At 45.3% G+C, this 60,948-nt stretch overlaps 1 protein-coding gene across 1 annotated transcript; it reads right to left on the bottom strand.

Moving 5' to 3' along the window:
- Positions 1-358: 358 nt before the first annotated feature.
- On the bottom strand, positions 359-33,679 carry LOC148479091 (uncharacterized). The gene is made up of 9 exons (XM_088454989.1): positions 33,188-33,679; positions 32,332-32,451; positions 18,055-18,190; positions 14,236-14,324; positions 6,820-6,883; positions 5,652-5,740; positions 4,123-4,235; positions 1,625-1,781; positions 359-1,187 (listed from the first exon to the last, which is right to left on the bottom strand). The coding sequence occupies exons 1-9, from the start codon at positions 33,234-33,236 to the stop codon at positions 1,021-1,023; spliced, it is 984 nt and encodes a 327-aa protein (XP_088311115.1). The 5' UTR covers positions 33,237-33,679; the 3' UTR covers positions 359-1,020.
- Between the last annotated feature and the right edge of the window lie 27,269 nt (positions 33,680-60,948).

Below are 60,948 nucleotides of genomic sequence, written 5' to 3'. Positions count from 1 at the left end.
AAATATTCTTTTCAATGTCTACTTACATTTATGGGTTAATTTAAGTCAATTTATAAAAATGTCATATACTTAGAATAACGGAGGTGGATTAAACATTTGATTTTCTCTTTCTTTTTGGATAAGGCAACAAGGACATTTTACTTTTGTTGACACTCCTACAATCACACAAACTGCAGATCAGAACACAATGCATGCAAAATGTTTGCATCTCTGCAACAACAAAAAACACACTTATCCCCCAACGGAGGCAGATATAGACCATTGATGAGACTTGTTTTTGCCAAAATACACCCATGTAAAAGAAGCATGCTGGTTTTGACATTCACTCTTCCAATTGTCTACTCTGTGTATAAATGGAGACAAATAAACAAATGATGCTTTACCACCGATAGCCATCAGATTTATTCAATACTATTGGCCAAAATGTATGCACTGTACAGTTATAAGAACGATGAAAATCATGAATTTGTGTATTTTCGTCCAGCATTCTTTTTCAGAACATTTAAATGTTATATTAACAGAATAGGACCCTCACACATGCAGATTTAATGTAATCATATGCGGATAAAGTACTCTGTAGTTGATATTACACATCTTATGATATTTATATATACACAATTGGAACTCTTCTAGATCCCACAAGTCTCAATTTCTAAATGTTTCAAATATAATTGCAAAACAAAAATTCAACTGAAATGCAGCTTTATAAAGACAAACTACATAACATAAAAGGTGTAAATAAGAAAAAAAAAAACACAGCAATTCAGAACTAGTTCACATTTACATAAGTAGATATATTTACAGAGTCTACTATATATAACTTCTCACAGATAACTCACTGGCTGTACACTATGTATAAAGAATTCAGATCTAGTAGAAACATTAAATAAAGATTATTCACATACTGTACAGTGACATTTTGTTTAGAAAATGTAAAAATTAGAAAGAAAAAAAAAAAAAAGGGAGAGGGGAATCAATGTCAATTTCAAATTTGAGTATATAAAGGGAAGCTGACGCATTTTACCACCCAGCATACACTGGCTCTGCATCATAAGTGATCCCATACACAGGGCTGGAAGATTGTTGTTTGTGCAGCAGGGGAGATTTCGGACTGAAACCTATTATACATCGTTGCTCAGATCTCCGTTTTTGTTTTCGGACCACCCAGATTACACCAAAAAAGATCACTGTACAGGAAAAGAAAAACAAACGTGGCCAGTTTATGGGGTACTTGAACTTTTAAATAACAAACAATCCCCATCAAAGGAGGCCCAAAAAATAATTTTGTGTAACAGAGGTCTTGCTAAATATCTCAGTAGAGCCTTACGTAGGCCCATTGCTTTCCCTTGAGATTTGGCGCAAAGATAGAGGTGAGACCATAAAAGAAAAAACCCAGATGAAAATGAGAACAAGACATATTTTTTTAGAGATTATACACATATTCCTCCATCACCTGTTATTCCCCATTGCTTGCTAAATGAGTAACCCAACAAATAGCTAGATAAGAGTACTCCTACATACAGTATTTGTACTTATCTAATTTATGTCTATATTAGTCTTACAAAGAATATGCAGTTCTCCCAAGTTGCATCAATCACAAACCGTAAAATTGTAATCAACTTACCAACTGCACAAATGACTAGCAGCAGGATGGTGAGAGGCGCCAGCTTACAAGAGTCTCCGTCCTTACGCAAGAACGTTTCCATGCAATACCTCGGTTCTGTGCTGCCACTTGGGCAGAAGGCATCTTCTGGGCAGCTTATTGGACCAATGTCTGGGGTCTACACACATTGGAAGATATTTAATTCCAGCCTTGTGAAGAATTACATTTAATGAGGAATTTGACAAGGATTGTTTTATTGCACCAAGATGATGGGTTTATAGATAGGACAAAATGCCATGGCCTATGACAGAATGTAACTGAATACTTGGTTTGAAATGATAATTACACATTTAAAGCAAAAATGTACTCTAATCCACCATTTTGTTACAAGTTACGTACACAATGAGGGTCCATCACCTGGGACTCGGTCCTCTGCACCATAGGAAGGTTATGATGAAATCCGATGCCTAATAGAATCTGTAAGTACAAGTGGGCAGCTTAATGCCGCCTATGTCCAAAGCCGCAGTACCAATGGTAGTTACAGACACCAATGCATCAGCAACCTCATGGAAGTAGCCATGACTTAGATCTGGGATCACAGTTATCCTTTATATGGCCAACAAGCTGAAAAAGCCCCCGTTGCAAGGGACGAAACGCGTCAGAGTGACCCCCCCCATTTTAAGGTGTCATTTGCATACGGATGCTCCACATTGGATGTACCATTTCCATACTTCAACAGCCGTTTCCTGTTCTGCTAAGCGGTATTCCTGGCAATACAAGAGGTGACTTCAAATTGGCTTTAACCCGGCAGGTCTAGCGGGCTGCACAGCCGCCAAGGGAGACAGTAGCGATTGCTGAGGCAATGTCAACCCTCCTCTGGCACTCGCCAACAGTTTCTGGGAAAGCCGTCCTCCTCCAAACAACGCATCACTGCAAAGCCTAAAAGGCTATGGACAGCTATCATTGACTTACATCGGCAGATTCATCTGATCAGACCAATTGCATTTGACACATTACTTTTATATATTTTTTTTCTGGACATTAATTTAATAATTCAACTGGACCTTTTTTTTTTATCTATTAGGTGCCTATCAATTATTCAAATTCAGATTGCTCACGATACTCATATGCACTATTTGTGTGGAAAGAGAGGAGGTCAAATATGTAAATGGGAGAGGATTGGATGAAGGCTTTGTAATTGAGTGTGAAGAATTTGACTTGGGTTCTGAAGGGGAGAGAGGGCCAGTGTAGGGCTTGTAGAAGAGGGAAGGCAGACATAGTGAGTTTGCAAATGAAAATGAGCTAGATAGCAGCATTGATCACAGATTGGAGTGGAGAGAGGCGAGAGTCAGGGAGGCCAGATAAGAGGAGGTTACAGTAGTCCAGTCTAGAGTTGACCAGTGAGTGGATGATGTCTTATTTGCCTCCACTGTGAGAAAGGGTCCGATCCTGGAGATATTTCTGAGATGGAAAGGACAGGACTGCAAGAGGTACTGGGTGTGGCTTAAAGGAGAGGGAGGAGTCAAGGATAACTCCAAGACAGAGCACTTACAGTCTTGAAGAGATGGTGCGGTGGTGCCATCAATAGATAATGATTGAGAGAGGCGAGGGTATTCGGGTGGGTGGGAAGATGATCACCTCAGTCTTCGACATGTTAAGTTTAAGAAAACGCTGGGACATCAAGGAGGAATTAGAGAGACAGCTGGTTCAGCTTTTGACCAACTTGCCGCATTTGTGCAGGCCCAATTTCATCATTCACCTCGCCAATGCAAAGAAGGGTTTTACAGGAGATTGACACCCAAAAATTTAGGTGACAGCGGTGTGAATAGGGGGTAACATATCAAAACTATAGGCACTTCATGCAGTTTGGTTACAGATCATCCAAACCTGTAACAGAACCAATACTACAGATCAACTGGTGGATGTGGGCAACTTGCGGTCTATTCATAAAGAAACTGACCCTGCACCATTACATCTGCCACGTGGTCCGCTCATACGTTCCCTGTTGCCTGTGGGAGACCGGGAAACCCTTGAGGGCCTGAGACATCAATGTGGTTTACTGCCAGGTATGAGGACACGTTCACCAAGTTATTCATTCACAGTGCTTATTTTATAATCATTGACCAAATTAAAATAAAGCACAGATTTGTTACAAAATTATTTAAGCCTTGATAAGGCTTCCTACCCCACTGGGTTTTTCCAGTTATTTCAAAAAATTATGGGGGCCCTATATTAATTCATTCAGAACAGAGAGTCTTAGACCAGCATCTTTCGATCTCAAGCAGCCAGACACCAACAATCTGTACACAAGTGCCAGGCCCTATCCATTTCTGTCACACACACACACACCTCAAAACCCGGAAGCATTCAGCGACGGAACAAACACTTCCTGTCCCTAGAGAATGTCCGGAAGCCTAAAACACTCCGTAGATCACCGAAAGCATTTGATTTTACTCCAGCGACTTCTCATTAATAAAACAGAGAAACAGTTTGAGGTCTATTCACTTCCAGCTACTTACAGGACAATAGTGGTCAGCAGGACACACAAGGCAGTGTTCTCCTCCCCAGTTCTCTTGGTATTCACCATCTCGACAATACAAACAGTTAGGATCTTTAGGACCCTTATACATGCCTAAATAAGCAAGACAGATACACTTTATTAATGACAGACCCAGTTAATTACGTTCCGCAATGGAAACACCAATATTAGATTTGGAACGCTCACAACTGCATGGTATAATGGGGTGCATGGTATGCCCTGAGCAAACTTAAGGTTACATGGGTATGCCAGGGTTTTTATTTGCACAATGATGGGAGCCCTACACTATTTGCACATTACACCAGTTACTAAGAAGCATTAAATGCTTTTTCTGACACACAACTAACTTGGGACAAATAAGAGCATTACTTCTCAGTCTCTCCTAGCAAGATGTAAGTTCCAATTAGGAGACCAAACACAATCTTCATCTTTTCATATATAAATAGGAAAAGTTAATCTGGCTTTACCCATTCAGCACACAGGAGCTGATTCAGGGCCTCATTTATCAATGAGTTTTATGATTCAGAATGAGTGATAAAACTCATTGCGTATGAGAATGGTGCTCCAGCCAATCAGCTCCCAACTGTCATCTGTTTGAAAAAATGACAGTTGGAAGGGAGCTGATTGGCTGGAGCACCACTATTATACGCAACGAGTTTTATCACTCATTGCGAATAATAAAACTCATTGATAAACGAGGCCCTCACAGTTGTAAGCAAGTGCATGCGCGGTAATATATCTTCGCCCGTATGCCAAGCTCTCCATCTGCTACTGGAAGCAGCCGCCATCAGTATCAGCACGCATTTCCACCAGTCCTATACCTGGTGCAAGAGATCCATCCGAAATCAGACAGATCTATGCAAACGCTCAAAACAACATAGTCCGCAACGCCTGCACGGCCTCAAGATGCACAGCCTACATGCCAGCGCCGTGTTACATCCATTTAGCTGCAAGTGAAGATGCAACTAGGTTTCTTACAAATCTCAATCACCCGTAGTTGCTTGCTGCGAGTGCTCGGCCAATGAGCCTGCCTAGCGCGAAAAGCTGATAGAAATGTCGGCAAAACGGAGTTACGCGCAATTCTGCATCAGCCCCATAGTTTAAACCCCTCTCTTCATATGTGCCCATGTTAAAAAGGGAGATTAAATCATATTGTTAAGTCTGAACCAAATATAATAAAATGTATAAAGATATACATTTACATAAAGGCACCGAGTGCATTCTGCGAAGGCGACTCCCGCACGCAGCCTTTACCAAGCACCAAGATGGTTCTGGCAGCCTTTTCAGAGAAGACCCTCAGCTGGTATAGGGGGTACTGAGAATTCCTGCCCTCGCCCCAATCCAACCTTAGCTAGACGCAATCCCTTATTGTAACAGAACTCGCAATAATCACCGCAGTGATGTCACAGCTGCATCTATATAAACTACTTATTATCACCACAATAAAACAGATAACCACATGTAATATTAATGCAGGAATAGTACAAATAACCGAATGGCTTATTTTACCTGGGCGACACGGGGTGCACTCAGTAGAGCCGACTTTCAGAGATTCCTCTCCCTGAGGGCACACAATACATCCGGTGCATCGGGTAGTACTGAGGAAATTCAGATATACATTATACAGCATTTGTATAGTCAGATCACATGTTGCTCAAAGTATTCTAATACATTCCTGATTCTCTAGCTGGACAGATGGCCCTGTACAAGCAGCAGCCTGTCCATGTAAAAGGTGAAGGTTGGGCTCAGGGACTGCACTGTACAAAAGCACTATTTGTGGTCATGTCAAAAATCTTATCTACACACAGATCTGATAACACTCCCCCCAAAGAAGACAGATGGAGAAGTTGCCCATAGCAACCAATCAGATTGTACACTTAATTTTATAGTATGTACTAGATAAATGATAGCTAGAAGCTGATTGGTTGCTATGTGTAACCTCCACTTGTTCTCTTTAGAAGGGCTCCATAGGCCTCCCCCTCAGTGCACGTTATCTCATATCACGGTGGTGCAAACCATGGTACACCAACATACAATGACATGCATGCTAGGAGTAATGCTGGGTACACACTGGCCGATATATTGGCCGATCAATTGATCGGCCGATATATCGTGCCCTTGTCGGCCAGTGTGTACAGACAATATGTCTGTGAACAACGTAATTCACAGACATATCGCATTGGCTGTGCTGCACAGCCAATGAACAGATATGTCTGCAGACATATCTGTCCATTGGCAAGTGTGTACGGGCGATCAGCTGTTCGCCCGTACACAGGGGTACAGAGGGGGGGGGGGGGCTTACTGCGAGCGGGTACTACTTACCCGGGTCCGGTCCAGCACTCCAATCCATAGCAGCCCAGCACACGCTGCTGTGTGCTGGGCTGCACTGGGAGACTGTCCGAGGCTCAGGCTCAGCAGCCCGAGCAGTCTCCTATGCCAAAGGGGGGAGCGATCATTGGCTGTGCGCCGGGCTGTGGGGCACACAGCGCCCTCCTTCCCAGCGCCGCAAATTTTTTTTCCGAAGGGGGGGCGTTGGCCACGCCCTCCGTGATTAGGCCACGCCTACCGCTGCTGGGACCCGCTGCAGCATGCAGATGATGGTCGTTCAGTGTGTATGAACGACCATCATCTGCAGATATATCTGTCAGGTGTGTACCCACCTTTAGAAGAAACTTACTTGCAAAATGACCCCTGAGGACACGGCTCGCATTGAGTGGCATTCTGGTCCGCTGCAAAGAACCCTGCAATGGGAAGTCATACGAGTTACAATTATAGCGGTAATTACAACAATCTCTTTCACGAGAGGTTACACAAGATAAAGAAGCGGCTGTAGCTGAAAAGGAATTTAACCGTTGATTCCATTTATTAAAACCAGACATGCAAAATGTTACTTATACCCCTTTTACACCAGAGCAAAAACCTGGGTTTTTGCTGGGTCTACCCGGGTCGCAGCTCAGTGTAAAAGGGTCCCTGAAAAATAACCTGGGTCAAGTGACCCTGCAATCCAACCCAGGTAGCTACCAGGGTTGGACCCAGGAAATGGTGCAACCCGGGTTATCTGATCTGGATCATGCCTAAAATGAGCGGATTGGTGGTTGTGGAGCATTCACCTCCCACTTTTTATGACCTCACAGGTTTAGCAGGGCAGACCTCAGTTCAGTGTGAACAGGGCTGACCTGGGAGTAACCCAGATCGAAGGTGCAGTGTAAATGGGTCTGACCTGGGTCTGACCATGGTTGGAACCATGTCCAAAAACCCAGGTCGGACCTGGGTTTTTGGTGTAAAAGGGGTATAACTGGGTTCTGGCCATCCACCAACCTTTGCATCACAGGAGGCTGTTCTCATGCCTTCCGTGGTCAGAATGCTGCCTGTATGATCACAGACCAGCTCAGCAGGGACCGGGAACTTAGCCTGCTTTGTGGTCAGGTCTCCCGTCACTATGAGATCTTAGTATGCGGAAAGGTAATCTGTCCGCCGGCAAACTAACTACATCCCAGCTGCAATACCGATTGGTGCCAGTCCTATGGCCGATGCAGTTCCTTCTATGTGAGCAAAGTTGACAGTCTGTGTGCGCAATCGGTTTCACGTGTCGTCCATGACACTCCCATAAGGCACCTCCCTGTCACCGCCCAGAAACACCCACCTGCATTTTCAATATACTTCTCCGTGTGCGCCTTTGAAACTGTAACACAAATCAGGACGCCTGCGCAGTAGCTAAAAAAAAAAAAAATGGCTCTACTACGTCCGACATCAGCAGTGCGTCCACCTGTGAATCAGCCCCTTTATCGCTCTCCAAGTCTTGATACATCTCCCCCACAGTCTTGTTGATGCATGCAACACTCTGCTTCTACAACCAGCACTTACAAGTATTTACATTCAAATTCCAGCCCGTGCGCCCTGAAGCATTACAGGACTGGCGACATTGGATGGGAACCTGTCCTAATCGCCGAGAGAAGGAATTATTGCTACAACAAAAAACATGAGAAATGGATTTATTTCTGCCTTCAGAAATGCAAAAAAAGGAAAAATACAAAAAAAACTAAAGCTACTCTTCTAATACATCCATAAAAAAATAAAAATAACATTGTACAATATGTAGCTTGGCTTGTAACCACTGTTATGAAAGCATCACATGATCTCTCTATAAAGTACGCACTTTGTCAGCCAGAAAACATTCCCTGATCATCATCTTGTCTGTTTTCTGACAAAAGGGGCAACAAAAGTTTCTAACTTCGCTTAATAAATAGTACCCAAACATCTCGATTTTACTGCCCATCGTTCTCATTCAATATCGAATGCCTTTTTTTATATTTTCACTTTTTAAATTTTTCTAAAGATGGCATCGCCCAGGGTATCCAAGCTCCGGAATGTATCGCATTCTGGAGCTTGGTGCATATGCAGAGTCTCCAGAGAGGAGACGGGGGGGGGAATTGCTGCCTGTCGGTCTTACAGAAGCCCACAGCGCCGATGATGATCCCTGCAGCAAACTGCTTCCTAGTCACAGGCTGAAGCAATTCACAGGCGGGACCAGCGGGTACTTCTCTCACTGTAATGTTGCTAAGGTGAGCTAAGGGGTAACTGCACCCATGGTAGCTACGCCGCTGAATATAATAATAGCCATTAGATAAACTCTTTTAGGTGCCACTATAAATAAAAGAAATAAACGTGGTGTAAAAAGAAAAGAACTAAAAAATGACAAGAATAGAATGAATTGTACATGTATTTTTTCACATATTGACAATAAAACTATAGTCCACATGAGCCTTCATTCAACGTGATATAGGGGTAGACTTTCATTTTACTATCAGTGTCCTAGTGGGATGCATAAGGCTAGAGATCCCAAGGACACTGCTGCCCCTGTGTGTCTAATTATCCCCTGGATGTCCCACCCCACAGCGCCATTATGGGAGTTGGCAGGGTAGTTCAAGAGAGGGGGCACGTGTACTGTCTCTGTATGTCCCCACTCTCAATTAGGCAGATTTCCCAGTAGTCTTCTATGCATGCACCGAACTCCGGGAAAATGGCGCAGGTGCCATTTTCCCAGTGACTTCTGTAGTGCACATGTGCAGACATGCACGCTACACCATGCACCCATTGTAGATACGCCCATGGGTGCTAGTACACCAGGTTTAGACTGGCCTAGAACATTGTGCAGGAATATAGCCTTGAGGTTACTATGGGAGCTCGTGGCCAACTGAATCAGCTCTATAGTGTGATAGGTCTTTGGAGTATGAGGACCTATTCTTCCAAAACTCTAGTTGCTCACAAACTAAATATATACTGGCCACACAGTACCCTCTTTGTATTACTCTTCTTTGATATAAAACGTCAGTGTCTATACAAAACAAAACGCTCCAGGATTGATAGACACATTCATACAGTCTGAGCATTATATTTGTCCACTTTGAATTAGGGGTGAGCGGGTTCGGTTTTACTCAGATTTACTCGGATCTTTTTATTGGCTATCGCCTATCATGTGTTTTGGATAGCCAATATAATCAATCCGAATTTGCGGTAAAGTGGCGATAAGAACCGAGTAAATCCGAGTAAAACCGAGCCTGCACATCCCTACTTTGAATAGCACCAAAATTGTATTATGGTCACACATGTCACCAGGTCATAAACAGGACATTGTTTATATAATCCCTTAGCGCACTGGTTCCCAAACTTCAATCACAGCACCCTAGAGTATCGGCATTTTTTTTTTTTTCACGGCACCCCAAGGCCAAAAAAGTTTTTTATTGAGAAATGCAGAAAAAAAATATTAAATTCAGTAAATTGTGCTTATATGTCATCCTTAGGTTTAGGTATGTGGTGGGAAACAGTTTTAGCTGGTGTTTGCCCACATATTTTATGATTAGCAGCCACAAGCAGACTTGCCTATCACATTGGACTTATATTACCAACCCGTGGCACCCCTGCAAGTGCCCCCCGGCACCTAGTTTGGGAAACACTGTCTTAATATCTTTGCCCAAACTTCAAGTTCCAATATCAAAAGTTACTGTGCACCAGGGGTCGGTGGCAATTTGTAGAAACGGAGTCAAAGTATTGTACATGGACCCGGCCCATGAGCAGGACCCCCATACTTTTAGGGTGATTATTGGTATAGAACACAGACTGATTTATCAAAGGATGAGAAGCCCATTAGCTAACATAGGGATTTTTTTCACCTGGTCTATGTTTCACCTTGTAGATCTTAATGGGGTTACCACTCTTGAAAATTCCAATTGGCAGAGCTTATTTATCATCAAGTTGGTCACCCATATTCAGATGGCGATACTAGACTAGAAGCACTATAAAAAATGCCTCATCCTTCAAATGGTATGCATTCGGCATCCCAGTGGGTGGGATGCCAACGCTTACATTACCGGAGCCAGAATACAGGCGCCGGTCATAATCCCGCCGGGATGCCGTAGGTAAGTAACGCAGGGAGGTGGGGGTTAGGGTTAGGCGGAGAGGTAGGTTTAGGGTACGGGGAGGGGGTGGTTAGGTTCAGGCATTGGGGGGGGGGGAAGGGGAGGAGGTTAGGGTTAGGCACCAAAGAGGGAGGGTTATGGTAGGGAGAGGGGGACAACAAGCGTCTGTATGTTAATCCTGTCGGGATTCTGACCGCCAGGATCCCGACTGTCTGTATTTCATACCGGTTCCCTTCAAATCGTGTTTTCATTTAACTCAGAGGAGTCCTCACACACTATTGAGGCAGTGACGCCAAACAGCCTTTCTCTGATGCACCATGTGGAAGAAGGGGCACAGGGCCTGATTCAGAGCCGGACGCGATTTGCGGACGGTCGCTCCAAAAAAGGGGACGGCTATTTAAATTGAGTGCTTGCTCTTTGCGGTTTGTTGACGCCTCTATGTCTGAGCGAGCGAACGAAAAATGCACTCGCTATTTTGTAAAGACGCCCCTTTGCCGTTCGCATCACATGTCATCTCCGGTATTTATTAGATTAATCGGGAACATCGACAGGCATCAGAACTGCTCGCAGTGGTTGTGGTAGGATTTACTTCCCGCTATCACTGCGAGCAGTTCAGGCTAAAAGACAACCAAGTGACGTGGTCGATGACGCTCCTTTACTAATTATGCACTCCCATTAAACGCCCTTTTAACCGTTAGGCACGTCTGCGTTCTGATCTCCACTCCCCCGTGTTCAAGCACCTTCTCCTGTTACCACCCACAAACGGTACATTCTGTCAATCAAATTAGCAGCCCCTCGCTGTTTTGCGAGTGCTCGATTTCCGACCGCAATGACTGGTTTGCGCATGCGCATTACGACCCATACGCATGCGCAGTTGTCCGAACATCGCTCGGAGCGAACGAGCGGCCGCTTACGAGCAGCTCTGAATCAGGCCCTCAGTACGGATATTCTGCGGTTGCATTCGCAACAATGCCTTCAGTCTTTTGACTCTAAAACTTCATCGAGATTAAGGCCTTATAGTTCTTTTGAATTATGGCTCTGGATCGACAACAAATAAGGGACCATAGCCCGAGGTGGACTATTGAGCATTCTTCCTATCTAAAACAAACCTTTGTATGTACAGGAGAGAGAGAGAAGACACTGTATCTACTTCAGACTTGTGTATACTCCCCTATTTCATGTTCAACTCCAGACACACTCCTAGTGGCCGCCATACAATACCCCAGTGACTGCCACACAATACAGTAAGCCTCCGAATGATGTTATACAATTATTGAAAGCATCCTAGTAACCTTTATACAATAGAGAGCATCCCAATGACTGTTATACATTACAAATGTCATGACTTCATAGTTATCCCTCCTCAAAAATCATTAAATCTTTCACCATCATAACAAGTCCATTCCACAGAATAAAACCCCCTTACAATCATCAGCTTTGACACATTTATTAAAATGATTATCCCATTTGCCCTCATTATCAAGCCCAAAACGTATCTATCCCTTGAATCATTAAAATATTCGTTAAAGTTTATATAAGCTTTAGCTGCTTCCAAAGGCAAAGTACAATAGATAGAAGTGTATAATGGAAATGCCTGGAAGGTACAGACTAAAATTATATACCTATGACTTACACCCTTATGCTATAAACTCACTTATCTGATCTCCTGACTCATTTTTGTTTGTGCCACACAGCATGTATCCTGGAAAGAGGAGGGGTCATGCACTGTGACAATAGGCTACACGGCCTCTTCATTGTGACCACCCCCCGAGTGCCGCCAGTGTCTACTCGCTGTTCCCCCCTCACCTCTGGGCAGGTATCACACAAACAATTCCTAAATTATGTGGCTGCACATGCAGCTGGTACATGGTCGACGGGGGAAGCAGACGGACGTAATCCCGACCGCCAGCCTTCCCGACTGTCTAATCTTGGCAAGTGTCTAATGACAGGCATCTAAATCCCGATGCCTGTCATTAAACCCGCGCAGGTAGCAGACACCCTATTGAAGGCAAGCCAGGCACGGACAGCAGGGGGGACTTAGGGTTAGGCTCCCCCCACGGGAGGGTTAGTTTAGGCACTTGGGGGGGGAGATTAGGGTTAGGCACCCCTAAATGAGGGTTAGGGGGTAAAAAGGTTAGCGATACTTACCTTTGGTAGCTTCGGGATTTTCACCCCTACTCCCCCGTTCACAAGCACCTTCCCGTTACCATCCACAAACGGCACTGTCAATCAAAATAGCGTACAGTCTGTGTGCTATGAGCACACAATTCCCGGCTGCAGTGACTGGTTCACGCATGCGTACTTTGACACATGCGCAAACGTGCGATAATCACCCATAGCGTGTGTCCGCAGTTTAGCGAACGGGTCTGAATCAGGCCCTAAGTATTACACTTGACTCTGGCGTGGCACATATTAATTTCCTGTTTTACCGTGTCTCGCGGACCACGTGTGAAAAAGGGGTGTGGCCTCTCCTCAAAAGGGGGGGTACCTTGAGTCACAAGGATCTGGCCTCGCTGCACGCCCCCATCTTTCAGTATCCCTGGCCGAGCAGAGCGCCGGGAGGCGGAGTCCCGGTGCAGCTAATGGGCTGGTGTTTGACGCTGGACCGGCTCATCTGGCCATCAGCCGTTCTGACATTTGCCAGAAGAGCCAGATGGGCAATCCGGCCATGCTTGTGCTACCACTTTAGTCTTGACTAAACCATTTCATGATCCCTTATGGTCCCGTTACACATGCAGAAACACTAGCTGCTGCAAGTTTTTTGCAACAGGCCCATTCATTATAAGGGGCCAGATAGGGCAGCTGAAAATACAGCAAGCTCAGCGAAACTGAAAGTTTTCAGGGTTTGCTTGTGGGAACCAATGCCATCTTCAGATGATGTTGGTTCCCAGATCCCCACTGGAGATTTTATATAGACAGTTAGAAACTAAAGGCTATTTGGCAGTATTGGCAAAACAGGAGTCAAAAGGGGATGTAGTCAGGAAGCAGACAGTCGAAATGCCGACCGCCGGCATCCCGACAGTGAAAGCCCGGCATGGGACTAATGATAGGCGTCTAAATACCAACGCCTATAATTAGCCCCACACCGAAATCCCGACGCCCAGCATACCGAACGGAGGTAAGCCAGGCGTCGGGAGCTTATAGCCGCGTGGGGGGGGGGGGGGGGAGAAGGGGATTGGTTTAGGGACTCCCGGGGGAACTTAGGGCTAGCCACCCCCCCCAGGAGTGTTAGGCTAGGGGAAGGGTGGGTTAGAGTCAGGCACCACAGGGGGGAAGGTTAGGGTTAGGCACCCCTCCGGGAGGGTTAGGTTTAGGCACCCCTGGGGGGAGGTTAGGCACTAGGGGGAGGAGGTCTAGGCACCCCTAAGGAAGTGTTAGGGTACTTTCTTACCTTAGTCGGGATCTTCATCTGCCGGCCTTCTGGTGTCGGGACTTAGGTCCGACGGTAATACATACCGATCCAGTCAAGAGAACCCACATTTAATGTTTTCAATCTTACCTTTAACGCATTCCCCGGGTTTTAATGCACACAAGTAGATCAGTTTAAATATTTTAATTTTGTCCAACAGAACAAGGATCAATCAGAGGTTGAATAATATAAAGTACATGCTTTATTTTAGGTGTTCGTGTACAAGCAGAAACACAAAAAGCAAAATTACACACATGTACATGTTTACCTTTCTCACAGGGCGGGCAAAACATGGAAGCCGTCTCATTAGAAGAATAGCCAGCTTGGCAGGACTGGCACGTCACACTTCCGGTTGAGCTATAAGACAAATGAAAGAAACACATGGCTCCCAATTAATTCTTAATTTGCAGTATCACATCCACATAATAAACACATATTAGACCTGGGGGTCCAAACGTGTGAGCCTGACTCAGCTAGTGAGAGGGGTCAGGGAGATACTCAGAATTCTTTTCATATCTTATACAAGTATGTATTTTAATTTAAAAAAAAAAAAAAAAAAAAAAGTCCAAAAAGTAGTTTCAAAACTGAGCTATGGGCTCCAAAAAGAGGAATCTCAAACTTAATTGGATCAGTTTTAATTACAAATTGAAGGGGGTGCAAATGCATTTATTATTTATTCTTGACATGAAGGGGAAATACTGGTGGCGGCTGCTGCTGCAAGTGGCCAACACATACCGGGCAGCTTTGTCTTTACACCAAAATTTTAAAATTACGTTAGGACACGTCCCTTTCCCAACTATACATCTCTCACTGCTTGTGGTGCATCGTAGATCTGCAAATTATTTATTTTTTCTTTGCTCCTTTTTGGATTTGCTTCTAACTCAGAGTCATACCCTTAAGCTGACCATCACACAGAGGAGGTCGGCCAATTTAGGTTTTGAGAATGACACAAGTATTGGTTTTCACAAAGTTTGCTGCTTCAATGTTTTTAGACCTGTTTGTCAATTGTTACTATGGTATACTGAAGTAAAATTACAAGCATTTCATAAGTGTCAAAGGCTTTAATTACATTAAGTTTATGCAGAGTCAATATTTGCAGTGTTGACCCTTCTTTTTCAAGACCTCTGCAATTCGCCCTGGCATGCTGTCAATCAACTTGTGGGCCACATACTGACTGATGGCCGCCCATTCTTGCCTAATCAATGCTTGGAGTTTGTCAGAATTTGTGGGTTTTGTTTGCCCACCTGCCTCTTTAGGATTGACCACAAGTTCTCAATGGGATTAAGGTCTGGGGATTTTACTGGCCATGGACCCAAAATTTTGATGTTTTGTCCCCGGGCCACTTCGTTATCACTTTTGCCTTATGGCAAGGTACTCCATCATGCTGGAGAGGCATTATTCGTCACCAAGCTGTTCTTGGATGGTTGGGAGAAGTTGCTCTTGGAGGAGGTTTTGGTACCATTCTTTATTCATGGCTGTGTTCTTAGGCAAAATTGTGAGTGAGCCCACTCCCTTGGCTGAGAAGCAATCCCACACATGAATGGTCTCAGGATGCTTTACTGTTGGCATGACACAGGACGAAGAAGACTTTTGGAGGATGGCCTGGTGTCATGAAGGGCAGCAAAGAAGCCACTTCTCTCCAGGAAAAACATCAGGGACAGACTGATTTTCTTCAAAAAGTTACAGGGCGGAAGGGACCAGAGCATGCATCTGGACTCATCCAAGGATAAGCGCGTGGACGGAACTGACGTGTCGCTGAACGAGCGGACGGAAGTGACGCGTCGCCCCGGACTTTGGGCGGAAGTACTTACACTTGAGGGCGGAAGAGGCCTGTTTAACATTGATTTTTATATATTTTAGTATAAATTGTGGCCCACTGTTTATTGTGGTATATTATTCATCCATATAGTATTTTCGGGGGAGAATACAATCCGCTTTATGTTTCTATTGGGCGCATAGCTCAACCCTGACCCGGAAGTGACTGATCTCTAATGAGACTTGGAGGGGTATAAATAGGTAGACACTATATTCTAAACACCATCTCCATGAAAGAGTCACCAGACGATTACCTCTTGTCCTGGGAAACGCTTATTTCCTTACACCTTGACTCAGATAAGCTACTATTTACTCTCCTCTTAAAAATTTTATATCTTTATTTTTTGTGTATGCCGTGTTGTCATTTAAGAATCCTCTATCATATATATATTGTTTTGATCGTCGTAATAAACTGAACACTTAATTTTTTTATTACAATTAGCACTGCTTTTGTTTTGATTTTAGTAGTCTGATAGTAATATTTCTTACTAAATGATTTACTGTATGGTATGCACTTTACACAATAGCACATTTTTTTGCACTTATCACTTTGATATTAACCTGTTATTTAAGTTTTTATTTAATTCAATAAATGGAATGCACCTTACACAATAGCACTTTATATACACTAAGCGGAATTGTCGCCCAGAGTCAATCCCCTTTTTTTCTTGTTGTGAGGTAGTGTATCACCAATACTACATACCATTGACACGGAGATGACACCCATTAAAAGCACTAGTTCTGGGCTTATCCGCATGTAACTAATTCATTTTACTTATTTTGAAAACACTTATTTATTGTGAATTTACTGGCACCGAATCCACATAATTTCAAAAATATAGAACAGGGTTCACATATCGACGTTTCGGCTACGTTCAGCAGCCTTCATCAGGATGATACCCACACACCACAGGAGACAGCAGTATGTTATGTGAGGATCTATAAAGCTGGTTGTGAATGGCTGTAGTCTTTGTAATTGATCGGGAGCCTTTTACTGGCTTATTAACGTGCATTTCCGGTTTGTAGCGTCACCTCCGGTTGTTGGAACGCATAAAAACGTCACTTCCGGTTTGGTGGAACGCAATCCAGAAGTTCAGCGGCATTTACAGCGATTAATATATTTGCATTATGTTAGTGGACTTCTTTCATGGGTTATGCAGTGGAAGGCTGATCCCAAGTTTATAGTAATAGGTAACTAATGCTGGAGTGGTCTTTAGGTGACCCTCGGGGCTGATATAGTGTCATAGTTTTGATCTATTGTTTAATGAGGGGTGGAGCTTATTGACACAGTGTGGGTATATAGTGGAGTTATATGGCAACACATAACATACTGCTGTCTCCTATGGGGTGTGGGTATCATCCTGATGAAGGCTGCTGAAAGTAGCCGAAACGTCGATATGTGAACCCGGTTCTGTATTTTTTTCGTGAGTGAATAAAGCAATTTATACAGCTTTACGAAGCCCTGGTGAGTGCACTCTATTGAATTAATTTTTTATTATATTGATGTGACCGACAGTGGAAGCATTGACTCAGCACCCCAGGCGGGTGAACGAATTGAATTGCGTGTGCCAAACTACACTCTGGATTATATATATATATATATATATATATACACACATATATATACACACGCACGCACATCACATATATACAGGGTTTCAAGTGGGCCGGTACTGCGTTCCATCACTACTGTTTGGAGACAGAACCGGTTCCACCCCCTCTGACCCACCTTAGCCCTGCGACACAGGGAGGCTCCATTTGCCGGGCACCCGCATGTGTGTATTCCAATGAGAACACAATTCTGTGAATTAGCAGCTCCACAATTTTGTGAGTGACAGCAATATCACTCTGTGAGAGTGCTGAATCTGCAGATTCAGCACTCTCACAGAGTGATATTGCTGTCACTCACATCTGTATTGCGCAAGGAACACGTCCATTAAGGTGTCAGCCTTAATGATCGGAATTTCATTGCTTTTTTAAGTTTGTGGCACAAATTCAATAGGTTTTGTGAAATTTCAGATCATGTCTAAGAAGCCTTAATGGACATGTGAAACTAAGGTTTTTTTGTCAACTGTGGCAGGGATTGATTTCAGGAGGCAAATACGCTCTGTAAAGTCCTGTGGAATGTGTGCGCTATATAAATAACTTGGTAACTGGTAATTAATAAATACAATTTAAGTTGTAATTGTTTTGAAAGAAAAAAAAAATACACAAGACAGGATTATAATGCTATACATAACAACTAAAAAGAAAAAACCACAAAGATCCTTACTTAGTATAAAACCCAGGTGAGCACGGCAGGCATGCCGCCTGAGTGCTTTGCGGCTGGTAAAAACCAGAAGCACAAGGCAAGCAATCTGACGTGTTTGTACAGGAGCCACTTGAACAACAGAAACATGACTCTGTGCCTGCAGGGAAAGAGAAGTATTATATTAGTACAGGGAGCATAAACCACTCACACACATGGAAGAGGCGCAAAATAACGTCTCAGAACCAGATAACTAGTATGTATTATTATTGGTGTGGTATGATGTGTCGATCTGAGAATGTCTAGATGGTCATAATGCTGATATTGACATCAATCATGTGGATAGTGATGAAATGTCCATGTTAGAATGTCTGGTGGCCCAGCGGTGAATTACCTGCTCCCGGTGTCTGCAGGAGCATCTTTCAGGTCCCGGCAGTTATGTGACCGTCACTTCTGGGTCAGACCTCCAATGCTGCAGCGTTCCAGTGAGTATTTCTCCCCATCCCCCCAACAGTCTAACCATAACCCTCCCACCCACAGCCTCTACCCCCCAGCCTAACTTTAACCCTCCCACATGCAGCCTAACCCTAATCCCCCCTCCCCCGCAGCCTAACCCTAATCTCCCCCATCCACTTCTCCATAGCCTAAAAAAGCAGCCTAACCCTAATCTCCCCCTCCCCCGCAGCCTAACCCTCCCATCAGCAGCCTAACCCTAATCTCCCCCATCCACTTCCCCATAGCCTAAAAAAGCAGCCTAACCCTAATTTCCCCCTCCCCCGCAGCCTAACCCCTACTCTCCCCCATCCACTTCCCCATAGCCTAAAAAAGCAGCCTAACCCTAATTTCCCCCTCCCCCGCAGCCTAACCCTAACCATCCCACTCGCAGCCTAACCCTAATCTCCCCCATCCACTTCCCCATAGCCTAAAAAAGCAGCCTAACCCTCCCACAATCTAATCCTAATGCCCCCCCATAGCCTAACCATAATCTCCCTCCACCCCCACCCAAATCAGCAGCATAAACCTAAACATCCCAACACGCAGCCAAACCCTAATCTCCCACACCATAAAAAAGAATTTCAACATTGTGATTGTTGACCTTTTGACTACATCCCATCATCATCATTTATTCATATAGCACCTGCAAATTCCATTGCGCTTTACTATTTGAAACAGAACAGTAATAAACAAGACTGGGTTAACAGACAAAGGGGTCTATTTACTAAGCTTTGTTAGGAGATAAAGTGAACGTTGATAATGTACCAGCCAGTCAGCTCCTAACTACCATGTCACAGGCTGTGTTTGAAAAGTGGCAGTTAGGAGCTGATTGGCTGGTAACTTATCACCGTTCACTTTATCTCCTAACACAGTTTAGTAAATAAACCCCAAAGAGTGCCCTGCTCACAAGATTACAATGTACACATATCCACAAACATACACACCCCACTTCTACATATTTCTTTAAAGACCCAGCTGAAAACCCCCATGTTTGACATTATACTAGCTCTTAATTTCAAAAAAGTCTATGTGGAAATTTAATACGGGAATGCGGTCGTTTACTTTCTATTTGACGTTGTTTTTGAACCGAAAGATCAAAACAGACGGTAGTTAGAGCTGCAAAAACCGGCTGACATCGACGTCAGGTTTCAATTTAAGATGAAACCTGACGGACGAAAGTTTTTTTTTTTTTTACAGCAACACGACAGCGATGTCCATCGTTTACAGTTGGTTTTGGTTCAGAACCAAAACTGACCTTTAGTCAATTTACCCACTGATATAATTACACACTATACATCTACTAAATGCTCAAGGTCCCTTCTCTTTATGAAGAATGGCAATATTATATCTGAATTGTTTTTATTATTATTTTTTTTTAAATGAGCAGTTACCATTATTGGCCTCAGGATTATTTTGCATTTGGTCTGTATATGAATCATCGGCCTATTTTAAAGTCAGATGATAACACAATTACAAAGCTGCCTTTTCACCAACTCCTACCATAAATAAAAATACTTGTGATAATAATAAAACTCACACGCGGGAGTGACACACAGACATGCCTGGGCTCATCATAGCTGTGTCACCGCCCTGCACAACATCTACATGCATCTGGTACCAGCTGCCACTCCAAACCTATTCTGCAGATCTAGCCCTGGGTTGATCAATATTATAACTGCACAAAACAAAACTAAATCCACCTTTATTAACTTTCCTACAATACCACTAAGCAGATTTGGATAGTTCGATAGTGTGCAACGGTCTTAGTATGCCTTGGAGTACTACAATACCCAGCATGCCATTTTTATGAATTTGATTATAATATATGCATTTTAAATATTCCGCTTTGATGTATTTTAAACTTTTAAAACTAAGATAATAAGTAACAGCAGACTATTAGGAGTTGCATCCAACATTCCGAAAAATAAGAACTTCATAAAGATGGTTAATACTGAAAAATCGGGATATTTCCATGGACAAACCATTCCCTGTGCAAAGTAGAAGCAGCTGTAAGCTAAGGAGAATTGCCTATGGGCAGCTGCAGTTATGAGAGAAGGGAACCATCTGCTCCCCCCTAGGTGCTCCTGAATGTGTCTTATGTTGCATCAAATAGAGTGAGGTGTCACCGAAAAACCCAATGACATGCTGAAAATGTATCAATAACCTCTCTAATGTGTAGCTTAAACATTTCCAGATCTCACCCGTGCTACAGTTATATGGGATGAAGTTGTGATATTGGAAGTAATATAAATAAATAATCGTCTTTATAGGACAAATAGCCATAGGAGATTTAGGGATGATAGATTATATTATATAGAGGCATTGTTCCTCCCAACCCACAGGTTAGCCTGAACACCAGCTTTCACCCCCACATAGGGCAGGGGTGTGGTATAGAAGATCAACACGCAATAGATCGACAGCAGACGGTAGACAGACAATAGGTCGACGGTGCAAGTGGTCAACAGGGACTAAAGATCGACACAGTGGCGTCATGAGGGGGGTGCGGGCGGCACCGGGGTGTCACCCTTGGAGGGAGTGACACCAAAATGCCGGCTCCTCTGCAGTGACAGGAGCTGGGTGCTGCAGTGTGACATTCTCCTGCAGCTCCCGGCTCCTGTCATAGAAGAGAAGCCACCAGTCCAGTCTCTGGGGGCAGCCCAGCATCTCCGGCGATGCTGGGCTGCCCCCCGAAGTGATGTCATTGAGATCCCTACAAGGCCACGACCCCTTTTTCAGGCACGCCTCATTTACTTTAGACCACGACCCCTTCACGGACGTGGGCGTGCAGGGACACTGAGACAGACAGAGTGCGCACTGGGTGTCACCAGGCCCCATAGCAAAATCTTGCTTCTCCCCCCCCCCCCCCCACTGGCAGAGAGAGGTAAAGAGGAAAAAAACACACAAAAAAACCACACACACACACACACGACCCCACGTGAATAAAAAAAAAAAAATCATATGCATCACTGCAGACATACTAAAATATATATATATATATATATATATATATATATATATATATACACACACACACACACACATATATATACACATACACACAGCCATACACACAGTATATATAAGCTGTGACCGGACGCCTATCGTCTAGGCCGGCCCTGGTCACGGGTTAGCGCTTTTGGACTCCCACTCACCGTCAGTGACTGCCTGTCACTGACTCCGCCCACTGCGCCATGGGCATTTACTGAAGCTGCCACCAAACTCTACCATTGGCGTTTGGAACCGCTTATTAAGTACACTCATGCTCCTACCTCGGCACCTGGAACCGCTTCTGCTGTGTATGCGTTTGATTAACTGCGGACACACCTCCTGTTTGGTGTCGGCTGTTCCCACCTGATACCTCGCAATGGACCAGGTCTGCACGGTAGCTTGGCAGAGGGCTTGAACTTGGAGACACGGAGCTCTTACCCAGAACAGCAGGAGAACGGAATAGCGTTTTGGCGCAATTCTGTTGGTCACAGGATTGAGGCAATTGAAGTAAAGGCAAAAGGTGTTTATTGCTCAGTCTTAAAGAAGACTCAACCTTCCGAATGAAGGGGAATAATCAGCAAACAGAATTCTTATCAAGTCATCAGTTCTTCTCAAAGAAGTTACAGGGTTGTGTACATATAGGGCTCACAGTCCCTCTTTTTATCTCATTCTTACACACAATATATCACAGGGGGGTAAATCCGCCCTGTGTTCGACTCAACCAATCATGCTGTCTCACATAATTTAATTTAACCACATATTACATTTCAAAGGAGTCACCCAAATCTAAACACAAAACTGATTTATCATATAGTAACTGGAGTATAGTAACTGTCTCCTAAAATGTTGATAGAACATTTCACAGGAAATAGTAAATGACATTCATCCTTCCCAATGGAAGTATCAATCAGTTTGGCATTTCCAATCTTAACACATTCAGTGACCTCCAAAAGGGGTTTCTTAAAAACAAATTGTCTTTTCAAAGGAAGTTCTGTAACTGAAGGGTTTGGCTATATGACACCATTCACACCTTCAAACAGAAACCTTCCAGCCAGAGTTCACTGACCACAACAGGTCTTCCTATTCATCAGACCTCCTGCTAGGAAATCACAATCAGCATCTAGTTTCTGCAGACACATAGGGCCAAATGTAATAGGGTGAGAGTTTAGAAAAGTGAGAGTTTCTGACACTTTTTAAACTTTGTAAATGTAATAGAGTCCAAAAACAGACTTAGAAAACTCTCACGCTTTAAAATCTCATTCAGATGTTTTCCCATTTTGAAGAGAAAACTCAACCAATGTGAGAGTTTACAGCTAAACTCTCACTTTTTCTAAACTCTCACCCTATTACATTTGGCCCACAGGCAGGTCATGTCATATACAGGCATATATTCAAAAAGTGCATTTTCTCTGCAAAATATACATTTAAACCAAATAGTGCATAGCCTATTAAATATACATTGCTTCATGCACTAATGCATTGCAGAGCAGCCGCAGTGCATTACAGCAATACATATATATTTTAATACAGTTTATTATAAACCATATTCAGTGTGCTTTTACACTGTGTCCTCACTGGGACCGTAACCGTTTCAGCGCTGGTCGCAGTGGCTTCCCAGCGTGCAGCCACACTCTACCTACACTCCCCCAGTGCAGTGGGTCCTGGCCGCCACATATAAAACATTAAAAACACTTATTAACACTCAGCACGTAGCGCAGAGAACACATTTACAATGGGCGGCTAGCTTCTAAAAATGGCGCCACAGCACGGGGGTTAACCCCTTCGGTGCCGTGGCATACATTTTAATCACGTGTGGTCGGCCTCTGGCCACATAAGCCATGAATGGTCCGGCATTCATATAAAAGTTCACCTTAGCCCGGTGCCTCCACAGGTACAGAACAACAGCAATTCCAGAGGTGCGGCATTCAGGGCATATTAAACAAACTACTCAGACACGTGAGAATAATTTCAACTTTTCAATCTATTAAAGATTGTCATCAGGAAATACAGGAAGAAACACCACATCATTAATAGATTGAAACGTTGAAATTATTCTCACTTGTCTGAGTAGTTTGTTTAATATGCCCTGAGTGCCGCATCCTCTGGAATTGCGTGTATTATATATCAGACAATATATAGAGTTGACAAGCAGCGCCTTCCGTGCTTAAAATAAAATCTTAGTTGTAAGTAAAATAAATAAAAAAGTATACATATATGTGGTCAAATATAAAATCATTTCAAATTTGTGCAACACTTTCAGTAAAAATTAGGTATAGTGCACAAAAGTGGCTATACCTACATATAATTTAGAAAATCATTCAATTAATGAACATACAGTCAGGTCCATAAATATTGGGACATTGACAGAATTTTCAGATTTTGGCCTCTATTCACCACCACAATGGTTTTGAAATGAAACAAACAAGATGTGCTTTAACTGCAGACTTTCAAATTTAATTTGAGGGTAATCACATCCAAATCGGGTGAACGGTGTATGAATTACAATGGTTTCTATATGTACCTCCCACTTTTTAAGGGGCCAAAAGTAATGGGACTATCAACTCAAAAGCTATTTCATGGACAGGTGTGGGCTATTCCCTCGTTATTTCATTATCAATTAAGCAGGTAAAAGGTCCGGAGTTGACTCTAGGTGTGACATTTGCATTTGGAATCAATTGCTGTCAACTCTCAATATGAGATCCAAAGAGCTGTCACTATCGTTGAAGCAAGCCATCATTAGGCTGAAAAATGAAAACAAACCCATCAGAGAGATTGCAAAAAACATTAGGTGTGGCCAAATCAACTGTTTGGAACATTCTTAAAAAGAAAGAACGCACCAGAGAGCTCAGCAACACCAAAAGACCCGGAAGACCACGGAAAACAACTGTGGTGGATGACAAAAGAATTGTTTCCCTGGTGAAGAAAAACCCCTTCACAACAGTTGGCCAAATCAAGAACACTCTCCAGGAGGTAGATGTATATGTGTCAAAGTCAACAATCAAGAGAAGACTTCACAAGAGTGAATATAGAGGGTTCACCACAAGATGCAAACCATTGGTGAGCCACAAAAACAGGAAGACCAGATTAGAGTTTGCCAAACAACATCTAAAAAAGCCATTACAGTTCTGGAACAACATCCTATTGACAGATGAGACAAAGATCAACTTGTACCAGAGTGATGCGAAGAGAAGAGAAGGAAAGGAACTGCTCCTGATCCAAAACATACCACCTCATCAGTAAAGCATGGTGGTGGTAGTGTCATGGCATGGGCATGTATGACTGCCAATGGAACTGGTTCCCTTGTATTTATTGATGATGTGACTGCTGACAAAAGCAGCAGAATGAATTCTGAAGTGTTTCGGGCAATATTATATGCTCATATGCAGTCAAATGCTTCATAACTCATCGGACAGTGCTTCACAGTGCAGATGGACAATGACCCGAAGCATACTGCAAAAGCAACCAAAGAGTTTTTTAAGGCTAAAAAGTGGAATGTTATGCAATGGCCAAGTCAATCCCCTGACCTGAATCCGATTGAGCATGCATTTCACTTGATGAAGACATAACTGAAGGGAAAATGCCCCAATAACAAGCAGGAACTGAAGACATTTGCAGTAGAGGCCTGGCAGAGCATCACCAGGGATGAAACCCAGCGTCTGGTGATGTCTATGCGTTCCAGACTTCAGGCTGTAATTGCCTGCAAAGGATTTGCAACAAAGTATTAAAAAGTGAAAAAGTTAGATTTAGCATTGTTTAGTTTGTCCCATTACTTTTGGCCCCTTAAAAAGTGGGAGGCACATATAGAAACAATTGTAATTCCTACACTGTTCACCTGATTTGGATGTAATTACCCTCAAATTAAATCTGAAAGTCTGCAGTTAGATCACATCTTGTTTGTTTCATTTCAGAGCCATTGTGGTGGTGAATAGAGGACAAAATATGAAAATTCTGTCAATGTCCCAATATTTATGGACCTGACTGTATACAGATGTATCCAAATAAAAAACAAATATATTTAATTAGATAAAAGACAATACAGAAGAACAATTCATTTGATAAAAAAGCAAAACTACAATATATAGTAAAAATATAAGCAAATGGATAAAAAATTGGGGACATAGGATGAGGATCAAAGTGCTCATCTGATAAGGATGTTCAAGAGTTCATGAAGGTAAGTGGATGGAGCTTCCCAACATGTGTCGTCTGCTTCAGGACTTCATGATGAAGTCCTGAAGCAGACGAAACATGTTAGGAGGCTCTATCCACTATCTAGCCATGCCGGGGGACTTGCCTACTCTTGCAGGGGGGCGGGGCCCAGGAGTATAGTTAAGTATGACACACACATATATAAATATATATATATATATATATATTATACACACACACGTAAATACGTACGTACATAATATATATAATATTAATGGGCATATTTATAAAGAAATTATAAATTAGTTTCATGAGCAGGCTGTCAGCAGCTGCAGCAGCAGTTTGTGTCACTCACAGACAGTCCCTCCTTTAAACACCGGCAACACTATGAAGCCGCTGCCTGCTGTGCCACACGACCCTCCCACTACCAGTCCCCGCCTGCTGCCCAAAGAAGAGAGACTCGCGGGATGATGTCATAATCTCACGAGAACGGTAGCTCTCCACATCGGATGGAAGCCGGACAGTCAGCGAGTGACACCCCTCCCCCCACCCCATCCGGTTTTTGCCTGTGGTCATTAGAGTTTAAATAAACACAGTGGGAAATGAAAAAAAAAAAAAAGACTGCGGGGTGCAGCGGGCCCCCTAGCAAGATCATCCCCTGCACCCCCTATAGATTCGCTACTGGAAGCCAGCAAGCAATGTAAAGCTATTGCGTCAGTCTAGCAGCCTCCCCTTCCCCCACGTCCCATCCCTCACCGGCAGCCTGACAGACACAGCTTCTCTTCTTCCCCCCCCCCCTCTTCCCATGTCAAGGAGAAGTTTGGATGCCTAGGACTGTTCCTCGAGTCCTGTCAGCACTTGGAGACGCTGCACTACCCTAAGCCAGATAGACCGAGAGGGGGGAGGGGTCGGGGGGGGGCGGCAGAGAAAAGAAGGTGGGCACGATAGTTAGCGACCCGATGACTGATGGATCCAAAATAGTAATAATATTATATAATTTATATACCTATATCAATATATTAGTCTGTGTGTCCCTGATGCACAGACTCATGGCACATACTGTGCCTGAAGATACTGAGGGAGAATCACACCGCTACCAGGATACGGCCAGTGCCCGCCCACAGTACCCACCGGTGCAACCCACTCATACACATATACTGTGACACACAGAGCCCGCCCAGTGACTCAGTTCCCCATGGCAATGATCCAGTGTCTGCCACTACTCCCTGCATACCATCATAGTTCTGTAAAAACACCATTACCAACTTGATTATTATTATTATAATTATTATAATTTATAACCCATTTGTCAACCCAATATAAACTTTATATTAAAGCAATATACATTAAATCCGATCATCCTGGGGAGGAGAAAGAATTTTATGTTCCTGTGACGAGTCCTAGATGCTAGCTTAAGATAAAGTTGTGATAACGGAGGGGGTGATGGGGGTTGGGGTGGTGAAGGTTACAACATATAGCAAGTAATCCCATTAAAGGACATATACAATCAGGCTCCTCAGCTTATTGCGTAAAACACTGATAACAGATGATTGTTTGCATTTGCTGTGGAGTTAAGTGCAACCTGAGTCATACATCTCCAGTTCTATAGAAGCTATGGGAATATTTCCACATACAAAATTGGGGAAGCAGTCGGGAAGCCGACGGACGGAATCCCGAACGCTGGCTTCCCTACTGTCTAATCCTGTCAAGGGTTAAATGACAATCGTAAAAATCCCGACGCCTGCCATCTTACCTACGCCAGGAGCCTGACGCCCGTTTTACCGATCGAAGGTAAGCCGGGCGCGGACAGCCGCGGGGAGGGTGGGGCCCGCTTTGACACAAGGGTTTAGGGCTCCCGGGGGGGATTAGGGTTAGGCACCCCCCCAGGAGGTTAGGGTTAGGCTAGGTGAAGGGGGGGTTAGGGTTAGGCACCCCCCTGGGGAACTTAGGTTTAGACGGTGGGGAAGGGGGGGTTAGGTTTAGGCACCGCTAAGGGAGGGTTAGGGTTATTGGGTAGAATAGGGTTAGGAAGTACTTACCTGCGACGATCGGGATTTTCACCCCTGCCGTGCAGCCGCTGTGGCCAGCAGTAAATCATACCAAACCCATAAAATTGTGAATTCCATTAGCAGCTCCTATTTGGAAGGGAACCTATAGTTTAGGTCCAGTGGGTTCCTTACATTTTTCTACTATTATTTACCCCAATCTACATTTGGTTTACCCCATGTGTATATTTACAGCGGAGATACGCTGTACTGCATTAACGAGAAGCATTGAATGATCCCGGATCCCCCCAAGCAGGATGCCTTGTGCATTATGAAGCCACCAGCACAAGAACCGACCTTACGCGTGTGGCCAGGGCGCCCGGAGCATGTGCGCGCTACTGTGCCTCACCCCTCCAAGTTTGCCAGGGAGGATGCGTGTCCAGCATGTGCGGTTAAATTAAAGGAAAATAAAAATAAACATTAGGGGCAGCATCAAACTGGGGCATAGAGGGCTAAATAGATTACAACCCACTAATAAAAACCAGTTTTGTGTGTACTCAATAAAAATACACCTTACCTATATGGTGGTTTCTCTGCAATAGGGAACCTCTAAAGAAATCGATCCTCCCTGGGCAGAGTCTTCAGTCAGTACTCACTCTACATGTAGGAAATCACATGGTCCGGAAGATGCCTGTTTGCGTAAGAATGTAACCAGTGTCATCATACAACAGAGCTTCAACCAGACTCGTGCCCCCCGAGTCACCTCCTACCCAGTGTTCCCTACAGTCTCCTGCCCCGTATTTCCAGCCTCCTGTCTGTCCAGCCTCCTGTCCAGTCACTCCATCCTCTAGCCCCCTCTCACTCCAGCCCGCTGTCATACCAGCCTTCTGTCCCATGTCACACCAGCCCCCTGTCACACCAGGGTTGTGTATGGGTCATACTTACCGACATTTAAGGACTCAGAGGAGCCGCTTCTCTCAGGTTCAGGGGGCGCCGTCATTAGGCCCCGCCCCCTTTACAGGAAAACCTCGTGATTTGCGGATCTGTGAGGAGGCGGAGCTAAATGATGCGGTTAGCGTCGTTTATCCAGCCCTCTCCCTACGGACCCGCAAATTTCTCGGGAAATCTCCCCAGCCTTCCCACTTCACTAGGAAGTAGGTAGGATGTGGAAGATCTGCCTACTCTTCCGGGGAAGGTTACCCGAAAAATCGGGAGCGTCCTGCGACTCCCGGGAGAGTAGGCATGTGTGGTATAGGTCCCTTTCAGTTAATGTACCTGGATGTGACGTGGAGGGAGGAAGCGCGGGGGTCCATGCCCTTAGAAAGTGTTGTTACTTTAGAAACTTGTACTGTCGCGAGCTCACTCACTCGTCGCCACGCTTCAGGTATGGTGCGTCGGTCGCCACAGGTTACTATTCCCGATCAATATCCACCTGGAAAGTATCTGATGACGTGAGGGTACATTTACTGAAAGGGATTTATCCCCAACCATCACACCAGCCCCCTGTCACACTAGCCCGCTTTCACTTTAGTTCCGTCACTCCAGCCAACCCCTTCCCCTCCCCCCTCCGACTTACCTTCTTTTTTTCAGCCAGCGTGCTCCTCATAGTATAATTGCTGTACATAGCATGGCATATACACAACAAACAATTATACAGCCAGCACCAACACCACCCCCCCCCCCTTTGTGTGACATACGCTAGAAAGTTCGACATCACACGCACGAACATGGCAACCGGCAGGCTGAACACGGACCCGGCAGACTGTCAGCTATTTGACAGCTGCTTATGGACTCAGGACTTCAACCAGTGGGTGCAGCACGCTGCGCTCGGCACCCTCTGGCAACTTCGGCGCCCGGAGCCGCCCTCCTGCTCACAGGTGTGTAGACCCATCATCATTTTTCCATTGACAGACACACAAATTCCTTTACAGGCAGCGATTATGGCATCTTCTCCAATTCTACAAAACTGCGCCCATAGAAAGATTTAAATGAATGTACTTAATAAGGACAACTACACCTCAAAACTGTAAAAACATTAAGGGGAATATTTATTTATTGCTCACATTTTTGCCCTATTAATTCACATCTGCTATTGGCGCTATTCGCAGCAAGAGGTCTCAACGGGGTCATTTGCCACTGAAGTCATGCCAGGTCAGTGCGTCCGATAGGAGCTGCACCGGCTATCAATCTGCTCCCTTGACGGTTCCTTCATTGCTTACTTATCACAGTGGCCATGGAAAGCGCCATGCACAGCCCGCAGCCACGTCAGCACACAATCCGGGGTGCCGGGTTGGGATCAGAGATCCCTCTCCAAGGGTGACTGTATAGGTTACAGCGGCTAATGATAACTTAGGATGGCAGTAGCTATCGCAGCCAAACAGTGGCGTAAGTTCATCCCAGATGCCCGCCACAGCCGCTGACACTGTAATGTAGCAATTTGCAAGCAGACAGGCAATAGATAGCTGAAGGCAGCAGTTGCTGGTCTGACATGGAGCTCTCCACTAGTGTACGGTAGCTTCTCAGGTGCCAGGAAGAGGTGCCATGTATTGGACAGCCATGACGGTACACAGGCTTCAAGGGAATCGGTATGATTGCGGCCGGCGGTTCAAATCCCGGCAGCGGCAGCCCGGCACAGGAGGAAATCCCGATCGTCCCCAGGTAAGTATAAACTAACCTAATTTTACCCCTTAACCCTCCTTTAGGGTGCCTAACCCTAACCTTCGATCGGGATGCCGGGCGCCGGTCTCCCGACAGGCATCTAGATTTAGACGCCTGTCATTTAACCCTAGCTGGGATTAAGTAGTCTGGAAGCCAGCGGTCGGCATTCCATCCGCTGGCTTCATAAACTTATACCGCTTCGAGAAGGTAAGCTTTTTAAGAATTTGGTAGATTGGCCCAGACCCCATGGAGAATAAAAGGGACTGCGATCTGCAGAAATAGCCCAACACAGGAGATACTCCAGATATCACATACATTAGCCTTTTCTTAAAAAGACACAATCTTTAAATAATGCTAAATAAAAAGCAGTTTCTAGGGGCCTTTTAGCCTAATAAATAGGCCCCCCTAAGTCTAATCCTGACATTCCACAATATAACACCAGATACATGATCATACAGTTGAACCAAACAATGGCATTACAGTAGAGGGTGAAATTAAATATTTGAACTCTTCATTAGACGGACAACTCCATCTAAAATTGAAAAATATGTTTAATTTTTTATTGCATAACTTGTCTCTGGGCATCTGGGATGAACTTATGCCACTGGTGGCATATATAAAGTGTAAAGGTGCATACACACGTAACGATTTTGTAACCAACAATTATCTGTCAGATTTGCCCTTGAAAAAGTGAACGATTTTTTAAGTGTAATGAACGATTTTTACAATGATGAACGAAAAATGTTCCTTCCCTGAATGAAAATCGTTATGTTGGACAGTCTGAAATGGACGATGAACGATAACTACAAACGGGAGAGCGCTTGAACAATTATCGTTCATCGTTTTTGAACAATTGAACGATAATGACGTCGTTAACGATAAATCGTTCAAAAACTATCGTTACATGTGTATGCACCTTATTGGATAAAAGAAAATAACAGCAGCTTGTTCTACATCAAACTTCTTTATTTTTAATGCACCCCTGAAGGCCATTCAAAATAAATGTACATATTGCAAAAGTCTGGTACAAATTCAGTACAATACATGAGTATAACAGGGATGCTTGTATAAACAGCTGTAAAAATATGCTCTGATTCACTAGTCATCAAAGATAAGATGTAACATTTGATATCCATGTTAGGAGAGTCCTTATCCATACCAGAAGGTGACAAAGATTATACATCTCCTATAGGTTAATGTGAAGTCTTTGAGCAATACTTACATATGCTCTCCTTTAAGGTTACGTCAGACAGTATAGCTATAGTGCATAATAATGTCCCTTGTACCTGCCCGGTCACAGGTGAGATCACTTAAAGCACAGACACTGACCACTTTCCATCCCGTCATTAAAAATATAGTTGCAGAAGTAAACAAAACAAAAAAATAATTATAGTAAGGGGTCTATGTACTAAGCTTTGGAGAGAGAAAAAGTACCAAGTAATCAGCTCCTAAATGTCACTTTTCAAACAGACTGTAAAGTGACAGGAGCTGATTGGTTGGTACTTTCTCTCTCTCTCTCAAAGGGGGGGGGTATTTATCAAAGTTAGGAGATAACATTGTGAAGTACTAACCAATCAGCTTCCAATTTACATTTTGCAGGCTGTGTTTAGAAAATGATAATTAGGAGTTGATTGGTTGGAAATTCATTTTTTTTTACAATTTTATCTCTCTCCCAGCTTTGATAAATGCCCCCTAAGCTTAGTACATAGGGGTCTAAATCATATTAACACAGAGATAACAAGATATAGATTGTAAGCTTGTGAGCCCTCTTACCCCTTTGTCTGTATGTCATTACTCAGTCTGTTTTTATTACTGTTTTGCTCCCAATTGTAAAGCGCAACAGCATATGCTGGCATTATAGAATGAAATAAAACTACTTGCGTATTAGAAGCAACCCCTGTGACTTGTATATAATAATAATAATAACTTGTCAAGTGGTCTTGTACTTTTGCATGGCACAGAGCCGCTCAGTGACTTCTAATATCCTTATATTTCACCCTAAGGTGCATTGCTCTATACATGTACTCACCATTATTAGGGTATGCTCCAGGGGGACAGGCTGTGCATTCAGTGATGTTTATGGAGCTGCAGTTGGTATCCAGGATGGATGGGATATCAGTAGAGAACAGCTGACTATTAACCAGACAAGCTGCAAGGAATTAACAGAACAAGAGGGCTAGTGTCTGAGTAAAGTTGTTTGTGAGATTTATGTTATCTTTCTTATATGCAGGAACATACCTTTTATAAGAGTAATCTACACAGTATACATGGAGAGAGACATGGAGATAGTGGGTTGGTTTATATATATATATATAAAAAAACATTGGAAATTCTGTAAAAAACAGTGTTAATCCCAGCTGTGTGTAAGTTAGTGGTTAGACAATGGGTTATATGAAAACAAATACACATAGAAAGTTTTAAGTTAAAAATAAATAATGATAACCTGCATTTTAGGCTGCAGTTAGCTACCAGCAGTTCCTGTAATGTAAGATACAGCGTAATATTATATTATACAATACACAGCGAGGTATTTACCAACACTGCACAAAGGGTAAAACACTGCACTGTATTGCAATAGCAGCCGGACTTTTGCTGTCATGGTCCAACACATTATAGATAAATGCCAATTCTTGACTGCTTGACATGGATTATTGCTCATTTGAGGAACTAAATAACCCTCAGTGAATTTTACATTACATAGTATAAAAATAAAGAAATAAGTAAAATACACACAGCATTGCTCAAATCACAGACAAAATACTTTTTAACATCTAAATCAAACCAAAACTGGAAACAGACAGTCACAAGCACAGGCAAATCTGTGTCTGCTACTGATGAAAAACTATTGCTAGTGCTACATCTGATTAATCTAGGACATAACTCACCTGTAAGGCAAACAGCACTGACACCCCACCACAGTCTGCCGGGGCTCATGGTTACAGTGACATGTCCTCCTAAGCCGGGACACCACTCTCTATAGAACAAATAGCAAAACAGTCACCAGAAACTAAAACTTCCTTCTCCTCTCCCTGTAACTTCTCCTCCTGTTCTTCCGAGTCATCACCTGACTCACATCATGTGCTGTCCTCATTTTCACTCAGCCAGAGGCTATTCCCTGCATAAAACTATTGTTTATATGTGCATGTATACTGTATATATTGATGTATGTATACTGTATTTGCAGAGATATGCATGCACCCTATCTGCACGATCATGAAATGATTGCAGCATCAATCAGTTGCAGTTATTTGTGTGTGGAATTTTTACTTACCTAGGCAGGGCCATCTCTTCCATTGGGTTTTTTGGGCAGTTGCCCAAGGGCCCGAAGCATCAAGGGGCCAGCCAGCCCCCCTGCAGCCACGGCCAGTTTTCTTTTCTTTTAAAGCTCCACTGTGTTCCGATCCGCCAGTCCCCCTTCCCCGGTGATGAGCGGACACCCCCCCCGCGGTTGACAAGTACTCACCCGCTGCCGTTATTACACTGTCCTGTCCGCTGTATCTGCCTGCGCCAGTCAGACAGAGTGTCTCTGAGAGACGACTGCTGACTGGCTGCCTTGATGCGCGAGCCGCAGCAGCTCCGCCCAGGACTGCTGCTGCTGGTTCCTACTAGTGTGCCGCTGCTGCCCGCTGTGCAGTGTCCGGTGCCGGACTGGTCACTCGAGGATCCGTCCGGTCCGTTGTCGTCCCGGTCTCTCTCAGCCTCCTCAGGAGTCAGGACAGGAGACTCCTCTCCTCTGCCAGGCGAGCCACTGCGTCCCGACCGGGTGACCCGCCAGGTAAGAGCCTGGTCCTGTTTTCCGCGACAGGATCTGACTGGGCAATGGGCATTGCGTCCTTCATTAAGGTTTGGATTTGGGAATGGTTGTTACTCTCTCCACTCTCAGTAAAAAAAAAAAAAAAAAGTTGGAATAAATACCAGGCTAGAAAGAATAGATGGCACCAATACGGGCAGCCAGCAGGCTCCCTTGTGTACTATATGGTGGCTGTGTCATATTTAAAATTTTTTTTTTTTATATTTAAATTGATTTTATTGAAAGTACTACTAAATCTAAAGGTTTAATTTTATTGACCATTTACTGTACATTTTCTTCCCGTGAATGGGTGGGTAAGGGCCCCAGTGCATTGCTTTGCCCAGGGCCCACACTGCTGGTAAGACAGCCCTGTACCTAGGGGAGTATTTATCAATGCTGGGAGAGAGATAAAATTTTAAAAAATAAATGACTAAGGGGCCTATTCATGATGTTAATTATCGGGGTCCAAACGGACCCCGATAATTAACATTCTAATTCACCGCTGCCATCATTGCTCCGGCGCGGTGCAGCTGATGTGAAATCAGCTGCCCCCGCGAGCGGCTTCACTGCTCCTTTTCAGAGCAGTGAATCTTTTCACTACTCCTGTCGGAGCAGTGATGGCGGTGCGCATGCATTCTGCAAACAAGGTAAGTAGGAGATATCTGTGATACTAGTGTATGGGGACAGCGGGCCATTCCGCCAGAGGAAAGTAAGTAGGAGATATCTGTGATCAGGAGCTGGCTGGCAACTTTTAGCCTGGGGGGTAAATGCATGCAGGCGGCCCTGGCAGAGGGGTAGCGTGTAGCCAGGGTGCCCGAAGAACATGCGTGCTACGGCACCCCCCCTCAAGTGTTCCAGGGAGGAGGCGGGTCCATATGGGATTAATGTAAAGTAAAAATAAAGATTAGGAACAGTCCCGTCGTGGTGCCCATATGCAGTACCCACCTGTGCCCCAGGAGAGGATCCCCTTATGCAGGCCTCCAGTAGTGCCCCCAGTAGTGATACCCCTATGCAGTGCCCCCAGTAGTTGTCCCCCCTGTGCAGTGCCCCTTGTGCCCCCAGTAGTAAGCCCCTTATATAGTGCCCCCATTAGTGGTACCCCCTATGCAGTGCTCCTTATATAGTGCCCCCAGTAGCAGTCCACACCCCATGCAGTGCCCCCAATAGTGGCAACCCTTATGCAGTGCCCCTTAATTAGTGGCCCCAGTTGTAGTCTCCCCCCTATGCAGTACCCCCAGTATTGCCCTTTTTATAGAGCCCACAACAGTGGTCCCTCGATGCAGTGCCCCCAGTGGTAGTCCCCTCCCCCCTATGTAGTGCCAGTAGTAGTAGTCCCCTCCCCCCTATGCAGTGCCCCTAGTAGTTGTCCCCTCCCCTTGTAGTGCCCCTAGTTGTAGTAGTCCCCCCTTGTAATAGTAGACCCCCCCTTGTAGTGCCCCCAGTAGTAGTCCCCCCAGTTGATGCTTGTTTTCTGGAATAGCTGTAGCAGAGCTGTTGCTGTAGTATTCTATAGTCATGTCTGGAATGGTTGTAGCAGAGCTGTTGCTGTAGTTTTCTATAGTCAGGTCTGGAATGGTTGTAGTGGAGCTGTTGCCGTCCGGTCAGCGCTACATATGCGGTGCAGTCTGTGTCACAGTGACACAGACTGCCCGCGGCCCGCATGACGCTGCGGCCCGGGGGGCACATGGCACCCTGCCCAGCCTGCCACTGTCTGTGATACTAGTGTATGGGGACAGTGGGCCATTCCGCCAGAGGAAAGTAAGTAGGAGATATCTGTGATACTAGTGTATGAGGACAGCGGGTCATTCCGCCCGAGGAAAGTAAGTAGGAGATATCTGTGATACTAGTGTATGAGAACAGCGGGCCATTCCACCAGAGGAAGGTAAGTAGGAGATATCTGTGATACTAGTGTATGAGGACAGCGGGTCATTCTGCCAGAGGAAAGTAAGAAGGAGATATCTGTGACACTAGTGTATGAGGACAGCGGGTCATTCCGCCAGAGGAAAGTAAGTAGGAGATCTCTGTGATACTAGTGTATGAGGACAGCGGGTCATTCCGCCAGAGGAAAGTAAGTAGGAGATGTCTGTGATACTAGTGTATGGGGACAGCGGGCCATTCTGCAAGAGTAAGGTAAGTAGGAGATATCTGTGATACTAGTGTATGGGGATAGTGGGCCATTCCGCAAGAGAAAGGTAAGTAGGAGATATCTGTGATACTAGTGTATGGGGACAGCGGGCCATTCCGCAAGAGGAATGTAAGTAGGAGATATCTGTGATCAGGGGCTGGCTGGCAACTTTTAGCCTGGGGGGCAAATGCATGCAGGCGGCCCTGGCAGAGGGGTAGCGTGTAGCCAGGGTGCCCGAAGAACATGCGTGCTACGGCACCCCCCCTCAAGTGTTCCAGGGAGGAGGCGGGTCCATATGGGATTAATGTAAAGTAAAAATAAAGATTAGGAACAGTCCCGTCGTGGTGCCCATATGCAGTGCCCCAGGAGAGGATCCCCTTATGCAGGCCTCCAGTAGTGCCCCCAGTAGTGATCCCCCTATGCAGTGCCCCCAGTAGTTGTCCCCCCTGTGCAGTGCCCCTTGTGCCCCCAGTAGTAAGCCCCTTATATAGTGCCCCCATTAGTGGTACCCCCTATGCAGTGCTCCTTATATAGTGCCCCCAGTAGCAGTCCACACCCCATGCAGTGCCCCCAATAGTGGCAACCCTTATGCAGTGCCCCTTAAATAGTGGCCCCAGTTGTAGTCTCCCCCCTATGCAGTATCCCCAGTATTGCCCTTTTTATAGAGCCCACAGCAGTGGTCCCTCGATGCAGTGCCCCCAATGGTAGTCCCCTCCCCCTATGTAGTGACAGTAGTAGTAGTTCCCTCCCCCCTATGCAGTGCCCCTAGTAGTTGTCCCCTCCCCTTGTAGTGCCCCTAGTAGTAGTAGTCCCCCCTTGTAATAGTAGACCCCCCCTTGTAGTGCCCCCAGTAGTAGTCCCCCCAGTTGTAGTCCCCCCCTTGAAGTGCCCCAGTTATAATCCCCAGTAGTGGTCCCCCCTTGTAGTGCCCCCCTGTAATGCCCCCAGTAGTGATCTCCCCCTTGTAGTACCCCCAGTAGTGATCTCCCTCTTGTAGTGCCCCCAGTAGTAGTCCCTCCCTCTTGTAGTGCCCCCAGTCCAGTAGTGGTTCCCCCTTGTAGTGCCCCCAGTAGTAGTAGTCTCCACCTTGTATTGCCCCCATTAGTAGTAGTCCCCCCCTTGCAGTGCCTCCAGTAGTGGTTCTCCCCTTGTGGTGCCCCCAGTAGTGGTCTCCCCCTTATAGGGCCAGACTCCCCCCCCAGTAGACACACGTAGTAAAAAAACCCCAAAAAACACTTACCTGAATCCCCGCTCCCGCCGTCGCCATCTGCTCCTCCGTCTGTCCTTCCCGGGCATTATGGGAGAGACGTCATATGATGTCATGATGCCTCTCCCATTGCCCACTGCGGGAGCCGGAAGATGGAGCGGCTCCTGCAGTGGGCGCAGAAGCAGCTGATGAGAGTCTGACAGACTCTCATTGGCTGCTGCTTATAACAAACACACAGCTGCCGGAGCCGGCGGCTGTGTGTTTGTCACTTGTGTAGCGCTGACCGAACTCCGTCCGGTCAGCGCTACATATGCGGTGCAGTCTGTGTCACAGTGACACAGACTGCCCGCGGCCCGCATGACACTGCGGCCCGGGGGGCACATGGCACCCTGCCCAGCCCGCCACTGTCTGTGATACTAGTGTATGGGGACAGTGGGCCATTCCGCCAGAGGAAAGTAAGTAGGAGATATCTGTGATACTAGTGTATGAGGACAGCGGGTCATTCCGCCCGAGGAAAGTAAGTAGGAGATATCTGTGATACTAGTGTATGAGAACAGCGGGACATTCCACCAGAGGAAAGTAAGAAGGAGATATCTGTGATACTAGTGTATGAGGACAGCGGGTCATTCTGCCAGAGGAAAGTAAGTAGGAGATATCTGTGACACTAGTGTATGAGGACAGCGGGTCATTCCGCCAGAGGAAAGTAAGTAGGAGATATCTGTGATACTAGTGTATGAGGACAGCGGGCCATTCCGCCAGAGGAAAGTAAGTAGGAGATGTCTGTGATACTAGTGTATGGGGACAGCGGGCCATTCTGCAAGAGTAAGGTAAGTAGGAGATATCTGTGATACTAGTGTATGGGGATAGTGGGCCATTCCGCAAGAGGAAGGTAAGTAGGAGATATCTGTGATACTAGTGTATGGGGACAGCGGGCCATTCCGCAAGAGGAATGTAAGTAGGAGATATCTGTGATACTAGTAAGGATACTGGATTTCAACCTCTATACGCACCTACCTATACCTTCTAAAACCTGCCTATAAACCTCTAAAATTGACGCTATTTGCGTACGCAGTCATACAGTAAAATAAAGACTTTAGACCTTGAACATGTGCTTCCAAAGCACAAAGTATTATTCAAGTAAAGTACAGTCAGTTACACGCTGTGATCTAAGTACAATTTAGAGCAAAGAATTATACAGACCCAAGATACAGTCATACATACGCATGCGCTCTGGACCAGATACCGGCATCAGCAAGAAACCTCCGTCAATCAGCAATCAGCAAGAAGACTCCAGACTGGGGTCACAACATACACATTTATACCCTTACAGAAACAGACAACACAATAGAGAGGTTTGTTGCTGATCCCATTGGTTCCCAGTGCAGGTGCATCTGTTACAGGATATTTAACAGGTTGATTCAAATGCACACAGAACAGCCTCTAACAGCTTGTTGCCTCCTCTATTCCCCCTGCATGCAAATCTAAGCCGTTGGTTTCACAAAATACATTTTGGTGCTTTATATCTCTACGGTCCATAAGTTGAGAATGCATGTTGCGATCTTCACACCGATGATACCGGGAAGCTGTTGAGAAAGTGCAGATCAGTATAATACCAAACACGGCTTACTTATCACGTATTAAACCTTAGATACCAAAATAGTCTTTATTTCACAGCATTTGTAATAAATGAATTATGTGCAGTGTTTGTGCATGAGATTCTATTTATGATGGATTTAATATATATATATATATATATATATATATATATCTCATTTCTTACTAACATTTTCAAACTGCAATGCAAATGTGTTATGGGCAGTGAGCTTCTCTCTCAAACAGGGTGGAGACCCCCAGCTGTGAAGCTGGGGCCATTCTGTCTGATAGTGAGACTAAAACCTGTTTAGGATTCAGACAAATTCAATTGTGTAGATCAATGTCTGGGTTATATTACAATTGCCACAGCTCATACACTCTATATGTAAAATGCTCACAGTATTCTGGTGTATTGTTAGTTGTTTTCCTAGTATACTGTATGAGGACAGCAGGCCATTCCGGGAGAGGAAGGTAAGTAGGAGATATCTGTGATACTAGTGTAGGGGGACAGCGGGCCATTCCGCAAGAGGAAGGTAAGTAGGAGATATCTGTGATACTAGTGTATGGGGACAGCGGGCCATTCCGCAAACAGAAGGTAAGTAGGAGATATCTGTGATACTAGTGTATGGGGACAGCGGGCCGTTCCGCAAGAGGAAGGTAAGTAGAAGATATCTGTGATCAGGGGCGGATTGGGCCGCCGGGAAGCCGGGCTAGTTCCCACTGGGCCGGTCCCTTAGCTGCCTTTAGGGGCCGGCGGCTGCACCTCCCTCACCCCGGAAGCCCGGCTGCCGCGAACGGGGATCAGCTCCGAACATGCAGCTTTACAGGCTGCTTACTGTATCTAAAGTAAAATGGCTGCCGGGGGCAGTGGCGCAGACAGTCCGCATCATGCACTGAGCTGAGCAGTCTGTGTTCATGTTTATGGAGCTGCAGTTGGTATCCAGGATGGATGGGATATCAGTAGAGAACAGCTGACTATTAACCAGACAAGCTGCAAGGAATTAACAGAACAAGAGGGCTAGTGTCTGAGTAAAGTTGTTTGTGAGATTTATGTTATCTTTCTTATATGCAGGAACATACCTTTTATAAGAGTAATCTACACAGTATACATGGAGAGAGACATGGAGATAGTGGGTTGGTTTATATATATATATATATATATATAAAAAAACATTGGAAATTCTGTAAAAAACAGTGTTAATCCCAGCTGTGTGTAAGTTAGTGGTTAGACAATGGGTTATATGAAAACAAATACACATAGAAAGTTTTAAGTTAAAAATAAATAATGATAACCTGCATTTTAGGCTGCAGTTAGCTACCAGCAGTTCCTGTAATGTAAGATACAGCGTAATATTATATTATACAATACACAGCGAGGTATTTACCAACACTGCACAAAGGGTAAAACACTGCACTGTATTGCAATAGCAGCCGGACTTTTGCTGTCATGGTCCAACACATTATAGATAAATGCCAATTCTTGACTGCTTGACATGGATTATTGCTCATTTGAGGAACTAAATAACCCTCAGTGAATTTTACATTACATAGTATAAAAATAAAGAAATAAGTAAAATACACACAGCATTGCTCAAATCACAGACAAAATACTTTTTAACATCTAAATCAAACCAAAACTGGAAACAGACAGTCACAAGCACAGGCAAATCTGTGTCTGCTACTGATGAAAAACTATTGCTAGTGCTACATCTGATTAATCTAGGACATAACTCACCTGTAAGGCAAACAGCACTGACACCCCACCACAGTCTGCCGGGGCTCATGGTTACAGTGACATGTCCTCCTAAGCCGGGACACCACTCTCTATAGAACAAATAGCAAAACAGTCACCAGAAACTAAAACTTCCTTCTCCTCTCCCTGTAACTTCTCCTCCTGTTCTTCCGAGTCATCACCTGACTCACATCATGTGCTGTCCTCATTTTCACTCAGCCAGAGGCTATTCCCTGCATAAAACTATTGTTTATATGTGCATGTATACTGTATATATTGATGTATGTATACTGTATTTGCAGAGATATGCATGCACCCTATCTGCACGGTCATGAAATGATTGCAGCATCAATCAGTTGCAGTTATTTGTGTGTGGAATTTTTACTTACCTAGGCAGGGCCATCTCTTCCATTGGGTTTTTTGGGCAGTTGCCCAAGGGCCCGAAGCATCAAGGGGCCAGCCAGCCCCCCTGCAGCCACGGCCAGTTTTCTTTTCTTTTAAAGCTCCACTGTGTTCCGATCCGCCAGTCCCCCTTCCCCGGTGATGAGCGGACACCCCCCCCGCGGTTGACAAGTACTCACCCGCTGCCGTTATTACACTGTCCTGTCCGCTGTATCTGCCTGCGCCAGTCAGACAGAGTGTCTCTGAGAGACGACTGCTGACTGGCTGCCTTGATGCGCGAGCCGCAGCAGCTCCGCCCAGGACTGCTGCTGCTGGTTCCTTCTAGTGTGCCGCTGCTGCCCGCTGTGCAGTGTCCGGTGCCGGACTGGTCACTCGAGGATCCGTCCGGTCCGTTGTCGTCCCGGTCTCTCTCAGCCTCCTCAGGAGTCAGGACAGGAGACTCCTCTCCTCTGCCAGGCGAGCCACTGCGTCCCGACCGGGTGACCCGCCAGGTAAGAGCCTGGTCCTGTTTTCCGCGACAGGATCTGACTGGGCAATGGGCATTGCGTCCTTCATTAAGGTTTGGATTTGGGAATGGTTGTTACTCTCTCCACTCTCAGTAAAAAAAAAAAAAAAAAGTTGGAATAAATACCAGGCTAGAAAGAATAGATGGCACCAATACGGGCAGCCAGCAGGCTCCCTTGTGTACTATATGGTGGCTGTGTCATATTTAACATTTTTTTTTTTTTATATTTAAATTGATTTTATTGAAAGTACTACTAAATCTAAAGGTTTAATTTTATTGACCATTTACTGTACATTTTCTTCCCGTGAATGGGTGGGTAAGGGCCCCAGTGCATTGCTTTGCCCAGGGCCCACACTGCTGGTAAGACAGCCCTGTACCTAGGGGAGTATTTATCAATGCTGGGAGAGAGATAAAATTTAAAAAAATAAATGACTAAGGGGCCTATTCATGATGTTAATTATCGGGGTCCAAACGGACCCCGATAATTAACATTCTAATTCACCGCTGCCATCATTGCTCCGGCGCGGTGCAGCTGATGTGAAATCAGCTGCCCCCGCGAGCGGCTTCACTGCTCCTTTTCAGAGCAGTGAATCTTTTCACTACTCCTGTCGGAGCAGTGATGGCGGTGCGCATGCATTCTGCAAACAAGGTAAGTAGGAGATATCTGTGATACTAGTGTATGGGGACAGCGGGCCATTCCGCCAGAGGAAAGTAAGTAGGAGATATCTGTGATCAGGAGCTGGCTGGCAACTTTTAGCCTGGGGGGTAAATGCATGCAGGCGGCCCTGGCAGAGGGGTAGCGTGTAGCCAGGGTGCCCGAAGAACATGCGTGCTACGGCACCCCCCCTCAAGTGTTCCAGGGAGGAGGCGGGTCCATATGGGATTAATGTAAAGTAAAACTAAAGATTAGGAACAGTCCCGTCGTGGTGCCCATATGCAGTACCCACCTGTGCCCCAGGAGAGGATCCCCTTATGCAGGCCTCCAGTAGTGCCCCCAGTAGTGATACCCCTATGCAGTGCCCCCAGTAGTTGTCCCCCCTGTGCAGTGCCCCTTGTGCCCCCAGTAGTAAGCCCCTTATATAGTGCCCCCATTAGTGGTACCCCCTATGCAGTGCTCCTTATATAGTGCCCCCAGTAGCAGTCCACACCCCATGCAGTGCCCCCAATAGTGGCAACCCTTATGCAGTGCCCCTTAATTAGTGGCCCCAGTTGTAGTCTCCCCCCTATGCAGTACCCCCAGTATTGCCCTTTTTATAGAGCCCACAGCAGTGGTCCCTCGATGCAGTGCCCCCAGTGGTAGTCCCCTCCCCCCTATGTAGTGCCAGTAGTAGTAGTCCCCTCCCCCCTATGCAGTGCCCCTAGTAGTTGTCCCCTCCCCTTGTAGTGCCCCTAGTAGTAGTAGTCCCCCCTTGTAATAGTAGACCCCCCCTTGTAGTGCCCCCAGTAGTAGTCCCCCCAGTTGTAGTCCCCCCCTTGAAGTGCCCCAGTTATAATCCCCAGTAGTGGTCCCCCCTTGTAGTGCCCCCCTGTAGTGCCCCCAGTAGTGATCTCCCCCTTGTAGTACCCCCAGTAGTGATCTCCCTCTTGTAGTGCCCCCAGTAGTAGTCCCTCCCTCTTGTAGTGCCCCCAGTCCAGTAGTGGTTCCCCCTTGTAGTGCCCCCAGTAGTAGTAGTCTCCACCTTGTATTGCCCCCATTAGTAGTAGTCCCCCCCTTGCAGTGCCTCCAGTAGTGGTTCTCCCCTTGTGGTGCCCCCAGTAGTGGTCTCCCCCTTATAGGGCCAGACTCCCCCCCCAGTAGACACACGTAGTAAAAAAACCCCAAAAAACACTTACCTGAATCCCAGCTCCCGCCGTCGCCATCTGCTCCTCCGTCTGTCCTTCCCGGGCATTATGGGAGAGACGTCATATGATGTCATGATGCCTCTCCCATTGCCCACTGCGGGAGCCGGAAGATGGAGCGGCTCCTGCAGTGGGCGCAGAAGCAGCTGATGAGAGTCTGACAGACTCTCATTGGCTGCTGCTTATAACAAACACACAGCTGCCGGAGCCGGCGGCTGTGTGTTTGTCACTTGTGTAGCGCTGACCGAACTCCGTCCGGTCAGCGCTACATATGCGGTGCAGTCTGTGTCACAGTGACACAGACTGCCCGCGGCCCGCATGACACTGCGGCCCGGGGGGCACATGGCACCCTGCCCAGCCCGCCACTGTCTGTGATACTAGTGTATGGGGACAGTGGGCCATTCCGCCAGAGGAAAGTAAGTAGGAGATATCTGTGATACTAGTGTATGAGGACAGCGGGTCATTCCGCCCGAGGAAAGTAAGTAGGAGATATCTGTGATACTAGTGTATGAGAACAGCGGGACATTCCACCAGAGGAAAGTAAGAAGGAGATATCTGTGATACTAGTGTATGAGGACAGCGGGTCATTCTGCCAGAGGAAAGTAAGTAGGAGATATCTGTGACACTAGTGTATGAGGACAGCGGGTCATTCCGCCAGAGGAAAGTAAGTAGGAGATATCTGTGATACTAGTGTATGAGGACAGCGGGCCATTCCGCCAGAGGAAAGTAAGTAGGAGATGTCTGTGATACTAGTGTATGGGGACAGCGGGCCATTCTGCAAGAGTAAGGTAAGTAGGAGATATCTGTGATACTAGTGTATGGGGATAGTGGGCCATTCCGCAAGAGGAAGGTAAGTAGGAGATATCTGTGATACTAGTGTATGGGGACAGCGGGCCATTCCGCAAGAGGAATGTAAGTAGGAGATATCTGTGATACTAGTAAGGATACTGGATTTCAACCTCTATACGCACCTACCTATACCTTCTAAAACCTGCCTATAAACCTCTAAAATTGACGCTATTTGCGTACGCAGTCATACAGTAAAATAAAGACTTTAGACCTTGAACATGTGCTTCCAAAGCACAAAGTATTATTCAAGTAAAGTACAGTCAGTTACACACTGTGATCTAAGTACAATTTAGAGCAAAGAATTATACAGACCCAAGATACAGTCATACATACGCATGCGCTCTGGACCAGATACCGGCATCAGCAAGAAACCTCCGTCAATCAGCAATCAGCAAGAAGACTCCAGACTGGGGTCACAACATACACATTTATACCCTTACAGAAACAGACAACACAATAGAGAGGTTTGTTGCTGATCCCATTGGTTCCCAGTGCAGGTGCATCTGTTACAGGATATTTAACAGGTTGATTCAAATGCACACAGAACAGCCTCTAACAGCTTGTTGCCTCCTCTATTCCCCCTGCATGCAAATCTAAGCCGTTGGTTTCACAAAATACATTTTGGTGCTTTATATCTCTACGGTCCATAAGTTGAGAATGCATGTTGCGATCTTCACACCGATGATACCGGGAAGCTGTTGAGAAAGTGCAGATCAGTATAATACCAAACACGGCTTACTTATCACGTATTAAACCTTAGATACCAAAATAGTCTTTATTTCACAGCATTTGTAATAAATGAATTATGTGCAGTGTTTGTGCATGAGATTCTATTTATGATGGATTTAATATATATATATATATATATATATCTCATTTCTTACTAACATTTTCAAACTGCAATGCAAATGTGTTATGGGCAGTGAGCTTCTCTCTCAAACAGGGTGGAGACCCCCAGCTGTGAAGCTGGGGCCATTCTGTCTGATAGTGAGACTAAAACCTGTTTAGGATTCAGACAAATTCAATTGTGTAGATCAATGTCTGGGTTATATTACAATTGCCACAGCTCATACACTCTATATGTAAAATGCTCACAGTATTCTGGTGTATTGTTAGTTGTTTTCCTAGTATACTGTATGAGGACAGCAGGCCATTCCGGGAGAGGAAGGTAAGTAGGAGATATCTGTGATACTAGTGTAGGGGGACAGCGGGCCATTCCGCAAGAGGAAGGTAAGTAGGAGATATCTGTGATACTAGTGTATGGGGACAGCGGGCCATTCCGCAAACAGAAGGTAAGTAGGAGATATCTGTGATACTAGTGTATGGGGACAGCGGGCCGTTCCGCAAGAGGAAGGTAAGTAGAAGATATCTGTGATCAGGGGCGGATTGGGCCGCCGGGAAGCCGGGCTAGTTCCCACTGGGCCGGTCCCTTAGCTGCCTTTAGGGGCCGGCGGCTGCACCTCCCTCACCCCGGAAGCCCGGCTGCCGCGAACGGGGATCAGCTCCGATCATGCAGCTTTACAGGCTGCTTACTTTATCTAAAGTAAAATGGCTGCCGGGGGCAGTGGCGCAGACAGTCCGCATCATGCACTGAGCTGAGCAGTCTGTGTTCAGCCTGTGCTGTGATCGGAGCCTGTGTAATGCACGGAGAGTGGAGAGCACATTACACAGGCTCCGATCACAGCACTGGCTGAACACAGACTGCTCAGCTCAGTGCACGATGCGGACTGTGCGGTAGCCGGAGGCTGGAGTTCTCCCCTGAACTCCAGCTTCCGGCTCTCCCCACAGGCACTATGGGAGAGATGTCATGACCGTCTCTCCCATGGTTCTGAGGAGCAGCCTGGCGGACCAGAGGGCGGAGGATGTAGGAGCGGGTTTAAAGTAAGTTGTTTTTTTTTGTTGGGTGTGTGTGTCAGCGGCTATAAGGGCACTCCAGGGGGCATTACTAAAAGGACACTCCAGGGGGCATCACTATAAGGGCACTCCAGGGGGCATTACTATAAGGGCACTCCAGGGGGCATCACTATAAGGTCACTCCAGGGGGCATTACTATAAGGGCACTCCAGGGGGCATTACTATAAGGGCACTCCAGGGGGCATTACTATAAGGGGACTACAGGGGGAATTACTATAAGGGCACTCCAGGGGGCATTACTATAAGGAGACTACAGGGGGCATCACTATAAGGGCACTCCAGGGGGCATTACTATAAGGGCACTACAGGGGCATTATTAATAGGTATTACCATATGGGCTCTACAGGGGCATTACTAATGGGGTATTACCATATGGGCACTGCAGGGGCATTACTATGGGGTAATTTCCATATGGGGGCTACTACAGGGGCATTACTATGGGGACATTACTACGTTTAGAGTGCCACTCATCCACTTGCTATATATAGATATATATATATATATATATATATATATATATATGGAATGCCAACACTCGGGATCCCGGCAGTCAAAATCCCGACTCCGCTCCTGGTTCCTAAAGCTAACCTCCCCCTCCCTGTGCCCTAAACCTAACCCTTTTCCCTCAGTACCTAACCCTAACCCTCCCCCTAGTGCCTAGCCCCTAACCCTCCCCCTACTTCCTAGCCCCTAACCTTCCCCCTAGTGCCTAGCCCCTAACCCTCCCCCTAGTACCTTAGTGCCTAGCCCCTAACCCTCCCCTTAGTGCCTAGCCCCTAGCCCTCCGCCTAGTACCTTAGTGCCTAGCCCCTAACCCCCCCTAGTGCCTAGCCCCTAACCCTCCCCTTAGTGCCTTAGTGCCTAGCCCCTAACCCACCCCCTAGTGCCTAGCCCCTAACCCTCCCCCTAGTGCCTAGCCCCAAATCCTCCCCCTAGTGCCTAGCCCCTAACCCTCCCCCTAGTGCCTAGCCCCCAACCCTCCCCCTACTTCCTAGCCCCTAACCTTCCCCCTAGTGCCTAGCCCCTAACCCTCCCCCTAGTACCTTAGTGCCTAGCCCCTAACCCTCCCCATAGTGCCTAGCCCCTAACCCTCCCCCTAGTGCCTTAGTGCATAGCTCCTAACCCACCCCTCAGTGCCTAGCCCCTAACCCTCCCCCTACTACCTTAGTGCCTAGCCCCTAACCCTCCCCCTAGTGCCTAGCCCCTAACCCTCCCACTAGTGCCTTATTGCCTAGCCCCTAACCTACCCCCTAGTGTCTAGCCCCTAACCCTCCCCCTAGTGCCTAGCCCCAAATCCTCCCCCTAGTGCCTAGCCCCTAACCCTCCCCCTAGTGCCTAGCCCCTAACTCTCCCCCTAAACCTAAAAATGGTGTGGCACTCTTGACTGTATCTTAATTGGTGTTTTGCTGTATTTACCCAGGGCCGGATTAAGGCCCACATGGGCCTGGAGCTGAAAATGTTCAAACACTACTGTATGGGGACAGCGGGCCATTCCGCAAACAGAAGGTAAGTAGGAGATATCTGTGATACTAGTGTATGGGGACAGCGGGCCATTCCGCAAACAGAAGGTAAGTAGGAGATATCTGTGATACTAGTGTATGGGGACAGAGGGCCATTCCGCAAGAGGAAGGTAAGTAGGAGATATCTGTGATACTAGTGTATGTGGACAGCGGGCCATTCCGCCAGAGGAAGGTAAGGAGATATCTGTGATACTAGTGTATGGGGACAGCGGGCCATTTCGCCAGAGGAAGGTAAGTAGGAGATATTTGTGATACTAGTGTATGGGGACAGCGGGTCATTCCGCCAGAGGAAGGTAAGTAGGAGATATCTGTGATACTAGTGTATGGGGACAGCGGGCCATTCCACCAGAGGAAGGTAAGCAGGAGATATCTGTGATACTAGTGTATGGGACAGCGGGTCATTCCGAGAGAGGAAGGTAAGTAGGAGATATATGTGATACTAGTGTATGGGGACAGCGGGCCATTCCACAAACAGAAGGTAAGTAGCAGATATCTGTGATCCTAATGTATATCTGTGATATCTCCTGCTTCACCTTCTTAATGAATGGCCAGAATACTTCATTGTCACAATTGCAGGTGAAATTGTGCTTTTTCACCTGCTTTTGTGACAATTAAGTGACGATGAATAGGCCCCTATCTATCATTTTATAAGCACAGCCTGCAAAATGTAAATTGGAAGCTGATTGTTTAGCATACTTACCGACATTCTGGCAGCCCTCGCTTTATAATGGCAATATTACCGGTATTACAAAGCAGGGGGCGGGGTTCCGATTACACGATTTGCGTAATTGTCCCCTGAACCGCCCACTTGCAGGTGCGGGGATCACAGGGGCCCGGCGGACAATGCGGGGGTCTTGCCTACTCTTGCGCGGTGCCGGGAGCGGCATCCGATTTTTGTGAGGCTCCCGACAGTCGCGGTAGAGTATGTTGGTAAGTACTTTATCTCTCACCATTTTATCTCTCTCCCAGCTTTTATAAATACCCCCGCTAGAGCCCAGAATCATTTGTATATGAAAGTCTTATCATCAAAATATCCTTCTCATCGTGCTGAGTTTTATGTTGTCAGTTGTGCCACGTGTTGCCACGTAATACTTGCTCAGCGGTACTTGGGCCACTATAACCCCCATTGGGTCATGTTTGCCGACTGTAGTAATACTGGATTTTCATTTGCATTTTAAGGATTGCATTTACTGTATTTTCAACTAGCTGGGATACCCGGCTTAGCCTGCACCCAGTCACGCACACAAGGTGGGCCGCTCCAGTCAGAGCTGTTGAGGGGGGCCGGGTGTTAGCGATGTTAATTTAGTACCACCCCGCCAGCTAATTACAGCTGGCGCACTGGCAGGCAGTCATGGAGAGACAGCTCTGCCAGTCGCGTGGCAATCAGAGCTGGCAGACTGGCAGCCAATCAGTAGTGGCGGCTCCTGATTGGCTGCCAGTCCGCGAAGCACCGATTGGCTCGCGCCCGGCGCCAGATTCAAATCCGTGCATAAAGGACAAAAAGACAGACAGACAGATACGCTTTCTCGCTTATTATATAGATAAATGTTAACTTCTGGAACCAAAAGAATACAAATTCAAGGTACAAAAATTGCACCTAACATGCAAAACAAAAAAAATTAATTTGAAACTTTTGTGCAATTTTTTAATATGAAAGAAAATAACAACCAGGAACATAGAGTAGGCAGGTCTGGTATAGAGGAGCTGCATCATCAGAGGCAGAGAAGAAAGCTTAGACGATTTTTTGAGTGATTTGCCCGATTCCGACGGATCGGAACTACAACAAAAAATAAGTCTAGTGTGTATGCACTATGCTGTGCGGTGCGCTCTCCCGTGGGGCCCTCAGCCGAACCGTCAGGTCGGTCCTACATGCAGATCAACTTGACACTGCGGCTGACGAACCCATGCAGCGGGATGCAGCAGGGGCCAACATATCGGGCAGTCGGGCACCAGCAGGGGTGTTTCCTCTCTGTCCGGCAGCCGGCAGCGTACAGAGCTGTGCGCGGCCAGTGTCAGAGTTATAGACTCTGGCACTAGAGTGCACCCAGAGTCTATAGAGTATGCGCAGGACACCAGGAAAATGGCCGCGGCAGCCATTTTCCTTGTACTGCGCATACGCAAACGACGGGAAAATGGCCATGGTGGCCATTTTCCAGTCATTTGTACAGCGACGGACCCCCGCACAGACATGGGACTCCAGAGAGGTAAGTACTACTATGGGTGCAGGATGTGCGGTGCGGGGCCACCCTCGACCCAGGGGCCCGTGTTTCCCCCGCACACCCTGCACCCATTATAGATACGCCCCTGTGCACCAGATCGTCTAGTGTGTACTGGCCGCCCGATATGTCAGCCTGTCGCCGTGGGAGGGGGGGGGGGGGGTGTCGCCGGTTGCATTGCTGGGTACACACATCGTTTAGAGTGTACCCAGCTTTAGTGTATAATGAAGGCCAATTATTATTGCTATATGCTCCATTACCCTACTATATCATTATATTAACATTATAGGACCAAGAGTCAAATAAAGAGCATTGAGGAAGAATAAGTGCAAGAATAGCAAGAAATTGAGCATAATACTGTACATGAGACATAATAGGTAAAGTATATAACAAACTGTACATAAGGTAAGCATAATAGGAACTTAAACCTGTATAGGGCAGGCGGTGCTTATCATGCCATGTATTGAATGTGATGGTATAAGGTAATACGGATATAACAGAAAGAGATGGACCAAGGAAAGAGATGAGTAGACCTTACAGATTTAGATAGTGTAACAAATTTAACAATGGATACATTGTAGTCATTGCACTTTGATTTATATGAAAGGTGAAGGCATGAAGCACTGGCCACCTAAATGACTGATGTATAACAGTTGTTATCCCAGAATAGAGCTCTTTTGTATTTGTTCCGGAGTTATAAACATGTAATGAGTGCTCCCCACACTGACCCACAATGAACAGAAGCAGCCATGCGGATGGTTTGCCAGGGAATCTGTACGTTCATTGCTGCCCCTCTCATATCTGTTAAGCTGATACAATAAAACAGTTGTTAAAATATGTGTGTCTGGTCCTACTGCCGCATCTATCATGTTACTGTGATCACTGGCCCTGTATATATCCTGATGTATTACATACACTGCACTATGTATGGCTGGTCTTACTGCCGCATATAACAGGTTACTGTGATTACTGGCCCTGTTTATGTCTGATGTATTACATACACTGCACTATGTATGGCTGGTCCTACTGCCGCATCTATCATGTTACTGTGATCACTGGTCCTGTATATATCCTGATGTATTACATACACTGCACTATGTATGGCTGGTCCTACTGCCCCATATAACAGGTACTGTGATCACTGGTCCTGTATATGTCTGATATATTACATACACTGCACTATGTATGGCTGGTCCTACTGCCGTCTATAACATGTTACTGTGATCACTGGTCCTGTATATGTCTGATGTATTACATACACTGCACTATGTATGGCTGGTCCTACTGCCGCATATAACATGTACTGTGATCACTGGTCCTGTATATGTCTGATGTATTACATACACTGCACTATGTATGGCTGGTCCTACTGCCGCATATAACAGGTTACTGTGATCACTGGCCCTGTATATGTATGATGTATTACATACACTGCACTATGTATGGCTGGTCCTACTGCCGCATATAACGGGTTACTGTGATCACTGGTCCTGTATATATCCTGATGTATTACATACACTGCACTATGTATGGCTGGTCCTACTGCCCCATATAACAGGTTACTGTGATCACTGGCCCTGTATATATCTGATGTATTACATACACTGCACTATGTATGGCTGGTCCTACTGCAGCATCTATCATGTTACTGTGATCACTGGTCCTGTATATGTCTGATGTATTACATACACTGCACTATGTATGGCTGGTCCTACTGCCCCATATAACAGGTACTGTGATCACTGGTCCTGTATATGTCTGATGTATTACATACACTGCACTATATATGGCTGGTCCTACTGCCCCATATAACAGGTACTGTGATCACTGGTCCTGTATATGTCTGATATATTACATACACTGCACTATGTATGGCTGGTCCTACTGCCGTCTATAACATGTTACTGTGATCACTGGTCCTGTATATGTCTGATGTATTACATACACTGCACTATGTATGGCTGGTCCTACTGCCGCATATAACATGTACTGTGATCACTGGTCCTGTATATATCTGATGTATTACATACACTGCACTATGTATGGCAGGCCCTACTGCCACATATAACGTGTTACTGTGATCACTGGTCCTGTATATGTCTGATGTATTACATACACTGCACTAAGTATGGCTGGTCCTACTGCTTCATATAACGGGTTACTGTGATCACTGGTCCTGTATATGTCTGATGTATTACATACACTGCACTAAGTATGGCTGGTCCTACTGCCGCATATAACAGGTTACTGTGATTACTGGTCCTGTATATGTCTGATTTATTACATACCCTGCACTATGTATGGCTGGTCCTACTGCCTCATATAACAGGTTACTGTGATCACTGACCCTGTATATGTCTGATGTATTACATACACTGCACTATGTATGGCTGGTCCTACTGCCGGATATAACATGTTACTGTGATCACTGGCCCTGTATATGTCTGATGTATTACATATACTGCACTATGTATGGCTGGTCCTACTGCCACATATATCTTGTTACTGTGATCGCTGGCCCTGTATATATCCTGACGTATTACATACACTGCACTATGTATGGCTGGTCCTACTGCCGCATATATCATGTTACTGTGACCGCTGGCCCTGTATATATCCTGACGTATTACATACACTGCACTATGTATGGCTGGTCCTACTGCCACATATATCATGTTACTGTGATCGCTGGCCCTGTATATATCCTGACGTATTACATACACTGCACTATGTATGGCTGGCCCTACTGCCACATATATCATGTTACTGTGATCACTGGCCCTGTATATGTCTGATGTATTACATACACTGTAATATGTATGGCTGGTCCTACTGCTTCATATAACGGGTTACTGTGATCACTGGTCCTGTATATGTCTGATGTATTACATACACTGTAATATGTATGGCAGGTCCTACTGCCGCATATAACATGTTACTGTGATCACTGGCCCTGTATATGTCTGATGTATTACATATACTGCACTATGTATGGCTGGTCCTACTGCTGCATATAACGGGTTACTGTGATTGCTGGCCTTGTATCATACTTGTCTACTTTGAAAAAGGCATTTCAGTGGGATTGTGAAGCAACACTTCTGATTGTGCGATAAAGTGGGCGTGTCCTACATCATCTGAGAGGTGTGTCGTACTTTAATTTACATCCAAATGTAAATGAGCCCCAAAGCAGTTAGTAAGATCTATTTCTTGATGAAAACACACTAACACCACAGAACCAGAAGTACCAGCATGCGTGGCATTAAGGGCCGGCTGGTACCTTTGGTTCACCTGCAAAAAAAATATTCACCTGCACTCACACTACATACTTACCTTGTCCCTATCGCCGGTCTTTTTCAGTAGAATCCAGATCGGTACCTGTAAAAAAAAAAAAAAAACTCACCTACCCCTTAGTTCCTGTTCTCTTTGTTCCCTGTAGGCATCCATGGTCATCTGAAAATAAATAAAAAAACGAGAAGCCCAGACTCGGGGCCTGATTCAGAGCCGGACGCTCTGACCAGAGTGCTCGCTCTGAATCAGGGCCCTCCTACCTAAAAATGGAGCGGCATCTTGGACGCTCGCATAGCTGTGGGTTACCACCCACAGCTTATGCAAGCGTCCATGATGATGGTCGTGATGGTCAATACCATCACGACCATCGGGCTTGCGACACGACCCTGCGGTAGGGTCTCGCTGCCGCAAGCCCAGGAGTGCTTTTGGCTCTATCAGAGCCAAAAGCACTCCCACTGACATCACTAGTGATGTCAGTGGGGCCGGCTCCAGACGGAAGGTGTTCCCATGGGAACGCCTCCGTCTGGGCAGCAACGCCCCCAGCACGCCCACCAAAGGGGGCGTGCTGTCAATCACCATCGACAGCATGCCCCCTTTGGTGCGAGACCCATAGCGACAGCTTGGCTGTCGCTATATGGGTCTCGCGCATGCGCACGACAGAGCTCCCTCCATCGTGCGCATTAGGGCACCATCGACCCGCTTGCGAGTGTCCTCTGCTCGCGAGCGGGTCTGAATTAGGCCCACGGTACCGTCCTCTAAGGATGATACTCCACGAATGATGTTGCAGCCACATACTAATGTATGGGGAGTGTGGAAATTAACGCAGGGGAACTTAGCAAGGAGATATCTGTGATATCTCCTGTGTTAAGTCTGTTCATGAATACCAAAATAACGTTATTTAAGGAAAATGTCCTTAAAAACGTTATTTTAGTGTTGATGAATAGGCCCCTCAGTCTGAGACCCCTATTCACACTAGACCATAAACCTGGGAAATTCCAGGGTCGGATATGTTCACACTGAACCCAGGTCTGCCCTGGATTTTGGTGTGGGTTTTAAGGGTACGCTTTGTTTTTTTGTTCGCAGTAATGACATAATATAAAAATTAGCATTTTTAGATTAAAGGCTACAAAATTTGATAGTTTACGATTTATTTATTTTTTATTGAAAACAATAAAAAAATGTATATTACAACAATATAAGTAAATGAAAAAATGAATATAGCCTCTAGAAAGTTTCGTCCTATACAAAGACAAAATTTTCACATAAAAATGTTGAGCTATAAAATAATATGTAGCAACCCCAAGTGATTACTTGTCAATTGGTGCAATGATACTCTCCAAGGGTTTTTATAAGGTTAAGACAGTGCAGGTACAACCTCAGTGAAATAAAATATGCTTTTATTCAACAAACTTCTTCCCTTTTGGTGGAGACACCCACAACAGTACAGAACAATACTATTATGCAATTTCAAAAAAGGAGAGAAGGGAAGAATCCCTATATGAGTGCACTATTACTTATAATAAACAATAAATAATAAAATATAACATTTATTATAATTCTTAAAATACACCCTTGGGTGAACAAGCACAGCAAAATACAAAACACAATATTACATATAACAGAACAAATTAAAATATTTGTGCTCAGTCCTATATATTTGTCACATATACACTTGATAGTGTCCCTTTGTGTACCTATTACATTTATAATGCTCCTAAATTCAATGACAGTTTGAGATGTTCTCAAATTATTGGCTGCTTAATAAAGAGTATCTGCAATTAGTTTAACCCACGTGTGTACGTCTCATTTATAATCATGTGTGCTTACAAATCTAATATATCAACCAAATGAATCCCCTTACTAGGGTGTTATATTATGATGTAAAACATTATAGACCATTTCTCTGTTTGGGCTCTATTTATTAACATAATTTTTACTAAAATAAAGTGAAAAGGGGTGTTTTCACACCCTTTTCACATTATTTTAGTATCACCTATAGTTATTACAGAGCAATTGGAGTAGAATTCGTAAAATTCTACTCCAACCCCTATGTATCACTTATTTTTAGTAAAGCAGATCGCATTTCTCATAACTGTAATGGGAAATGTGATCCGACCAGAGTTACTAAAAATAAATGTGAAAAAAATATCTGGGAAAGCCCTGTGATAATAACGCCACCTGGAGGTGGCGTTATCCAGGGTCTCCCCCCGGTTACCGGCCTCCTGCCCTGCTCTAACAGGGAGAGCAGAGCCGGGAGTTGGTCCCAGTAATCAGCTGTGTGGTCTAAATAGACCGCAAGCTGATTACTGCAAAAAAAAAAAATAGTAAAAAAAAAAATTACTTACCTGACTCCAGGGACCGGTGATCGGGCCTCCGGTGATGACTCCCCTCTGGTCAGCTGGTTTCCCACAGTGCACTGCTGCTCGGTCATCAGGTGATCGGGCCCCAGTGCAGTATGGGAGATCACCTGACCGGAGGAATGGAGAGCATCACTGCAGGCCCGGAGCATGCAGGTAAGTGTAAGTAAGGGAGAGGGGAGGGTCGCGGGGGGGCGGGGCTTAGCGCCGGTGGGGGGTAGCAGCGGTGGTCGGTCGGCACATGCGCCGGCACTTAATCACGGTATTTTTTGCGAAAATACCGTGATAAGGCTCCGGAGGGGATTCGCAGGGACAGAGCTTTATCGCAAGCTCTGTCCCTACAAGGGATTTGTAGTAAATCCCTGTGATATTTATTGCCTGAATTCGCAATGCGAATTCAGTCGGTAATATCACACTACAATCTGCATTACAAATGCGGATTGTAGTAAATAGAGCCCTTTGTAATTGTGTTTCCACAACACCACGTTGATACCAGAACAGCAACACTGTATCAATCTCAAGAGTCTGGTTTAATAGTGGATAACAAATAGATCATTACAGAGTATCCAGCCTGCCAGTAATTCCTCTAATTTATTTTAATTTACAGGTGCTTGTTCCCATTCGTCACTAATTAATAGCTTGGTTCATACACATGGGGTAATAGTATAATATAATGCGGCACTGCTGATTCTGGCCGTATAGCTCTCTCATTCAGCCGAGTTATCACATAAGGCAGCGCTGCTTACAGTGGCCGCATATCTTTCTCAGCTGGCTCACTTAATATACACAGCAGTGCTTTGAGTCTGGCCACATGTCTCCTCTCAGCTAGCCTGGTATATCTCCTGCTCTGAGAGTAAAAGCTGCACTATTTGCACTGGCTCTGCAGCGCCGTGCAAAAGCTACAGCCAGATTTACTATCAATTCAGTGGAGCTTCAATTTCTATCATAACATTAAAATTATAGCTACAACAGGTATTATTAACATTTAGGCTGAGTCTTTTGAGAAAGCACAAGCGAAACACGTGTCTAGACGTTCTCTGTGCCAGTCCTAAATGTTAATATTGCATTTTATATATTATCAATAATTTGGAGTTGTGCACCTGAGATTTGTCTGTTTCTGTGCCTGCAATTAGTCTCATCAGGTAGCACCTCCCATTATATATATATTCAGGGTGTGCAGTCCAGAAATCTTTCCTATATACTCCATTTAATGTGCTTTATTGCACACCTGAAGGAAAGGAGATGCCCTCAGTCTGGATTAGCACCCCTCCCTTATTGGTTTAAAAGCATGGAGTCTGGTAATGTATATGCACACTGGTATTAGGCACAATTCTAGGTAAGTACTACTAGTTATATACTGTAGTGCAACTTTGGTTCATTTTTGGGGCGTGGGTCCTCCTGGATTGCTTTGGTTGATCTGTTTCAGGGCACCGCATTATAACACATTTTTCTTTTATAACATTTTAATCCTTCACTGTTTGTTTATTATAAATGTACTTCACTTTTTTATTTTCAATTCTTTATATGCAGCTGTGGCTGCTCTTAACTATCTCTTTTACACTGCACTTTTCTTACTATGGTGGTGCCCAGGGGCAACTTAGCTGGGCCAGTTTGGGGGTGTCCTGCGCTCTGGATTTGGATCCTAGTATGTTAAGGATCTACCCCACAGAGGTTACCTGGATATGGTGGGTAGGCCCATAACCTTGGCCAAGATTATGTTAAAAACCTCTATTGATTGCAAAATGTTATTGCATTTATATATTAGCATTAATTTGGAGTTGTGCACCTGAGATTTGACTGTTTCTGTGCCTGCAATTAGTCTCATCAGGTAACACCTCCCATTATATATATATATATATATATATATATTCAGGGTGTGCAGTCCAGAAATCTTTCCCATATACTCCATTTAATGTGCTTTATTGCACACCTGAGTGAAAGGAGACGCCCTCAGTCTGGATTAGCACCCCTACCTTATTGGTTTAAAAGCATGGAGTCTGGTAATGAATATGCACACTGGTATTAGGCACAATTCTAGGTAAGTCCTACAAGTTATATACTGTAGTGCAACTTTGGTTCATTTTTGGGGCATGGGTCCTCCTGGATTGCTTTGGTTGATCTGTTTCAGGGCACTGTATTATAACACTTTTTTTTATAACACATTTTAACCCTTCACTGTTTGTTTATTATAAATGTACTTCACTTTTTTATTTTCATTCTTTATATGCAGCTGTGGCTGCTCTTAACTATCTCTTTTACACTGCAGTTTTCTTACTATGGCGGTGTCCTGGGGCAGCTTGGCTGGGGCAGTTTGGGGGTATCCTGCCCTCTGGATTTGAATCTACCCTAAAGAGGTTACCTGGATACGGTGGGTAGGCCCATAACCTTGGCCAAGATTATGCTAAAAACCTCTATTGATTGCAAAATTTTATTGCATTTATATATTATCAATAATTTGGAGTTGTGCACCTGAGATTTGTCTGTTTTTGTGGATGTAGTTAATAGACTGGTGGACTAAATGCCACCGGTCTATATCCCGACACCAGAAGACCGGCAAGGGACAGAAAATAAGTGTCGAAATACCGACACCCATCTTCATCCCCAACACCGGAGTGCCAAAGGATGCCAGACCGTTCAAGGTGAGTCCGGCCGTCCCTAGCACTTAGCCACGGGGGGGGTAGGCTTAGGCAACCCCGGGGGGTCTTAGGGTTAGGCACCTGTGGGGAGGGTTAAGCTAGGGGAAGGGGGGGTTAGGCGCCGCTGGGGGGAGGTTAGGGCTAGGCACCCCAAGAGGGTTATGTTTAGGCTGCGGGGGAGGGGCGGGGTAGCTTTAGGCAGCCCCGGGGGGACTTAGGGTTAGGCACTCCTAAGGGAGGGTTAGGGGGGGAAGGGAAGGGTTGGGTGACTTACCTGCCGCTGTCTGGATTTCCTCCTGTTGGACTCACGCTGTTGGCATTTCAATGCCATTCCGTTCCAGAGACCCTGCTACATTATCCTGCATACTGGTCTGTATATACTAGAGATGTGCGGTTTTGCGGTTCGGTGTCCTTGAAAACGAAACACACTTAAACTTTGGGGTTCCAATTCAAATTGAGCCCCGAGTCAGATAATTTTTGGGGTCCCGAGTAGAACAGAGTCCCGGCTTGGGTCTGCTGTCAGTTCAGAAGTTTAAAATCCAAATCCTGGGGTTTGGATTGCATGTAAACAGGTCCAAAGTACTAAATTTTAGCTGTGTTTTTTTTTTAATCAATATTAAAGAAATCCAAAACCAAGACAGAAAATAACCAAAACACTTGAGGGCGGTTTTGCCAAAAGCAAAACCCGGGCGTCCGCGCACATTTCTAGTATATACTGCGTATTCAGCGTATACAGGCTCCACTACCAACATACATCACCGGCTGGTGCTCTGTATGTTACACTCAAGCTCTGCTCCATCCAGATAACAAGTGTGTAACTGTGAGTATGGCTGTACCAGTAACTAATACTGCACTTCACTAAACTTGGCACCTGGCTAAGCACCTGGACTGTTTGGTGTAACTGCAATTCCGCTGGTGTTGTTATTTATCTCTACATTCCACCACCAAATAGCACAAACACATAGAAACTTTCTCTTGAGCACTGCTTACCTTGCACCCTACGCTCTCTTCTATTTGCACATTGACTGTCCTATTCTTTGTGCTTCCCATAAAAGCTTATCTGCACTGCACGTAACATCAAGTGTCTATGCAGCGCTGCCAGTCATCTCTCTTCTCATGACTCATCTTGATCTCAGCTCCCCTATACATCACAGATTCCCCCTACATCACCGATGCCATCCACCTACAGGTCTTCACAGGGCCGGTGATTAGGCAGCATTAGGGTGCCAGCCATTGGAGGGCGCCGTGGAATCCACAAAAGAAAAAAAAAAGAAGACTGCCTCTATCAGTCCCAGCCAGGACTACTGATGACCAAGGCTAAAGCAATAAAGCCCCCAGCCCCTGCACTCTCACTTGTTAGTATGGTAGAGTCAGCAGCAGTGATGGCCTCTCCTCCAGTCCTCTCCTTTCCTCTGGGTGGTAGCCGGCGGTGGGTGACATGTTGCCTAGGGCGCCCAGAAACCTTGCACCAGCTCTGGGTCTTCAAGACAAGACAAACAGCGCTCCATAGTGACAAGCAGTTGGGAATCAGCTAGGTGGAGGGCACACACTACACCCGACCCAACAACACACTGAGATGGAACAAGTGGCATTGTATGAACTCTTTTCCATGAGACAAGTACAATGGCAAATGGGTATAGTATGGTATGATCGATTTATTTCTAGTGCCTCACATGTTTACATTCATTTTACAAACATTAATAACACTTGTAAAATGCATTTAGATAACACCAGGTTGTATGAGGCCTTAGACTCTGTCATTTCTACAAATTTATTGTCCACAAATAGGGACAATGTCGCCTTATGAAGAGGACCCATATACTATACATAATATCAGTACCCTCTAAAGTATCCCTTTAGATTTGCTGATCTGTGCAGAGCCCCCGACAGCGCACGTGATGTCATGATGACATCATTAAAAGTGGAGGCCAGGAGCCAGAAATTGAGGTTTGGGTTTGACCTTAGCGCAGTTACGGCACCCCCCCATGCAGTAGAGTTGCCCCTCCAGTCACCCCACAATTTGGAGACCGGTCGCACCGTCCTCGGTACGGCCCTGCCTGAAATAGGTGTTTATAATGTAGAGTATTAATGACACATGACACGAGTCATCTTTCCTGCATTTCCATCTATATTTTCTTGGTTGTCCCATTTATATTCCTAAATTATGTCATCTCTGGGGCGGTGTGTAATCATTTAGTGACAGTTGTCACATGCTTCCTCCTGTCTATACGTCATATTGTGATAGACAGTGCGTTGCCTTGTGTAATAATTACATGTGCATGTGATGGTCATTTGGTGAGTGATTAGTCATTATGCCTTAACATTGGCATGAAAATGTCTGATTAGTTCCCCTGACAAATGGATCTGTTAATGTTTTCCTTTTTTTATGGATATACGTATAGCAATGAGTACATAGAATACAGTACCACCAGTATACAGTACTAACCCTAACAAGCTAAACATTGGTCTCATCAGCTACGGCAAATGTATTAAGGGCACCATCAAAATTGTGCAAAATTTATGTTTATGCAATTATAACTTTAAGTACTTGTCGCCTTAATGCAGATAAACTGTTGCAAATTGTGCCGTTTTATTGGTGAATTAAAATTCCGTTTCATCCCGCAGCAATTTGTGAAAGGTTAGTTACGTAATACTGTCTATTTGCACAGAAGC

The sequence above is a fragment of the Taudactylus pleione genome, unplaced genomic scaffold (genome assembly GCF_031769625.1).
Source record: "Taudactylus pleione unplaced genomic scaffold, aTauple2 ptg000638l, whole genome shotgun sequence".
NCBI classification, from domain to species: domain Eukaryota; kingdom Metazoa; phylum Chordata; class Amphibia; order Anura; family Myobatrachidae; genus Taudactylus; species Taudactylus pleione.
Note: the sequence above shows the minus strand (reverse complement) of the source record. Positions and strands in the feature narration are given on the sequence as shown.

Excerpts from the sequence above, each read along its gene's own strand:
- LOC148479091 (XM_088454989.1), bottom strand. The coding sequence starts at position 33,236 with ATGAGCCCCGGCAGACTGTGGTGGGGTGTCAGTGCTGTTTGCCTTACA. Across the intron at positions 32,452-33,187 it reads CAGTGCTGTTTGCCTTACAG|CTTGTCTGGTTAATAGTCAG; the intron begins GTGAGTTATGTC and ends AATTCCTTGCAG. Across the intron at positions 4,236-5,651 it reads GTGCACCCCGTGTCGCCCAG|GCATGTATAAGGGTCCTAAA; the intron begins GTAAAATAAGCC and ends TTGCTTATTTAG.